This window comes from Phodopus roborovskii, unplaced genomic scaffold (genome assembly GCF_943737965.1).
Source record: "Phodopus roborovskii unplaced genomic scaffold, PHOROB, whole genome shotgun sequence".
In the NCBI taxonomy this organism is placed as follows: Eukaryota; Metazoa; Chordata; class Mammalia; order Rodentia; family Cricetidae; genus Phodopus; species Phodopus roborovskii.
The window spans coordinates 321,583-393,671 of NW_026125837.1; the positions used below are offsets into that span (position 1 = coordinate 321,583).

Sequence of the window (72,089 nt, forward strand, 5' to 3'; positions counted from 1 at the left end):
TTTAATAAGGAACAGGACAGGTGTTTATTCCAGGAGAAATAACTTACAACCTAGACAGATGAACACCAGCAGGCACCACCGGATGCTCTCCTCTCTGTGTCCCTCCAGCAAGAGAGCTTTCCTGGCTCCTCCTCAGACCTAGTTCCACAGGTCACTTCTGCCCCTGGCTCCACCCCCAGGTCAGTAACACAGAAGGAGACAAAGTGAATATCCCACTACACTTGAGAACCAAGTAAAATAAAATACAAAACAGTTGTTAAAATATGTGGTACAATAAAATGAATTATGGTAGTAAAAGAAATTTTTTCTCTCAAGTCTTCAGTTATGAAGTAATAGTAAGGCAAGAATCATAAAGAATTTTAAAAATGTATCTGAAAAGATTTCTGACCTCAAAACTATATCCATACAAAAATACCATAAATTCAATTCAATGAGAGTTCAATTCAATTTCATTCAATTTATCTACCATTCAATTACTGAAACATTTCTTGAGAATTTGTCATGTGTCTGTACTGTATTTGACAATGAGAATGCATAAGATAGAGAAGTCATTCTCTAAAACTGATGTAGGTTAATTTTTTCCAATAAAAGATAAGATAACAAAGGGGGAGCTCATGGAACCCAGTCTGATAGGTGGGAAACCAGCAAAGGACTGACCCAGACCCCCTGAACATGGGGCCTCTGGTAGTGGATCAGTATTTATCCCTAGTATAAGAATGGACTTTTGGAGCCCATTCCATATAGAGAGCCTAGACACACGTGGGAGAGCCTAGGCCCGTCTCCAAATGATATGACAGACCTTGAAGATCCCCCATGGAAGGCCTCAACCTCCCTGGGGAGCAGAAAGGGAATATTATAGGAGTTGGAGGGGACAGGGGAGGAGGGGAGGGAGAGGGAATTGGGATTGATTTGTAAACAAGCTTGTTTCCAATTTAAATAAAAATATTAGGCTGGAGAGATGGCTCAGAAGTTAAAAGCACTGGCTGCTCTTGCAGATACCTGAGTTGAATTCCGAGCAACCACGTGGTGGCTCATAACCATCTGTAATGAAATCTATTGCCCTCTTCTGGCATGCAGGCATATGTACAGAAGGAACAATGTATGCATAATAAATAAGTAAATATAAAAATATTATCATAAAAAGATCAGATAAATATTTTTGACTTTTGAGTCATACCTTCTCATATTCAACAGGTAACAGTTACATAATAAGCCTGTTTAATTTTCTGAATGAGAGTTATAGACAGTGGGATGGGAACTTTTCAGGGTATTTCAATGGCAGTTGTTAACTCACGAGCTACCTTTGTTCACTGAAAGACAAGGGGCATTTCATATAAGAGTCCAGAACAGAAACAGATGATAGAGTAAAAGGAGTAACTGCAGCATTGGACAGACTCACAGCTAAACCGAACTCCTGACTCCAATTGCAGAGAGGGAGGAGTGATGAGCAAATGGGTCGAGACCAGGCTACAGAAACCCACAGAGACAGCTGACCTGAGCAAGGAGGAGCAAATGGACCCCCAGACTGATAGCTGAGAAACCAGCATGGGACAGAAGGCTTGGGCAGTCTAAGGGACCTCAGACAGTGGAACCAGGATGTATCCCTGGTGCACAAAATACCTTGCGAACACATCCCCCATGGAGGGATACTCCCTTAGCCTAGAGGCAGGAGGAGGGCCTAGATCTTACTCCAAATGACTTGACAGATTTTGTTGATCCCTCCTAGAAGGTATCTATCACCCTCCCCGTGGAGTGGGGGGGTGGCATGGGAGGTGGGAGATAGGGAGGGAGGGAGAGGGAACTGGGAGCAATATGTAAATTAAAAAAATAATAAATAAGGGAGTAACTGCAAACTGATTGCTTAATGAAGCAGTAAGGGTACCCGAAGAGATGCTGGAACTCACCTGGGTGAGCAAGAGCAGAAAGTCATTATCTCACTTAAATCTGTAGAGTTATTACTGAAACCCAGGAACAGACGCTGCCTGGAAACTGCTGACACTGTCCTCTAAGCTTTTGCTTCAGCTGAAATAACTTGAAACTAGACAACTAAGTTTTAGGTGTCATTCACCTACCCCTAAGGTTTTACCAGAGTGTGTATATATATATATATATATATATATATATATATATATATATATATATATATTACAGAGTTAGAATGGCAAACGTGAAAGATTCACCCTAAATTTTACTTCAGTTCAGGTATTTCAGATATAAGCCTAAAGTAGAAAATAAACCATAGCTTAAAACAATGTGCAGGTGATGAAGAACCCAATAAAATGACCAATCAGTAAATAGGAATAAAAACAGATACACACAAACCTTTTGATTAGAAAATCTCAATAAATTATCTGGGAATGGACCATCAACTGCTTTGTTGTTATTTGTTTGTGAATGTCTTCCCTGTCCATCTTTTAAAATTTGTTTCTCTTTCAGAGAGAATTTTTCCCTGTTCTGACACAAAAGATTCAAAGTGGAGAATGTAGTTTTAGTCAGTGGTTCTCAAACTGAAGTGTATCTGGCAACTTTGGAGACATTTCTGTTTCTGAAACTAAGAGAATGGTACCAAGCTGCTCATATGTCAGAGAATGAGATAGTATAAAATGCCACACAATACACAGGGTAATCCTCCATAACAGTTCTCTGACCCTAAATATAAATAACACTGAGGAAATAAATCTTATTTCAAATGCAGATATTCCAATTGATTTATGAAAGTGAGATAGTGAAAGGCTAAAATAATAAAACTAAAAACCCAATGATTTAGTTCATGAAAATGAAAAAATATTGTATAGCCTCATAATATAAATTATATTATTTCTGGTAAAAAGTATTGTCTAACAGAAACAAAACAATATTCAATTGGATTTCTTAAAGTATTCAGATGACTGCACAGCCAGTCCTCTCAGTCTGCCTACTGACTACTCAGTCTGACTACTTATGGGATGAGAATTTTTATGACATGAGAATTTACCAACATCTGATAACAAAATATAATATACTTAATTGTAACTGTTACTGATTGCTACTTGCATTCAAATTCTTAAAGGAGAAAATCGCCAACAGGAGGTCCTAGCCTAGGTTTAAGCTTCTTCTGAAGCTTCTGGAAATAAACACATACTTTCAAATATTTGAAATAATTAACCTTATTTTTCATGGTATCACAATTAGGGGGTAGGTGGGAAGACAACATTAAAATCGTGTAATTAAAATGAAATTTCCTACTGTTATCTCTTACTGAATATCTATAATATACCAAATGACAGGAATTGATGTTATAATAATTTTGCACTTTTAGTGGTTGAGAGAGTTTAGGTGTTTTTCCCCATTATAATATATCTTATCAGTGGTTGAATTAAAAACCTTAACCACTATACTCAATTTAGAGATGCAGTTAAGTGTTGAAATGGTTCAGAAAAGGCTAAAAAGGATATTTGAAAACAACTGTAAAACATTCACATTTGAAAATAGGCTGGCTCTGATATCCTCCTTGTAGGAAATGCTAATCAAGATCACTTAGGCATATCCTGTAAATAGATTGGTGCCTGGCCCAATTGCATCGGAGAGGTGTTATCCAGCAACTGATGGAGGCAGATGCAGAGACCAACAGCCAAACATTAGGCAGAGTACAGATATCCTGAGATTGGTGAGGACAAAGAAATACAGGAGCCAGAGGGGTCAAGGACGCCACAAGAAAAGTCACAGAATCAAGTAAGCTGGGCTCATAGTGGGTGGCTCACAGAGCCTGAACTGTTTACCAAGGAGCCTGCATGGATCTGACCTAGGCACTCTGTATATATGCCATAGTTGTCTAGCTTGGTCCTCTTGTGGTACTCCTAACAGTGGTAACAGGGTCTGTCAGGATCTGTCTTCAATTCTATTCATTCATTCATTCATTCATTCATTCATTCATTCAGTAGTTAGTTTTTGGATTTCTCGAGACAGGATTTCTCTGTATTGCTTTGGAGCCTGTCCTGGAACTAGCTCTGTAGACCAGGCTGGCCTCGAACTCACAGAGACCCGCCTGCCTCTGCCTCTCAAATGCTGGGATTAAAAGCATGCGCCACCAATGCCTGGCTCTGTCTTCAATTCTTTTACAGGCCTTTGGGACCCTACACTTCATACTGGGTCACCTTTTACAGCATTAATACATGGGGAGGTGTTTAGTCTTCCTGCAGCTTGATATGGTATTCTTTGTTGATACTCATGGGAGACCTGCCCTTTCCTGGGTGAAGATGAAAGAGGAGGGGTTGGAGAATAGAAGGGGGCTTGGGGTAGGGATTGAGAGGGGAGGACAGGGGTGAGGGAATGCTGCAACTGGGACATAAAATAAACAGATGAATAAAAAAGAAAGGCATCTCTAATGACTAAAAGAAAACTCACCCTTTAGCTGTCACAAGGTCACTAATCTCAAAAGCAAGCAACATCTTTCTCCTTCTAGAATAACCCCGCATTTTGATTACTCTCCAATCCATCTATTTCTTCTTTACCAATAATGTACTCCAGGCCCTGCCAACTAACTATATTCTCTTCTTTGAAAATTTGTTAAATGATGAAGCTGAACTTGGCATCTTGAATAAAGGAATGAGTTGATAATTGACACCTCCAGATTTGCTATGTGGTTTTACACACTGAACAAGGAAGATGGGAGCTCTTTCTTTTAATTTGCTAATATGTCACTTAAAACTCACTCTGGTCCTCATTGAAAGGTGAATGAGAGTGGCTGCGATTCTCTTTACTGAAGTCAATTAGCTTAGCTACATAAGCGACCCAATAAACTCTACCAGGGAACTCCTACAGCTGATAAACACCTTCAGCAAACTAGCAGGATACAAGATAAACTCAAAAAAAATCAGTAGCCCTATTTTTTTCAGACGACAAAGAGGCAGAGAAAGAAATCAGGGAAACATCACCCTTTACAATAGCCACAAGCAACATAAAGTATCTTGGTGTAACGCTTACCAAACAAGTAAAAGACCTATATAATAAGAACTTTGTGACTCTAAAGAAAGAAATTAAAGAAGATACCAGAAAATGGAAATATCTCCCATGCTCTTGGTTAGGTAGGATAAACATAGTAAAAATGGCAATCTTACCAAAAGCAATCTACAGATTCAATGCAATCCCCATTAAAATCCCACCACAATTCTTCATCGACCTTGAAAGGATAATAATCAACTTTATATGGAAAAACAAAAGACCCAGGATAGCCAAAACAACCCTATACAATAAAAGAACGTCAGGAGGCATCACCATTCCTGACAGAGCTATAGTTCTGAAAACAGCCTGGTATTGGCATAAAAATAGACAGGTAGACCAATGGAATCGAATTGAAAATCCTGATATTAATCCACGCACCTATGAACACCTGATTTTCGACAAAACAGCTAAAATTATACAATGGGGCAAAGACAGCATCTTCAAAAGTTTCTGCCTTCTAAAGTCAAAAAGCTACAACAAAATCAATTTCTTAGCATCAGTTAGAAAAGAAACTAAGGACTGTATCTTTTTCCTCCAAATATAGAACATCCAACAAATGATGTTTTTTATTTTAACTGTTTTAAAATTTGAAAAAAACATGAAGAAACTATATGCAATCATAATTTTATTATAGCCATACATATCCTTTTACTTGGAAAGCCATATTACGAAGTCATCATTGTAGTGATATATTAATTATGTAAATTTTATTAAAGCTTGACTGAGGATTCCGAAAAACAAAGTCAGCCTCAGGGTATAGAGATCAGGCAGTGGTGATACACACCTTAAATCCCAGGAGCCAGAAGCTAGTAGGTGGTGGTACATACCTTTAATCCGTAGAACAGGACTTGTGGTGATCACCTGCCTTTTGTGTAAGTGACTTCTCCCCGAATAAACTTCACTCTACAGCACCAAGTCTAGTGACTCTTGATTCCCACGCACTATTCATGGATGTGTTATTTATATCCAGGAGATAGATGAAGCAAGGGAGTGAAGCTGTAACTCATCTCCCTGTATTTTCTATCATTGACAATTAGAACCAAAAGCCACTCAGGTTCCAGAGTTCCCTACCCTGAGCAAACATATTTTTAAAGACTTCACAAGTAGACAGATGGGAAAGAAGCTAGAAGTGTAACATAAGGAGGAGTGATTTAGGTCAAAGTCACTGAAGGAGTTAGAAAGGTTGCAACCCTCAGTGCATATAGATAGGATGATTAATTGAACATGGGGAAGTTATGTTCCAATCTCTTGGTGTGAGATATGAGATGGAAGGTATGGGTAAGTTTGAAGGTGCAGAAGAGGAAAGATGATTATTGCACTAACTTTTCCCTGCAGGGTTAGAAGATCAGCTTGCTTCTAGGTCCCAGACAGGGAGAGGCTGACATCAGTGACAATGGTTTTAAACATGTGCTGTAGAAGATGAATCAAAGATACAATTGGATACATGACTTGTCTGCTGACTTCAGTATTCAGGGTGCGTTTTCTCTTCTCAGTTAAATTTCTATGGAAATATCCTCAAGGACACACCTGCTATCACAGCAGTTAAGAGAATATCTTAAGTGGAGCTGTGTCAGTGACCTCAGATAGAAAGGGTAAATTCCACTGAAATGTGCCATATATATATATGTGTGTGTGTGTGTGTGTGTGTGTGTGTGTGTGTGTGTGTGTGTGTGTGTGTGTATGTGTGCAGATTCTCAGAACCCATTTTACATTTGTATGTACTCTTTAAAAGGAAAGGTATAGTATGTGGTTAGATCTCTCTATGTTGAAAGTATCTAGTGCACATTCTTCCCTTCACTTAGATTTATGATTCCCCAGGACTCAGCACAATGTCTCTGCTTCAGTAAGCACTTTCTTCTTGCTGGAGGAGCATTCTATGTCCTACTCCATTTGTGCTTAAGAATGCTACTTACACTCAATCATTTTCTCCTGTGGACATTTTCTTATCAAGTCACTCACAATTCATTTTTATGCATATAGAATCACTGGTCCCGAGACTTGAAGAAAGCAATTCTCTTAATAGCATGTTTCTAGGCTCACTGAATGAGATGGTGAGAAGACTGGACCATCATTTTATCCATCTTCTCTTACCTTACCATTCACGGGAATGCCTTCATTATGAGTAAAACAGAAGCGCATTGTGACCGTTCCAAGGTTCATTGAGTTGTATATGATGGTATTACACATATAATAGCTTTAAAGCACATATAGGATTACAGAAAGCATGGAAGGCAAGAAATGAAAAAGAAAATGAATATAATCAAAGTATATCATATGTATGCACAGAAATGCCATCATTTGACACCATAATTACAAAGAAATATACAATTCCAATTTATACAAAAACAGTTATGAAAACAACAACATACTTGGGAGGTTAGACCTATGGATTCAAATGTGGAAGCCTCAGCATCACATTGGATCAGTGATAATCACCAAACACTTTCTCTTGCTTTTTCTTCACAGGGAAAAGTAACATCCTGGACCTTTACCATTCAGAACCCGTATGAAATGTATTCATTCTCTAAACAGACCACTGTTGTTGAAAACTTGGGCTCTGGGCTCATACTGACTAGATTTGATTTCTGCTTCTGTTACTTCTAAACTATTTGATCCTAGGGAAGATAGTCGTATATGTCCCCTTTTGCTCAACTTCACAATGTGAAATAAATTAAATGCACACAACTATTTATATTCTAGCATAGATGCACTATTAACTTACAAAGTTCAGTTGACATTTTCCAGAGGCAAAAATAATGACATTTAGGCTTCTCACTCTTGTACAATGCCTCCTTCTACACTTTCTTTCAAAGTGATAACCAAATTCACATCAAAATGGTTTAATGCTTGGTTTCTAAAACTAGGAGTTTACAACTCCTTTAGCAATGAAGATATTGTGTGGTTAGATGGGTTCAATTGATAAGGGCTTCTATATGCCCAATTATGGTTGTCACAATAATGGCATTTTTGGAAAAAAACAATTAATAAAAAGCCTTTGATACAAAGAAGTCTCCTTTGACCTCTGTGGACATGTCCTCAGGAACATACCTACAGGTGCACTGGTTATGAAGATTAGCTATAATAGCTAATCTTTTTCTTCTTAGAACCTTTCCTCCTCTATTTTGTTATCTTCTCTGTGCTGTGCAAGGAGGGGTCTAATATAGATGTTCCATTCCATAGATATTTATTCTCTGCACTTTTACAGTTATGAATCTCTGTGTTAAAAGTGCTGTATACTGCCAAAAGAAACGTCTCTGATGAGGGCTGAGAACTACGCTAGTCAAAACAGTGTCTTCTGGACATGAGAAAACCATCCCTCTCATAAACTCACAGCAGCAATGGCTACCAATGCAAAACCTCTACAATATCAAGTCAGTCGACATTCCAACACAGATGGTGAATGGGCTCATGAGTACCTACCATTACATAATACTACATGAGGAACTATTGACAGTTGATGGTTGCTGGGAGAGGGAGAGTCAGTTTCCTTCAGAGATCTGACCCCATATATTTTGCCTATACTCCAGTGCATCACTCTATATTCATATTCATATATATATATGCATGTATTATGTATGTATGTATATATATATGGCATAAGAGAGAGGACAATAAGATAGATGGGAGTGGTTGGGACTTGCTGGAGGATTTGGAAGGGAGATGCACAATGGATATGATTGGAATATATTGTATATATGTATAAAAATTTCAAAAAATGAATAAATATGTTGTATTTGAATAAAACAGCTATTGGTTAAAAAGTGATCCATCTTTTCAGTTTCCACATTTAAAAAGTGATCCATAAAGCTAGCTCAGCTTTATGATCATAAAGATGCATTCTAGAAGAACATTAAACATTCTTTCTCAAATGTTTTGCTGTGTTATTTCCCAGGGGAACTTAGTGTTATAACTCTTTAATTTTGCAATGCTTTGTTCGATGCATTAAGTACCCTTGAGAAAGAGGCTGTTATTTCCAGAAATCTCTTAACTCTTTTTTGGATAAATAAATAACATTAGATAACATGTGTCTACAATGTACTAATGGCACCCTTGTGGCCCAAGAGTTGGCACACCCCTTAAATGCCTAAGCCATTTCCTGCAAGTCATTTATAATGTCCAAAGAAAATCAATACAGAAAAAAAAAACAAAACAATAGTGTTTATCTTGGGAATAAGAAACAAAGAAGTGCAGATCTAATATACATTTCTCAAAAAGACATAGCTGCTGCTTCTAAAAATATTCCATTCATAAAATCTTCAGGATTTGCCTACTAGGCAGAAATAAAAACATCAGATTGAAAGACTGTGTCTAGGTGATAGAATCAAACCACATACCCCAAGGCAGCTGCCCCTTCCTTTATCTAATAAAGTGGTTTGATCTTAGAAAGTTACACATAAGTCCTTGCTTATTTAAATACATTTTGGAATTCCTTACACAGCAATCTTGCAGTAGATCCATTAGTAAAATGAATAACTACTCCCATTTACCTTTTCTCTAAAGACAAATGTCCAAAGAGTAATACTTAAAACCTGATTTACTTATGACCAAGCAATCCTTGCTGAATTGCTATACAATTTAAGCAGCTTTTATTGTAAGATGAACTTTATGACACTGTACTGGTACACTGGTATATTAATGCATGGTGTTGAAAAGAGATGTCAAAGTCTGTCACATGTGGAGATGCATATTTGGCACAGAGCCCTTGATGCATGATATTATACTTCTAATTGCACTAACTACATTTAAAAGTTCAGCTTGTATTAAAGAAAAGGCATGCTAGCTACTAGAGAATCCTGGAATAATTGCTAGACAAAAAGAATAATGGTGTAAACTTTTAATAAAAATTAAGCATACATGAGATATTTATATCAAGTCCTACAGGCCATAGGATAATATTTGATAGAAAGACTGTAAAAAACCAGAGCATGGCGATCAATGCTATGAAATAACATGTTCTGGATATGACAGCCATTGAACCCAAGAATTAACTACAGCTTTGGCTATCTGAATGAGATTGTGGCCAACATCATTGCATCACATTATTAGGGAGAGGTTCACAAGGCTCCACACTCTACTGAGGGACTATAGATTGATAACGTTTGCTAGAAATGGGAATATCATTTTATCCAGTGTACCCACTGAGATGCAATCCATGTTCCAGAAAATAATCCCTGCATACACTCATGCCAACAACTATAATTAAACACAATGGGAACTTGTTAAAAAAAAAAAAAAAAACAGAAATTCGGTAGGAGAGGGAGGGGCATTTGAGAGGGTAATAGGGAAATTAAAATTAGGGAAATAGCTACATACATGTATAAAGTTCTCAATTAGACTTAAGAAATAATAGTTCTTAACAATAAAACTTCTCCTTTATCTTTATTATTATTTTTTTTTGGTGTGGCTATCTTACATCAACATTCAAAATGACCACATGAATTGGATTCCATGACATTCTTGTTTATCCTTTTTGCTCATAATCACAAAGTTCAGAAGTGCTTATGTATTCTGTGTTCTTTCCATTCAGGTAGAGCTGTCTGCCATGGACAAACATCTGAAATAAATTCTGAAGCACCTTCATGGTATGATGGACAGGAGAGGATCTTAGCAGCAAATGATATGTTTGAGTGGATTTTTAGTTCATAATAAAAGAATGCAGAAGATTAACCACCAAAAGGGTAAATTTTTTAATCCAAAGTAGTAACCTACAAGAAAATCCCTTGTGGAGGTTAATTGCCTTGTTAAAGTAATAAATTTATTGTTCACTCTGCATCTCAAATTTCCAGTAAGGAATAACAGCACTCAAGAGACAAATCTTATTGTGTGCCATACTCTGTGAATGTCATTTAGTAGTAAGACAAACATATCCTTAACACCAAAGTGAACATTCAGTGTTTTCCAGTTCTAAATAAGAATAAAAGTTAGTATTGTTACCATTAATCGGCAACAGAGAATTTACTTTATTTGCTGTGCTCCCTGTCTGCTTTCTACGTGCTACAATATAGTATTAATTGAGAAACTTGTATTGGTAATGTATGGTGTCAGGCGAATACAGGGCATCCTTTCTATAAAAGAAAGACCCTTCAATTTCAGGCAATTAGTAATAAGAACTAAGGTACAAGGGTTCCACAAAGGGCTATGAAATAGAGACCAAGGGGTCTGATCCCAGGTGCATCTCAGCATATGAGTGACATGGCTAGATCTGAGAAAGAAGACGATGAGGTTAGATTCGAGCAATGTTTTTTTTTTTATAAGTTTTGTATTTGACCAAGTTTCTATGCATTGCTTTATCTATAATAAAAGACAATAAGTAAAAAAGAAAGGGTAAAAAAAACACCCTACATTAAATATGGAGATTACGATACTAAATATTACAGGTCTTTTATTTATAGACAAAAATTGAAGCCTATATATTTGGGTTCTATTTGTGTTGTTAACAGGAAATTCACAAATGTAGTGTTTTCTATATCTAGTATTGTGAATACCATATACTACCTTGTGAATGAAAAAGATGAACTTAAATTACTCAAAAAGCTGACAGAGTTGCCAGCAAAGATGATTCTGCAGTTAGAGGAGGTATCTAGTTTAGATCACCTATAGTTTCAACTTTAAATCATATTGTTCTTCTAATCTCATCTGTACCCTCCTTTTGTCCAACCTAAAGGCTTAATCAAGCCTCAGGCTCCATTTGTATAAAATTGCGATGAAATATGAATGATTGCTTCCATATTTCTATAGAAGAGAAAAAAATTAAAGTTTCTAAGACATGGTAATTACAGCTATTGCTGTTTCTAGTCAGATGCTGAGGTCAAGGTTCAAAAGGGTATGAAGAAGCTATACATGTGAAGGCATTATTTCACCAAAGAGTCCCACGAACTGAAACAACACTCAGGTGTTCTAACTACTCATTAACTTTCTCCATACAAGGCATGTCCAATGTATAGGACATAGATCATATATGTCTCAAGATAGTTTTGAATGTGGCCCAACACATCTGTAGATCACAGTCTCTGTAGATTGGACACCTTCTTGAAAACAATCTAAATTTGGACTAGTTATAAGAATATTAGAGATTTAAATAGTAACTGTGGTGCTCATAGAATTGTGAGACTAAATTTATCGTTAGAAGATAGAGTGTCATCTAATAGATAATAATTTGGGTAATCTGAAAAACTATCTTTAATTTGTGACTTATCCTCATTCATAGTTTACATACAGAAAGAATGTTGGCTATTATTAACTTTGCAACAGAGAGAGGAAAACTAGGGAGTAGATACGTGGCAAAATTTGATATTCACAAGTCCTTCTACCTTACTGTATTTCCCCCAAATAAAAACAGTGCATCTCTAATGAATAGGGTAAATATACATGAATTTCTAATTCTTTTAGAATAGAGCCTCTCTTCCCACTACCATTCCAGTCTGCCTGTGTATCTGGAAGGACAAAGGGCTACAGGTGGGTATGGGGGAAATTTTTCTAGGAAAAAAATGTGGGGGGCTGTCCAATGAAGAATGACATAAAATATGGTGTCTGTGGTCTCACTCAGGAGCATAAGAATGAGGTACACTGGTTGGGGTGTTGGTCTACCAACCAATCACAGTTTATAACTCAGCTGCTAACTTTTGATCCATGATGAGATAGTTTGTCTTTCTTTAAAGTATTTTTCTGCAAATTGTGGTGTGGGGGTCCATGGTTTTAAGGCAGAGGTATTTAAAAAGAAAGAAAGAGTTAAAAGGTTAAAATGGTAAAGCATGCTTAGTTACTACTCTCAAGTAGAGTCCTGAGAGTCTCCCTTCTGGAGAAAGCAGAGTGTAGCTTAGGAAAGGTCGTATGGTTTTTGTATTTCAGATTTCCCACTTTCTAATACTGTGATATTAAGCAATTTTTTTTTTGTCTAATTTAACCACGTTAAAGAGTAGAGTGCCCCAAAAGTGTTATTGTGGTTATTTTTCTTTACCATGTGTGGGCTTTAATTTTCTCAAAGATACCCAAGAATCAAGATCGTTAGTGTTCTTGAAGTTTTCTGACAGCTTGACACAGACCTAGATAAATCTGGGAAAACAGAATCTTAACTGAGAAATGCTTCCATAAAATTGGCCTGTGGAATATAGACTTAACTAATGATTGCTGTAGGAGGGCCCTGACCTCTGTGTGTGTTGCAAACCCTGGGCTCATGGACCTGAGGTAAGTAAGACTTCACTCTGAGCGAGCCTTGGGGAGCACATGAGGAAGCAGTGTTTCTCCATGGCACCTGCTTTGGTTTCTGCCTCCAGGTCCCTACCTTGAGCTTCTCCTTTGACTTAACATGGTGATAGACTAAAATCTGAGAGATGAAGTAAACCCTTCTTCCCTAAATTGGTTTTGGCTTGGTGTTTTATCACAGTAATCGAAACCCTAACTAAACCAGTGGGTTTTGACAAAACCCTGTAAATGTTAATCCATAGCCACAAAACACCCCTATTTCATTAAAGGCACAAAAAATAAAGTATTTATGAAGTCAGGCTTAAACAGTTCCTATCACTCTAGTTATTTCCATCCTGGCTGACCATAGCATTGCTAGTAAATAGAGGAACACCTCGAATCTTTGTTGTACCATTCAAATTACACAAAACAACAAGAAGGGATTTTAGTACTAACTCAGTCTGTTTGCATTTTATCTGCCTGCTTGTTTTCTGCTTACAGATAAGGATATGGATATCTGAGGAAGAAATATCTTACCCATCATTACCCACATCACTGGGAGCACTTCACTTAGAGGAATAAAAGCAAAGCTAAAAAACATGGACCAGCTAAATTGAAATTGCTTTTGACAAGAAAATTAAGCAAAACATATTAAATTGTCTAAAATCTAAATTTAATTTTGTTCTTTGATAATCCCTTGGAGTATTAATTTTCTCTGAAACTTGATGTGTTTAAGTCCTGTATATAACTCAAAATAATACTTAATGTCATACGAAATTCTTTTTGCTTCTGATTTCATATGGTTACTGGCTGTGTAAATAAGCCAAAAGATTCAAAGAAACAAATGAGCCATTTTTTTCCTTTGGATTTTCTCAGGCATTGTACTTAATGGGTGAAACAGTAAGTCTAGTACTGGACACAATTATAGCTAAGTCATGTTTGTTGGGTCTGAATGGTTAGGTTGAAAAGTCTAAGCTTTAGGAAACATGAAAAAATCATGGAAGGATACAGTTTCTCTGCTTTTAATCAACTCTGGAAAGAGATAATGGTCTAAACAGAAATTTTCCAAAGGACTACAGTACTTTCCTGATCGAGTTTACACTTGAGTCTAGGCCATGCTGGAAATGCATTTCAACCGAATTTCATATGTGACAGTGTCCACTCTAAGCTCCCAGAAGAAAGAGACCCTGTCCCACTTCTCCCACTCTTTTATAGTAGACATATGGAGGAAAGCGATTTGATGCATTTCAAACGACTGTGGAATGACTATTTTAGCCTACTATCTCACTCTTCTTAAATGGAACAATCACCTTAGCTCTACAGAACGATCTTTTGAAGGAGTCAAGGAGGACTAAGGAGGAGAAATGCAGAATTTGGAGGAAGTCAAAAGTATTATCTTATAGCCCCAAAAGATAGGTTTTGATTATGAGTAAATAGAAATATTTTGATTGGCTCTAAATAATTTTCTAAATATAACTACTGGGTTTACATACTTACCTTGTAATTCAGCATTTTTTAATAAGGCATGTTTTTCTCCTTGTGTGACATCTGTCAGACTCTACATACATTTTTGCTTTGATTTTGAGGGGAAGCCATTGGTACCTATAGGGTAGAGCCAAGGGATGTTTTTCAAGTGTCTGCTCGTCAAGAAAGTCAACACATCTGGCTCAAGTTTATCAATAGCACTGGGATTATATACCTTATACATCTACCAGGGGCCTGGCATGTATGACTGAAGAAAAGATAAAACTACAAACTGATTTTACATGAAAGAAACAGTAGCACACATGCCCACTGGACTTTGTTTGTTTGTTTTTTTTTTAAGACTTTAGGACTTTTAATTAATTTGTCCTAAAGTCACTGAAGCAAAAAACATGATAAACATTCTTTTACAACCCCCAACGGGAAAAAAAAAAAACAAAACAAAAAAACTATTTGTAAGAAAAAAAATCTGTTGAAATGTCCTTAAAAGGCTCTGTCATATAACAGGTAACAGTGTAAAACCCCAGAGTCCTTTCTTTAAAATTAAGTGGGAAAGATTGGGAAGGAATTATTCAAACTTCGTCTTCTTTCCTTGTGGCTTGAAGTCTCCACCACCTCCTCCTCGGCCACCTGGGAAGCCTCCTCAACCTCCAAAGCCTCCCCGGCCTCTGCCACCAAATCCGCCTCCTTTTCCTCCTCTGCCACCACCTCGGCCCCCGAAACCTCCTCTTCTTCCACCTCGGCCACCAAAGCCACCTTCACCCTTAGGTTTAGCCCAGTCCAAAGTAACTTTGTTCCCATCAATTTCTCCATCTTCCATGGCCTCCTTGGCAGCTTTGGCATCTTCCTCACTATTGAAGTCTACAAAACCAAACCCTTTAGAGGACCCAGTTTCCCGGTCAGTGACTATTCTTGCACGAACCGAGCCCTCAAATGATTCTTTTAAGTTCTCTTCAGTGGTATCCTCAGATAGACCCTTGACAAACAGGGTTTTTGATGGCTGACTTCTTGCATTAGGTGATCCCCTGGGTCCTTGTAACTCCAGCCTGATTGTTCTGCCCTCAATTTCCATTTTATTACAGGAGTTTAAAGCTTCTTTAGCATCTTCAAATGAAGCAAATTCTATAAACGCATACCCTTTAGATTTGCCCTGTTGGTTCTGGGGCACTTTGATAAAAGTTGCTTTCTCAAACACTTCCTGAAGAGTTTCTTCTGTTGCACTGTAGGAAAGGTTACTTAAAACCAAAGTTTTTGATTCACCACTCCAAGTGCTATTCTTTCCAGTTCTTTCTTGCCTTTGTCCTTTCTCCCCAGTATAGTAAAGTGAAACAGATCACCCATCAATTTCTGCCCCCTGCTTTTCTTCCAAGTTTTTCTCTGCATCAGCTTCAGACTTAAATTCAATATAAGCAATCCCTTTACTCTTCCCATCCTGGCTAACCAATCTGATTTCCAAGGCATCTTCAAACACTTCTTTTAATCCATCCTCAGTGATGTTAAAAGAAAGACTTTTTGCTAGAAGTGTTCTTGAAGCTCGAACTTTTTTACTATCGCTTCCTTTTGGTTTTTCCAGTTTAATTTCATTGTCAAACACTTTTAAGCCAGTGAGCTCCAAGGCCTTCTCTAGGACTTCAGCAGACTCAAATTCCATTTATTTATTTATTTATTTATTTATACCAGTTCTGACATCCATAACAGCAAGATAATTTTTAGCAAAAAGTTCACTGATGGCAACTTTTAATTCAGCAACAGACTTGTTTGGATTAAGGTTTCTAATGAACAGATTGAAAGGTGTAGTTGACTCTGAACCTTCCACTTTCTGTTTCTTGGCTTCAGGAACTTCTTTCTGTTTGGTCATTTCCTTCTTCCGTTTTCCAGGTGCTGCTTTAACAGGCTCTTTCTCTTCTTCCTCTTCCTCCTCTTCCTCCTCTTCCTCATCATCATCTCATCATCATCATCCTCATCATCTTCATCCTCCTCTTCCTCATCATCATCATCCTCTTCAGCCACATTCTTGGCTTTCACAGGAACAACTTTTGCAGGAGCTTTCTTTCCTTTGGCAGGTGTGATCTCCATAGCTTCTTCTTCAGAGTCATCTTCCTCCTCCTCATCATCCTCTTCCTCTTCATCATCATCATCATCCTCATCCTCTGAGGCAGGAGCAGCAGCAGCAGCAGCTACCTTTGCTTGTTTCACTCCCTTCACTACTGGTGGCTCAAATTCCTCCTCTTCCTCCTCCTCCTTGTCTTGATCCTCATCACTGTCATCTTCATCCTCATCGTCTTCATCCTCATCACTGTCTTCCTTCTTGGCATTCTTACCATTCTGAGCCCCCTTGGCTGGAGTGACTACCCACTTTTTCCCAGGGGTTGCTACCAAAGCTTTTGCTTGCGTGGCTCCCTTCTTCCCAGGTGTAGCAACTGCTTCGGCTGGAGTAACTGCCTTCTTGGCTGGTGTGGCTGCTGCCTATTTCCCTGGGGTAACAGCAGCTTTCTTAGCTGGTGTGGGAATTGCTCATTTTTTTTTTTTTGTTTGCTAAACAACCACCTTCTTTGCTGGAGTTGTGGTAGCTTTCTTTCCTTTTTTCTGAGGGATGACCACCTCTTCTCCACTGCTGTCATCATCTTCCTCTTCTGACATTTCTTCATCTTCATTATCCTCTTCCACCTCCTTTGGGGGAGGAGCCATTTTCTTGGAATCACCGTGGGTTTTGCCGGCCTTTGCGGTTTCACCATGGTGGCGGGTTCTGACGAAGGCGCGTGTGGCGAGGTTCGCAGCTCGGAAGAGCCTAGGAGAAGCCACGCGAAGTCGTCGGCAGCGGCGGCCTCTGAAGACACTGGAGCACGTCCGACTGCCTGCCAGCCAGCCACAGCTAGCGTCTCCCCACTGGACTTCGTATTTCACTTGCACATACCATATTAAGTTGGTATTATTTTTATTTATTTATTCCTTTTTATTTAAATTTGAAACAAGGTTGTTTTACATGTCAATCCCAGTTTCCTAACCTCCAATCCTTCCCTATCACCCCCACCAAACCCCGGCCTATCCCCTTTCTGCTCCCCAGGGAGAGTAAATCTGTCATATCATTTGGGCCATGACTTGGCCCTCCCCCATGTGTCTAGGCTGACAGAGTATCCCTCAATGTGGGATGGGCTCCTAAAGTTCACTCATATACTAGGGATAAATACTGTTCCATACTAGAAGCCTCATAGACTGCCCAGTCCTCCTAACTAACACCCTATGCTGGTTTCCCAGCTATCAGACTGGGGTCCATGAATTCCCCTTGTTCAGGTCAGCTGATTCTGTGAGCTTCTCCAGCCTGGTCTTGACCCCTTTGCTCATCCCTCCTCACTCTCTGTAACTGGATTACTAAAGTAGGGTTTAGCTGTGGGTGTCTCCTTCTGCTTCCATCAGCTACTAGATGAAGGGTCTAGGATGGCTTATGCCTGAGAGAATGTGGAGAGAGGGACACACTCCTCCACTGCTGCTGGGTCTGCAAACTTTTATAGCCATTTTGGAAATCAGTATGGCGGTTCCTCAGGAAAATGGAAATTACTATACCTCAAGACCCAGTAAGTAGTTCGACTCTTAGGCATATACCCAAAAGTTGCACATTTATACAAGGACATTTCACCCAAACTAACAATCTGAGCAACAGTGGAAAGGCTGTCTTAAATGCCTTTCTCTGATAATGAGATTGATAACTAATTTATATGCCATCATAGAGCCTTCATCTAGTAGCTGATGGAGGCAGAAACAGACGCCCACAGCTAAACACTGAGCCTAACACTGTAGTCCAGTTGCTGACAGGAAAGAGTGATAGGGGAAGAGAATCAAGACTGGGCTGCAGAGGCCCACGGAGGGCAGCTGGCCTGAACGGGGGCGGGTGAGCTTGAGGTTCCCCAGACTGATGGCTGGGAAGCCTGTGTTGGACAGACTCACACCCCCTGAGCGTGGGTCTCAGTTGGAGGGCCTGGGTAGTCTAGGAGACCTATGGTGGTGGGGCCGGGATGTATCCCTGTGGAGTAGGGGGGTATGGGATGGCAGGGGGTCGGACGTATGGGAGGGAAGGAGGAAGCAGGAACTGGGATTGATGTGTGGAATGGGAACTATATATATATATATATATCTATATATATATATATATATATATATATATATATATATATTATCTTCCACTATGTTTATAGCAGCATTATTTGTAATAGCCAGAACCTGGAAGCAACCTAGATCCCCCTCAACTGAAGAATGAATGGAGAAAATGTGTTACATTTACATAAAGTAGTATTACTCAATGGAAAAACACATTGGTAGCATTTTTAATCCAGTGGTAAGTTGCTTTTAATTTTTAAAATATATTGGCTCAGTGTTTAGCTGTGGGTATCTGCTTCAGCTTCCCAGCTGCAGAGACAGAGTAGGTATGAGCAAAGGGGTCAAGACCAGGCTGGAGTAACCCACCTGAGCAAGGGGAAACCTGCTGACCTGAACCAGGGGGAACTCATGGACTTCAGTCTGATATCTGGGAAACCAGCATAGGACCAGAGGACATGGTTTCAATCTCAGTGCCTACATGGCAGCAGCTCACTACTGTCTGTAACTCCAGATACAGGGATCCTGTGTCCTCTTCTGGTCTCCTTGGGAATCAGGTTAAGCATGTGGTATACATAATACAGACAAAAGACTCATATACATAAAAAAGAATTAAAAATCTAAAGAAAGAACTCCCAGTGATACAATATTTTAGGCTATTACAATATTGGGCATATTCACTACAATAAAATTGACAAATAAGAAATGAAAAAAATCAAGATTGTGACTGTATGTGATCCCTCATGTCTGTCTACAAAGAGTCATTTATCCTAACCCACTTTGGTGACTACAATTATTCTCCATAGTGTAATATGTAAAGAGAGAATTCAGTTACACACTGAAGGGAATTAAACTATAGTGCCTAGATGCTAAAAGATATATACAAGAGACATATATTCATTAGCACTTCCTTTCCTAATGCTCTTTTAAATTTCCTTGCTGGAACCCAAATCTCCACTTAGCTTTGTTAGCACCTCATTCTCCTAGTTTACTTATTTCACTCCTGAGAACGTCACTGTTGACTCAGTATCTTTCGGGGCCTCCACTGCTGTGACTTATTGTATTATGTTCTTACAAATCAAAGTTTTACTTCCTTTCAGTTCCAAAACTGGACATCCACTGTTATAAGAACATTCAAATCCACTCTCCCAGGAACACTGAACTGCACAGTGTTTTCCTATTAACTCTATTCACTGAGTAGTAAAGAGATTGTGAAAAAAAGGAAAAGAGAAAGGAAAAGAAAGAAAGAAAAACAAAGGAATGAAGGATGGAGAAAATGGAGAATCAAGTTAGCTTCTCCTATAGAATGGAGGAGAGTTTGTATATTTTAGTTATCTCTTTGTTCATGCACCTACTACAGTGTCTCTAAACTACCAATGCACTCTATGTTTCTATGAATTCAATTGCTTAGATTCCACATGGAGACAGGAAATATGCAATATTTATGTTTCTGTGTTTAGCTTGTTTTATTTAGTAGCATGTTGTATAATTCCATTCAAGTTATTATAAATGTATGCATTTCTTCTTTCTAAAAATTTAATAGTATTCCTCTGCATATACCATACTATCCAGTGACAGTACTTTAGATCGATTCCTTATCTTAGGTGCAGTGAATAGTGCTGACATACAGGTATCACATTGTCATACTGGCTTCAAATCTCTTGGGAAAATATTAAGAGGTATAGGCAAAAATATACAGAAGGGGTTAAATAAAAATGAAGGAAATAGGGAAGACATTAAAGAGTGAACCTACAGACTAGGAGAAAATTTTCTAAGCTATATATCTGACTAATAGATAATAGATAATAAAATATATGAGGAACTCAAAGAACTAGAAAACAAATAATCTTATTAAGAAATGGACATAGTGTCTAAATAGACCTTTCCCAAAAGAAGTCATATAAATTGATAATGGACACAGTAAAAAAAAAAACACTCAGTATCACTACTTATTATGAAGACATAAATTAAATGAGATGCAATGAAATAAAATATCACACCTGTTAGAATTTCCATTTTTGACAATCAAAAGACACCAAGTACTGATCGAGATGTAGAAAGAAAGAAACCTTATCCAAAGGTGAAACAGATATAGCATAGGGGGCCTTGAAAGCTGGTCAGAAATGCCAAAAGAAAGTTCCAGTTCTTTACCTTCCTATGTAAGGACTCTACCATGGAGGCTATTTGTAAAGGTGGGAGAGAATCCCTGGATCATATGATATTTCCTCCTAGTGAATGGATGTAGTATTATCGGATTGATAGATATCCGGGTTAAAAATTGATTATATCCATTCTCTAATTTAAGCCCATCTCTTAAGTGAATTGAGGGTCACCTCTTCAGAGGAGTGAATGATACAGTAACATTAAAAACACATCAAGGGAAAGCTATCCCCTTTGGGTCAAGAGAATGAAATCTCTGGCCTGGGTGGTCCTAATAGTCCAAATTACCAAACACTTAATAGTTAATCCTGTTGGATAAATCCAAGACATGGCTAAGGGATCATCCTTCAGGAAGGTCTATTCACACAATGCCATATTAAAGAGAAGGGAGGAATACTTTTCTTTTAATGAGACAATACATATTCCCTACCCAGAATTCCTGGTTCTGAGCAGCCATTACAGAGTCATTATGAGGTTCTGTTAGGTCTACCTATGGCTCAGGAACATATAAGTTTTCCGTTTTCTTATTTCTATTTTTTTGTAAGATGTTATCAGAGCCTAAGTTTATGTTTGATGGTACTTTGAGCTTTTTCATGATCTTGCTGCCATGTGGCTTACCTCCATTCCAGCTTAACTCAAGTAGCATGGCTTTTTCTTTTCTTCCTCTTCCTTCTCTTTGCAGTTGCCAAGATTTACAGTTTGCTCACCCCAGGCTTTTTATTTTAAACACTAATAAAAATCATCCTCAAATTTAAATAAATAAAAAAAATCTACATTAGTGCAACTACCATGGAAAACTCTTCAGAGTCTCTTCAAAATAACCTAATAGCTTTATTATTTTTCAGCAAAGTACTTATTGGTATTTACCTAAAAGTATCAAAATCGGTATATCAAAGAAATGTTTTCTCTTTAAGTATGAGTATTAGGAACAGGCTGATGAGGGCTTATATATGTATCAACACCCTAGAACTCATTCCTAAGAAATATGAGGATCATGTCATATGCTATCTGATACAAAGAAAGGAAGCTCAGTAAGTATTGCATGAACACGTGAATTAACATGTTAGTGAATGAAAGATATAGAAAGGATTCATGAGGTACGAATGAGAAAAGAGTGGAGGATCAAAGTCATGCCAGAATAGCTTTGTTACCCTAGCTTCTTCTCTACCAAGCACAAATGTAACTATATGGTGTTGTTTTAGCTGCCATGTTCTAGAATGATGAAAAATGCAATAAATATAGCTATTTATAAACTTATAAATATAAAACTAGCTTCAAGTTGTGCCTTCCTGTCACTCCTTAATTCACTTAGGGCAGATTGAGTATCTCTCTTGCCACGCTGTGCCTAGTACACAGCAAAATGTCTCACTTTGCAAAACACTCAATAAATATCTATTGACAAATACATCCATTCTGCTAATGGTGATTAGAAACAGTCACTGGCTGCTTGGAATTAGGGCAAATGGCCCATTGAACCCAAAATATCCAAATTTGTTAGATGAATAAGTTGTTTGTAATGATGAATATTTATTGAGTGCTTCTTTTTACCAGACATTATGCTATGCTTGTGGTATCTCTTCAGTACAGCTCCACTGACATGGAGGAAATAAAGTCTGTATGTTTTAATGTAGTCCTCAGAGAGGAGGAGGCTACCTAATATACACAACGCTCTTCCAAAAGAAAAAGTGGCATGAAAAAGGGGCACTATATGAAAAGGTTCTCAAACTATTCTCATTCCTTTGGGGACTTTTCTCCTCCCTCAACAAATATTCTGGGGATATTTAACCAATTACCCACTAAATGAACAGCTAACCATGCATGCCAATTAGAGCTTTACCGAATCAATTCATGCATCTTCTAACATGGATCCAAAATACTACCTTCTTAGAGGAAAATCAAATGAGTACAGGGGAAATAATAGCTGAAGAAGGAAGAAGAAAGCAAAGTTTTTGGCTGCCAGCTTCTATAATCCCCACTTTTTGAAATACCCTTTGTTCCACTCTTGTTACATGAAAAGAGCCAGAGTTTATTCACAGCCTGAGGCAGCCTGCTAGACAAATGTCCTCACTGTATGAATAGCTTTTCTGAACCCACATTATCCTGTTGAGGGCTATGATTAGTATGAGTTTTGCTGGGCTGGATGTATCCCAGAAAAGGCTCCAATAGAACAACCATTTGAGCTCTACTGTTGTGCTGTGTTTTTCTTTAATGAACTATTTTAAACAGTGATGGATACCGAGGTGTGTATACTTCCATATCCATAGAGAAGAACATTTCCTGTGTGTGTGTGTGTGTGTGTGTGTGTGCTTTAATCAATTGCATCACCACACAAATAATGGCCAATCTCTAGCAGAGTTTATCCAAGACATCTCATGCCTGTGGAAGTCTGCAGTGAGAGTTCTGTACCTAACCCAGAGAATGATGCTTGTGCTCATAGAGGATGCAGATTAGGAAGGACAGGAAAAGAGAAAAGATATAAAGACAGCAAAATAAATAGAATAACTGTAATATGTACGTGTTGATGACTCCAATTTCCCTATTCTGATGTATAGATTAAACAAAAAGGATAGCCCCTCAGTGAACAAAATTCTTTAATGCAAACTATGCATAAAATTCTAGACTTCCAGAACAATAATTAAACATGTGAGTTCTCTCACTAAGAGTGTCCAAATGTGGAAATACAGGTTTTTGTGGGTGCCACCTGAGAAACACAACAGTTGCATAGTAAGTTGACCTATAGAATAATGAGCAAAGGCCCAATGTTTTCATGAGATAAACTATGGGTTTGAAGTATTCCTCCACTTAAATAAGTATTATAGGAGAAATGACTTGTAGCCAATAGGTGTCCATACAGGGAACAAAGGAAATTAAAGCATGCAACATAATCTCAAAGGTGCAGGTTTGCATAAGCCCTGCCTTCTGTGTATGATAATATTCAATGCAGAAAGTACCTAAATTAAGTCCACCATTGAATTAAGTAGGTAATCCTCGTAGAGATTCTAGATAGTTCTGTAGCCTTCTTGTGAACACTGACTCTTCAGCAGTGGATAACATGCTGCTTAGCACTTTTCTCTCACCCTGGGACTGAAAAGAGGAGGCAAAGTGTGGGAGGAGAGGAGCTGAGGCTGCACAGTTCACAGTAAAGATTAGATGTGGAAGTTATGCATGCTTGACTTGACATCTCTATTAGGACACTGATAAGTTGTGTGTCAATGTAAACAAGTTGTTGTATACATCTACAGTTCAGACTCCTTATCATGCCCTCCAAGGCTAATGATGCTTATCTTTTCAGTGACTGGGGAAGTCTAGCAAATATAAACATGAATTTACTGGCACAGAAAAAATAGGTGACCATCTACCCCTACGTGAAGGATAATGCAGAACATCCTGCCAAGTACACATCAAAGAAATACCTGGTCCCTCTTTCTTCATCCTTCAGGTAACAAATGGACTAATTGTGTATAATTAAAATGCTTGTGAAAGTCAACCATATAATAAGCTGGTTGACAGGGCATAAGTCACTCCTCACTGTTTCATCCCACCAGGACTTTGGTCATCAGATCATTTTATGAAACATGATTTTGAGGTGGAATATCCACTGGCCTAAGGTGATCACTAAGTTGTCAGTACCTGAACAGCTTATTCCAGCATAGTGATGCAACAATTCAGGACACACAGGAATGGCAAACACACTGACCAATTTAAACTTGGACTTGTTCTGAAAATAAATATCTTAAAATAGCTATGTCTCATAAATAGATATCTGCTAACACCTATGTGGAAGTGGACATGTGACATTGATGTGATGAAGTAAGTGTGTATTTTGGCTGTGAGGCAAGGAAAGGGTAAGCGCTGATAAAATACAGAATGTAAGATCTCTTGTTCAACACTTTCCCTTAGGAATTATTTAAGCTGTTTATTCTTAAGCGCATTGAGACATGTTATAGTATATAACAAATGAATACCTGAATTATATCATTTAGAATACTTAGAATGACTTATAAACAGGGATGCAATTAAAGTCTCTCAATCCCTTCAGAATCAGTTTTCAAATACATGCTGCCCTGATAATTTTAAGCCACAGTAGCTGATTGTGTCTATGTCTAAAGAAAGCAATGTCTCAATGATGACAGCCTCTGGAATGGTTCAGGGACTGATACCTGGGGTCACAAGTAGCTTGAATAGAGCTTTATTTGCCATTTTGCTACAGAGCAGTGGTGAAGAATTAGCAGTACTTTTACTGCATCTCTAAACATCCTTTGCTACTTCTCCATCATCTACTTTCACATGTGGGTCAGGGAAAAGCTCTCTGCCCATAGTTAGAAGCACACTTAATTACACTTGGAAACAAGAAAGAACATTTGCTACAAGTGCTTTTAAGAAAGAATGGTGGTTACAAGGTGGCCAATCAGCACACTACTCTGGAAAACAGCTGGCTAGTTTAATGAAAACACTTTGATGATAAACTTAAAAGAAAAGTATTAAAGTTTGAAAGTGTGTGTGTGTGTGTGTGTGTGTGTGTGTGTGTGTGTGTGTGTGTTGGAGACCATTGATATCTTCCATGCCTCCAACTTCTAAGAACAATATAAGGAATACCTGTCCAACTGTGACCTCTAATTACAAGCCACGTCCTGAATAGGCCCATGTAATTGACATGATAAAATTTCTGAATTGATAGCTGCCATCAAACACTGGCTTTCTGACAAGGTGATTTTTTTTTCTAGTACACTGATTCTAGCTCTGTTAGGACACTGCAGTCACATTGGGAGTAGTTTCACTACAAGAGTTCCTGCAGCATTGATGTGGTTGATTGGTTTGAGTCTGATGCTAAACTCAAGCATCAATATCATTGAAAAGGTCCTCAGATATGAAGTTAAAGTTGAGGATTGGTCCACACCGCCAGAGAAGTTAGGACACAAGGAGGACCCGAAGAGAGACATACATGGTCATGGTCCCCCACAGAAGGGGGAAAGGACAAGATCTCCCAAGAAAATTGGAAGCATGGGGGAGGGGATAAGGAGTTAGGAGGAAGGAGAGAGGAGGGGTGAGCATAACAGAGCAGGAAGATTGAGTCAAGGAAAGGATAGAGGAGAGAAAAAAAAGAGATAACATAATAAGGGAACCATCACAGGTTGAAAGAGAAATCTGGCACTAGGGGAATGTCCAGAGATCTACAAGGATGACCACAACTAACAATCTAAGCAATAGTAGACAGATGACTTTAAATGATTTTCCCTGATAATGAGATTGACAACTACCTTATATGCCATCCTAGAGCCTTCATTCAGTAGCTGATGAAAGCAGAAGCAGACACCCACAGCTAAGCACTGAGCTGAACTCCTGGAATCCAGTTTCAGACATGGAGGAGTAATGAGCAAAGGAGTCAAGACCAGGCTGGGGAAACCCACAGAAACTGCTGCCCTGAACAACGGGGAGCTCCTGGACTCCAGTCTGATAGCTGGGAATCCAGCATAGGACTAACTGAGAATCCTTTAATGTGGGTGTCAGTTAGGAGGCCTGGGCAGTCTATGGGGCCTCTCAGCCTAGACACATGGGGGAGGACCTAGGCCCTGCTCCAAATGATATGACAGACTTTGAAGACTCCCCATGGAAGGCCTCACCCTCCCTGGGGAGCAGAAAGGGGTTGGGATGGGGGTTGGTGGGTGGAACAGGGGAAGACAAGAGGGTGCTGGAACTGGGATTGACATGTAAAACCAGCTTGTTTCAAATTTAAATTACAAATATATATACAAAAATAAAATTGACGATTGCTATGCTAAAGCAGTCATTAGGCAAACACACTCCTCTGTTCTAGGTCTGGCCTTTGAGCTATGACACCAACACATTTTTGTTTAGTTCAGTTGATAGCCTTTTGCATAGGGAGACAGAAATACTGTCTTGACTAAGGAATCAGTGCATTATTTCACATCTAGCACAAGCTGCTTATCTAGTCATGCACTAGAAATAAACAATTACATTCCTAGACTGATTCACGGACAGCACTTGGAGTTGTATCTGGTAGGTGGAAGCCTGAACGGAAGGGATCAGCAACCATTATTTTTTAAATGGGTTTCTTATCAAAGGTTTGGTCTGATACAAATGCACTACTTAATGGAGCTAGCAGAACTTTTCTCAGGGTGAGATTTGTGGGATGTTAATAGAGCTCAGGAGTAAGATAGTTGTAGCAGCTATAAGATGACCTTTAATATATAATTGAATTAAGTAAGATGGCTTCATAATCAACAACACTTCTCAAAATTTTAAATGGAGCTACATATATTATCATTGTGGTATATAATTTATAAAATGTATATTTTCTGTAGAATTCATCTTTATATGTTAGTATCCATCATGAGCGATGGCTTAAGAAATATAACTGGAAAGCATTGATTTGATCAACAATACTAGCATGTGGTCATTAAAACAGAGCAATGAGGATATGAATTATGGTTCAGTGTTAGGGTCAACTGTCTAATTATGACTCTATGGTAGAGTTATCTGGCCATCATACACATGGCCCTGGATGCCATGCTCCAGCACTGCAAATAATAAAAGACAGGCTAGGCATGAGCAGAACATTTTAATAATACTTCTTTGGTAAAGGAAAACTTCTGCACATTATAGTTGACCTTATTTGAGGACATTAGCCAAATGTCATCCAAGCAATGCTTTTATGGGTGTGAGACATGATTGTGCTGGACCCCAACAAACTGGGTCAGAAGGACATATTTTCTTAAGTGGCTTATCAAGTGGCTATGAAAAGAAGAAGGGTTGCTGACATATCATAGCCACACAGAATGTTTGCAAAATAATCCCTTAACAATGGTTTTGGACAGGAGAATATCAATATGATTGGATGGGTTTCATAGTTTTCATATATGATACTTTGATTTTTACTTTGGGCTTTTTATTTTAGTCAAAATCACTACCATATACTAGCATCATTCACCCAATGGAACTCCAGGGCACTTTCCCACAACAGCCATATTAAATATCTAAATCTCTAATACTAACATTAACTAAGAAAGCCTCACACATAAAACTCAATGTAGTAGGAAGTCTGTTGCTTTAAAAAGTGAATCATATTTTCAAAGACAGTATAGTTATTGGTTTCTACTATACAAGCCAGCCTGGAAATGGAACTTGGATTCATGTATTCAATAAGAGAGTAATAATAAATGTCTATTGTGTCCTGAAATTAAATTATTGACTGCTAAGTATACTTCCTTGATTAGATCATGAGTTTTCCAAAGAGAAAAGCTATGCCCAAATTCTGACTTAATTTCATATAAGGTGAAGAAATAGGAAGGAAAGGAGATTGTGTTTAAGCTCTACATATTGCTTCCTAAGGTCATTAGGAAACAAGCTGTCTTCTAGAAAGTAACTGACATGCAACCAAAAGAACCATATCTGGGTACACAGTGGGGAAAGGATGTGGTTTGTTCAATGCTGATCAGCAAGAAGGCCTTCTGATTTCTGACTTTTATTCTGACTAATAACTTTATCATTTGTTTCAATGAGTGTAGAAGAGTCTCTGCTGTCCTTTAGTTAATCTTGAGATCAGAAAGCAAAGGCAGGGGGAACTAATTTATACTTGCTCTGTAATTAAAAGTATAAGCATAAAAATCTTTATATTTACATCATCATCTAAACACACAGTTCCAGTTTTTAATAGCAAAGGAATTTCTTCTCAATTGTCATCTACCAGGGGACACACAGATATATCTTTCCTAAAAGATCTTTTTCAGGTATCCAGTATTAGAGGTTGTTACTAAATTGTAACTTAGCAATAAAGGGATGTAATAACTGTAGTTCATTTTTATAAAACTGTCTAGTAATTCAAATCAACACTGAACTTGTTTTCCAAAAGGGAAATTGGTATTAAAATGAAAAAAAATCACAACAGCAAATAATAAATTTGTTTTCTAAAAATGAGAAAAATACAACCTTACATTTTCACAACCATGGTGCTCAATAGTTTCTTCCCTCTTCCCTTCTCTTAATAGCTAGGCCAGATTGATGTTCTTGGTGACATGTGTTTGCTCTGAGTTAGAGACACCACGATGAGAGTCAGAATGACACCACTATTGTGGTTATAAAACCTCTTAAGCATTTAACATAAATTTTTACTTTCACTTTGTTAGTGAACAATATGGTATATTATCACCAAGCTCTAGGACATATTTTATTCCCCAAAGGATATTAGTAGGAATGAAAACTTTTGAGATGTCTCAAGGGATAAGAATGTGTGTGTATACACACCCACATTCATACATGAATACAAAACAATACACAGACCAGAATTGAAGACAGATTGCTGAGCTTGTTGCTATTTTTATATAGCATAAACATCCAAGACTACTATTAGAATAAAATTTTTCACTGTTAAAACCAAACACTGGAAATCCACAATCTCTTTGTCTCTCTGGATCTTGAACACTATCTACTTAGCTTAGGTATCTTGGCTGTGATTCTTTTTAACAATCTTCAAACATTAAGAAAAGCCCAATGTGTAGCATTTAGGAAATAGAAGCTATGCTGAAAATAGATTGGCTTCCAGAAGTTGTACTAAATCAGTAGTTTCATTTTGGCAACCATGGCATAGAAAGAGAAAGTGAATAAAGGAACAAAGCTATGAAGATTATACTTTGTCTTGCCAAAAGGCTCCTGGAACCACAAGAAAAATATGTTGGTAATGATCTCCACTCGTCATGCAGCAGCTTTCTTCTAACAAAGAACATTGTTGGTATTGAGCCAAATTAGACTTTCAAATATTCATATGTTCTTCTTCAGCCAAACTTCAGTTCACATATAAGTGCTTGCTTATATCATAAATGGATCGCATAGAAGTAATCACATCATAGAACCTTACAAGAATTTGGAACAGATTTTAAATTGTTTTGAAAGTGGCTGTTCATTAATATAAACTTGCTTTTAGTAAACTAAAATTGGCATTAGTGTGTCAAAAAACAACCAGTGAGATATTTCTAAGAACTTTTTGCATGGATTCTGAAGGCCTTGAACATAATCCAAAAACAACTTTGAAAGATAAATGACTGTGAACAATATTAACTATGCTATTTATATCAAATGCCAAGTTATCATAGACAATGGAAATAGCCTGGTCCTTCATACACATTGACAGCCAAAAGAACTACCAAAGCTTTACCAAAAAAAAAAAACCCACACAAAAATATATGAATAGTTTTTTTGTCAATTTGTTGAGAGAAAAGCAGCTTTTACATTTACCTAATACACACAAATTTTTTGCTATTATTCAAACTTTTAGTTTCTTCCAAGTCTTAGTGATTTTTTTCATTATTCAATTGATGGTTTCCAATGTTATATGAACATCCAAACAATGGTTAGATTGACTATTGTTTGTTTTTGCTTTGAAATTTTAGGAATCAATTAAAGTTTGATGCTAGAACACAGTGAATATGAATGGGAATACATCATCAAGATGAAACACATGACAATAAAATGCTTTCATGTAGCCACAGGGTTGATCTCTAATGTCCATTTGAAATAAGGAAGCATTTTATTTCTATTAAATAGAGCAAAATGTTATAACTGTGAGCAAAATATTATAACTTTTAGATAGAACTAGAAACTATACCTTTCACGATGCTGAACTGGCCAATGAACCCTTCCAAATCAACAGACATTTCACCTGCTGGAAATGACAAGCTCCCATTTCTTATGTGTAAGTTAAGTATATTATTCCAAGGTCTGTCTACAACATGTTTGGTATGCTGCCATCTAAGGTACTTGGGATGCCGTGAATCTGTATTGGGATAAAATGTTTACATTCACTTTTTCACCAATAGCACAGGAATCCTTGCTTGTTTGAAAGGGTAAATTATGATTGTAAATAGTGTTCAAATGTCTCCAAAGAAAACTCCTGATGAATCTAATACTATTGATAAATGATTATTAGGAATAAGAAAGGAAGTGTTAGTTCTGCTATGTCAAGTATCTGCCAGGAGGACAATTAATCATCTGAAAGAAGACAGTGGCTATCTTCAAAACATTCTAGATGAAAAGATAACAGTAACATTCAACATATTGAAAACCACTGAATTTATGGGTTCAAAATGACAGATTGAAAAGTATTCATCCCTTGTAGACAGTCTAATGGCTTTCTATTTTCTAATAATACACATCTTATAATATTCATGACAGTATTCACTATGCAGTCCAGACGGTGCTTGAAAATTAATAGATCCTGTCAAAATAAATGCAATAATAAAATAAAGGAGGGGGTATTACATTTATTGGACTTTTCACTTAATCTAAAACATTGTCAAGAAAACATAAAGTTTCTAATGAAATGCTTTACTGAACTTAACCAGTAAGTTGTTTAACAACGTATTTATTACCCAAACCAAAATATTGTCTGCTTACTAACATAGAAATGCCACTACATATATATATATATATATATAATAAACTCAAGTTAATTTCTTCTAAACTAAAGCACCATGAGGTGGATTTTACCTAATGGGAAGAGTCAACATTTACAGCTTCAGGTGACTAGTTATTGACATTAAGACTCTCAGCAAACGTAGATGGTTTAGATTAGCAAAAGTAGTGGTAGAAAATAAGTGCAAATATTTTATTTTATTACCAAAATGTACATGTACATAGACAGAGTCTTCTCATTTTCTGCCCATGAACGCTTAAAATGCTATTTGGAAGAAAGAGAAAGAGACATTTTGAGGTGAAACATTTTGCTTTCAAAACTATGAGATAGAGCTCACTGAGAGTCTTTAAATGAAACCTGGTGTCATATTTTTCCACGTCAGAAACATGTCCATAATGACGATTCTTATGAAAAGAACAACTTGATATAGAAACAAAGTCACTTACAGAATACTTGAAGACATTAGGCAAAATGTATACTCCAATTACCATTGAGATGACTGTTTTCTCATCCAATGTTGTACACTGGAAATCTCCACCAATCATGAATGACCAGAAGATAATTTCTTACTGTAAAAGAACCTCTCACATGAATTGCAATATGCAAAGGTCATTTGGTAGTTGAAATGCACATTTGATGATAATAAAATCACCGCACTACATTTGTAATGTGAAAAATTATCCTGTTTGATGCATGCAAAAATGTTGGAAAGTTGATGAATACCCTTTTTAGCCAGAGGAGTTAACATTAGGGATTTGTGACATAGACTGGAATAAACACCGCATCAATCTGAGTTTAAGTAAGTAGCAAGCTGAGTTCTCCAAACCTGTATTGAGCTGGAAAAAAAATGTTAAGAAGTCCTCATTGTTTCCTTGAGACATGCATTTCACTGTGGCAAGTGGACGTGCATACATGGGGAGTCTGGGACTGCTTCAGCGAATTAAGTTGATCATGAGCATTCTTCCAAAGCAATGCAGAAGCTTTATGGAGTGGAGAAGGGACAGAAAATTTGAAACCACCATCTCATTATTTTCTTTTAGAAGTGTCATTCCCCAGCTGGCTGCTGCTTCAGGAATGCAAGGTGATGGGAACAGATTTGGGCAGGTGCTGGTTACAGGAGCAAGCAACTTTGGCAGCCAAAATGAAATAGTGTCATGACATCAACTGAAAATGTTTCAGCTACAAGAAGCAGAATGCTGCACACTGTGCTGAAATGACTGTATTCTACAGTGTCCCATCTAACACTGCATAACACAGTCAGCCAGGGTCTCCTATAGCTCTCACAGGGACTGAACAATACACAGCACACCAGACAGCAATGCACAATCCAAAACAGGAGAGAGAGCAGAGAGTAGAGGAGAGAGAGATGGGGGGAGGTGAGAGAAAACGAGCAAATCACGTGTCTGTCTTGCACAAACCTTCGGGTTCTGTGTTTTCTTTGTGGTGCACTTGCTTCAGCGGGCAGCAGAAGATTTCGTGACACTTAGCACGAAAAGGGGACTCTTTTTTCTTTAATTCCGCGGATTGGATGGAATCTTGCCGTAACATAATGTATTCCTGTGTGCCAGGGGGGGCGTCATCCAGAACTGTGGTCACCACATAACAAAATGAACTCAAGTTAGAGCTTCAGGAAAGCAGTGAACATTTTCAATCAAACCTACTCCCAGAGAAGACTAACGAAGGAACATTTTAAACAAAGCTCTAAGGAAGCACAACTAATAACATATCTAATTATTTTATTTTAAGTGGTTGAAAAAATTCTGGGAAAAGCTAGCTGCTAGATAATCTATACCTACTTCACCAGTACAATAAAATTTTAATAGTATTAAATTTGTAACAATAATATAGTATTTTCATGAAAAGCATGTTGTATTTAAAGAAACATCCATCACCACATAGGGCTCACATTGAAATTTAAGAGACTATATAAGTATTTACAGGTGAAATTGCACAAGATCCACCAATAATTACTTATGTTCCTCTTCTCTGGCCTGACTTCCAAGTTGCTCTCTAACCTTCAACTTCCACAGACAATCCAAGTCCTAAATATCCTTCAGGAGTTCAAAGTCCTTTAATGAAGATGAGACCTTTTTACTGAGTACCCCAAAATTAACAGTATATCAAAGACCTACCTGGCTGAATTGTGCAAGAATAAGGCCAGTGTTATGAATTTGGGTCTTAGATGTGCACTAGACTCCTGTGATCTCTACTTTTCTTCCTAGGCTCCCTGTATGTTTAAGCAGGGTTCTGTCTCATTACGGTCTTTCCCTGGAAAAGCTGGATGTGTGCCTTTATAGGGTGCACAGCTACTTTCTTTAGTTTGAAAACCACCCACTGAAGTGGGTGCAAATTTGATTTGCATTTGCAGAAACAGGGAACCGACCCAAGAATGGAGTTTTTCTTTCACACCCTTCCCCAATGAGGCCACTCCATTTCCCTAGGAGTGAGTCAGTGCCTCCAAAGCTGTGATTAATGACATGCTGACTCATTCTACTCCCCCAAATGCATACGCTTAACATGCATTTAGATAGACCGATAGATACCACCAGCCCATTTCTTCCAGGGCAATAATGCCTGTGGTGTACAAAATAAACAACTTATGGCTGAATTTAGATGATATCCAACGGCTCTGTGTTTGGCAACAAATTCAAAATTCATTGGCTGGAGTTTCAGTGGCCTTAAAGAACTTTCTTTCATGTAGGGGGCAAATAGTATAGAAAACAAAGTAACTAAATCTTCCCATTTAGGCTTTAGAAAAAGTTCTTGCTCCATAGCCTATATGAGCCTACATGTAGAAATACTCCTAAATTATACAAGAAGGTGGTGAATATTTTAGTCCAATTTCCCTCCTAGCATTCAGTAGCAGTAATCAAAGGCTTGTATAGATACACCATCACAGCTTTTCCTGGCAGAGAGTTCCCTTCATCTCCTCTCAGTGTTACTATAACTTCTTTGAATCTTGTTGGTGAGTGCACATGTTTGCTAGCAACAGCTGCTATTCAAAGCATTTGCAACCATTTCCTGCCACAAGCAGATAGTCATGACAATATGCACACTTTTCAAATTCCAGAACCACAGCTGAAGAAACTTTCTGGCTTTACCATCCAAAATATTAAAGGAAAACTCTCCAAATTGCAACCCTTAAAAACACTCTAACCATTATATAAAAACCAAGAAATTCAATTTTTAGGAACTGCTACATAGAAAAAATTAGATTAAGGGACAATTGGGACTAAACAAAAACAACATAACTTTTAGATAATGCATAAGGAGAGCATGCTAGTACGGACTACACAATGAATATCAGTAAATTGTCTTACATTTTCATTGTACAATACCAACAATGATGTCATGAACGGGCATATCTGGAGATTAATGGTGCACCGAAGCTAATAGCCTTTGGCTGACTCTCCAGCCATCAGCTTTTCCCAGCTGCTCATTAATTCCCAGAAAATGTCGTACATTGCCATCATTATTGTTTAATTAGATAAAACTGGTTATCTATAACATATAACAAAATTCTAGCAAAAGCTACCTGCTGACTGATACAAGAGCTAACCGGCAATTCATCATGATGGGGAAAGCATGAAGGTCACCAAAGTGCAAGCTAATTGCTTTCTACAAAATTCCCCCTCTCCAGTTCTTTCCTCAAATTGAGTTTAGCAAGTGCAAAAGGTGCCAAAATGAGAGCATTTAAGGAGCCATCTGAGTAATAACCACAGTGCAGAACATTTCCTTGGAAATCGTGAACATCTGGGACTTAATGGCTTTACTCTGGGTCTCAGACTACTCGATGCCTGAAACATCACTCGATTCAGGCAAAACAGAAAAAGAGAAAAGATAGCCACTCTAACAGCATCTTGATGCTCCGCTGACTATGGGCTACAAATAGTCTGGATTTCTCTTACCATATATCACTGTATAAGCAATATTTCACTTGTGTCTACAAAATCCCTGAACTTTATGACATTTTCAACAGAGACAGAGGATTGTAACACAAAATTCAGTTGTTTATTGTACTTCCTCAAGTGGGAGAGTAGCTGTGCCTTTGACAGGAGCAGAAGATTAAGACTTCCCCCAGGACTAAGAACTAACTGTTGCATATTCCAAACATAGATTTATTCAATGTTGGAGTTACATTAAAAGTTTACTGAGACAAAGCTCTCTGCCATTTCAAGGGTGTAGATTGACCTCGTTTTCTTTTCTTTCTTACCTTCTTATTTTCCTTTCCTTTTTGTTTTCTTTTTTTGTATTTTGAACAGTTACCTGTGCAAAAATGTGAACTACATGGTTGGTGCCCCAGCTTTGATCACATAGCCCCCTACTCAAAACTTCAGACTCTCATAGGAGCAGTCAAGAAGATAAGTTCATACACACAAATCCATACATTCACAGACAGACACTGACCGGTAGCATACTCAGACACAGAGGTAACAAGATGAAGTGATTGCAGTAATGCAAACGATTGTTTGTTATGAGCACACTATGAAAGAGTTAGTTCCCATTACAAAACAAAACAAAAAACTTTTGACAACCCTTCGGTGGGCCAGACTAGACCCAGATTTGTTTTCTCAGCAGCATCGCTGGGCTAAATATCACTATAAAATCCCTAGTCTTCACTATCCTTCTCAGCTATTGCCAAGATCAAGGACAGGGTCAAAGGGCAAGGGGTAGGCAGTCACAGTAAGAAAAGAAAAAAGATCTGAGAAGGGAGCCATTCAGAAATATTCCCATTGCAAACCACAGCTAAAGCGCCATTCTATACTAAAATCTGATTATAACTGATAAAATTAAAAAATTCCAGTGTACTCTGTCCTTTAAGTATATTTTAATGAAAGAAGTTAATAATGTATTTTCCCCATGTCTAGGGAAGTCTGTTTCATGGCTTATGAAAATTGTACCAGTATCTACAAGATTGGTCTCATAGAACAGCTGCCGAAGTATCAGCAGTATGACAAACACTGTGATAAAACTCCACACAGTCAAGGACTGAGAAAGCCTAGCCTTTATGCCAGGATCCTGGAGTGTTGGCCATGAGGCCCAAACAAAACGTCCTTCACAAGAGCATCCAACAATGAGGAGCATCGGCATTCCTTACCTCCAAAGATTACAACTGTATCTCATGAAATTTTCTGCCTTTATTCAAAGACAAGAAAGCAACCAGAAAGAGCCCAAGAACTAGACAGTGTCACAAAAGGGATTTGCCCCTCTCCCCTTTTACCAGGCTTATAATTCTTAATATTTGCTGGCTTCTACCAGAATTAGTCAATAAGCTCTCAATGTTTTAATAATGTTATTTTTTGCTTTTGAATGTACATAAACATAAATCCTTTTCTGCTTTTGAATCTTCACAAACATGACTCAACATAATTGGTGATAAACAATTTTAAAGCCAAGGAAATTTGAGATCACCAGGGCAAGGAGAATGAACACAGTAAAGGGACTACCAATCAAAGTTACCAGACATATATTAGTGACTCCAAGAATAAAATGCTTTAGAGCCTTTATGAAACACAAAAATAAGGCAAAATATGGAGAGTACCAAATATTCTCACATAATCAGGGAGACATTGAGGAGAAAATGGAATAATTACCACAATTAGCCTTCCATGTAGCTGAACATCTGTCATGTTAAAAGTACAAATAACCACAGCATGTGTTAGCTCAACACCTCCGTTTTGCCCCCCCCCCCCAGTTAACTATCTACTTATCTGTATATGATGCTTAGGCTCTATTGGGACAGCAGATACCACACATAACTATCGTCATACTGACAGTAGACTCCAATAGTCCCTGGACTATGCTGGGTATTGCTACCTTAAGTCCTGTTCTTTCTGTTCCCCATGATTGTCTTTCTGTGCACTCTGTGGACCTACTGAAATGCAGAAATGTCTTTATAGCAACATTAGGTAAGTCTGATATGATCTGTAAGTATTAGCCTGTTGGTGGTGGTGCACGCCTTTAAACCCAGCACTCGGGAGGCAGAGGCAGATGGATCTCTGTGAGTTCAAGACCAGCCTGGTCTACAGAGCTAGTTCCAGGACAGGCTCCAAAGCAATACAGAAAAACCCTGTATCAAAATACAACAAAAAATATGTAAGTATTTTACCTTAATATTCATTGATCTCTTATCTGGGCTTTTCTCACAGAACACAAGCTCCATGAATAAGGGATATTGTGTCCCATTTGCCACTGTACATGAGGAGTTCAAAACACTGCCCTTGTCACAATATGCTCAAACATTTCTTATTAACCAAATGAAGGATTCTCTTTTTCATTTACCCATCCATTGATACAAAGGCAAATGGTAAAGTCACTCTTCCAACTCCTAATTTCCACGTACCTTTTGAGGAATCTTGTGATACGTTAGGGAAAACTCTTGGCTGATCATAGGCTTTTTCTGAAATGTTAGCTTGATACTTACATACAGATATATGTCTTTGCTTTATAATTTAAATAGAAGCCCCCAGGGGGCAATAATCATGTCTCAGTCTCTTTGGGGATTTTTTTTTTTTACTTTACAATTGCCATGGCAGAACACCATGGCCAAAGAAACATAAAAGAAACAATTTAGTTTACATGTTCACAGTTCCATATGGTTAGAGTCCATGACCATCATCGTGGGTAGCATGGCAGCAGGCAGCCAAGCATGGCATTGAAACAGTAACTGAGAGCTTACATCTGATCCACAACTATGAGAAAATAGGGGAACTAACTGATGATGGCATGGGTTATTTTTGTTGTTGTTGTTGTGACACACACCCCTCCAAAAGGAATACCTTCTAATCTTTCCCATATAGTTCCATTAACTGGGGACCAAGAATTCAAGAACAATATTAGGGTCATTCTCAGTCAAACCCCACAGGGCTAATCTTTATATTCCTAGTTGATGCTACCACTTTGTACACAGTATTTCTACATATATAAAATATTCCTAGGGATACTCATGCCTACCTTGAAAGTGTGCAATAGATGGTACAGAAAATGGCCAAGAGTGCAGCACGTAAATCTGGCATGCAGGAGACACAAAGTCAATGGGAATTTCATGGGAGAAAGTGCTGTAAGCAATAGTTAGAACTACAGAGCACTATAGTCTGGTGGTTTGAAAATCAGAGATTTTAGAACATTCTGTGTGACATCTAGAGTGCTACTTCACTTCTCTGAGTCTTACTTTTCTTGTTTCAAAGCTGAAGAGATTTCTTTACTATTTTTTAGCATTTGAAGCCTAATGATTCACTGTAGGAGGGAGCTGTTCTGTGTATTGAGGATTTTGAGTAGCAGCTCTGATCACTACCTACCAAATGCCAAAAGTAATCTTGCTAGTGTAACAACCAAAAATATCTCCAGATACTGTCAAGTCACCAACATGCCATCACCTACTAGATCCAAAGTCACTGTACTTAAGAATCACTGGAATTGTTGATGGGTAAAGACTTTCTGGCCTGGCCTACAAGTCCCTTTATAAAGAACTACCACAAATCCCTGAAATCCATTTGTGACCATCAGATATATGTTGAATCCTGGGAGTGCTCATCAGTTCACAGAACAAGTGAAATTCCCACAGTCTAAACCAAATAAAGAGCAGGATACATTGGTGAGCATGCCGATTAACCACGGAACAGATAGCCTCTGCTGAACGGGTACAGTTGAAACCCCCAATGTTATACATCAGTGAAGTCCTTTCTCAGTCTAGAGCAAAGGCTTTCTCCACTGACTGGCATTGCTTGACATTTGCTGATAATTTTTAGGTGTCTCTGATAAATAGAAGGCAAGTCCCAGGCAATCAGTACTGGTTTAGGTATAGGGAAGAAGCCAAACATGGAGGTTACAGAAACTCCCTCTGACTTTATGCTTTTTGTTTGCTTGTTTTTGAGACATGGTCTCATGTAGCCCATGCTGGCCTTGAACATACTATTTGGCTGACGATGACTTTGAACCTGATTCTCTTGTTACCACCTTCCAAGTTCTGTGTTAAAGGTGTGTACTACCACATCTGAAGATCAAATTCGGGCTACATGCATGCTCAGTAAGCATTCTGTCAACTCAGCTACATGAAGAGCTCCTTGTCTAATTTTATGCATACAGCTTTACCAAAGCTGAGCCCTCCATCGATGTAATGGCCCAGGTATCCAGGAAGCATACATCTAAGTTCTGAAGACAGAAATGAGTTGGTGAAAAAAAGTACAGATTCACCGGACAGAGCAGTGCAGCTCTAGCGGTCCTCTGCACTGTATGAATGACATATACTTTATCCATGATAATCTTTTAATAAAGCTAGAAACCATGGCAAAATAAGCAAAGTAGATTCCATTTTAAAACGTTGAGTATCTATTGTATGTCTAAATGATACACCACAGGCATGGATACCATCCTACTACTTTTATGTTTTCTGCCTGTATCTGCTTGCATTTCCTTCCTATAAACAACCATAAAGCCTAAGTCCATAGCAAGTGTCCATACATACATTTTGAAGGCCTAGATGGCTGAGCCTTACCTACCGTTTCTAGCTATGAAGGTTTGGAATGAGGCTTGAAACTGATATTTTCTTCCCAAGTTCTCCAGTAGATGGTGCTGATGCTGGTAAGCTTTTGGACTTAAAAGATTTTTTGGTTTTTCTTTCCCAGTATCTCTGACTACATGTAGTCTATGCTTTGTAGTATAGTATAAAACATTATGAACTAGGGTTTCTCCTGGCTGTGGCTGAGCATTTTAACCACCTGGGGGATTTTAAAACTAAAATATCCATAGTTGCATGCCAGACTAATTAGACTAGACTCTTCTGGTTGAGTTCTGAGCACTCACAGCTTTTAAAGTTCTTCGGGTGACATGAGTTTATCGCCAATGTTGAGAATTCGTATTCTAAGTAAATCTTTGTCACCACATGCACAGTGAAAATCCTTCTTTTCCTATGGCAGGTTCAGATTTCTGATTAATTTTGTCTTTCCATTCTTCTCAGTGTGGTGGCACTTTCCTTTACACTGAACCACATTCCACCAATGCACACATCTCTATACACCAATTCTGCTCTAGCCTGAACAACCACAGTGGATTACTCCGTGGTTCACTACAGCCGCTTTAAACTCTATCCTTTATTACAGTTTAAAAATGATTATCTCATAACCAGGCAGTTTTCTTTACCCAAATAGATCTTAACTCTTTCCTTATTAATGTCCTTCAAAAACTTAGGATGTTAGACACATGCCTTGTGCTGAAGCCATTCCATGATGCTGCACTATGGATTCTTTTCTGTATGATCCCAATATGTGCCTCTCTTGCTCTCTTTCAGATTGAATACCATTGCAAGGGTTAGGCTAGTCCAAGTTCAAAATAAAATGATCCTAAAATCTCACAGAGTACTAGATTTTCTCTTATAACATCACAAGAAAGGAGAGAGTATAATTTGCAGAAACTGTTGCTCCAAGTCCTCTAATTCAGTATTCTAACAGCTGCATGTAAGAAGTACCTTGGGAGCTTTTAACAAAGTATCCCCGCCTAGGATACATGCCTAGAGAATTGAATTTAATTGGCTTATAAGTGTAGTTTAGGCCTTGATAGTCTAAGCAGTTTTCCTACTGGTTTCAGAGTGCAGAGCAGCTGTCAAGGAGTCTAACTGTAAGGGAAAAAAGAAAAACCCATAAATATAAGTTCAATGAACAGCAAAGTGCTTTCCCGAGTAAGGAAGAACTTTAAAAGAAGCAAGACTTTATAATGCTAGGCTCTTTGCTCAAGTGTGGACGTTTTCATAAACTCTAAGTGGTGTGTTAGGGTCATTGACAAAGATCTTCCAATCAAGCTCTGGTTTTCAATCATAGCTCCTGTATCATGTACCATCCATGTGACCTCTGGAATGTCAGAGATCCCTCTTAGATTTAGTTTTTTCAGTCCTAAAATGAAACAACAGTTCTTTTATTCCCCACCAAAGTTAAGGCTTATTTATTTTATTTTCTGTGTATGAGTATTTTCCTACATGTATGTATGTGTCCACAGAGGTCAGAAAAGGGTGTCAGATCTCCTGGAACTTAAGTTAAGAAACATTGTGAGACACCAAGTGAGTGTTGAGAAGTGAAGCTGGGTCTTTTCCAAGAGCAACAAGAACCCTTATTTCTGATCCATATCTCTAGTACTGTAGCTGGCACACAGTTACAAGGTTTGTATTGGATATGGTTTTGTTCCTTCTTTCCTGAGACCAAACATTTATGGTAACACATTGGTGAGTGAAGGTGAGTGTCACCTTGGGAAAATAAATTTTATATCTTGTAAAGATAACCCAAGAAACGCCAACACAGCTGCTTTTAAGATTAGGAAAAAATGGTATGAATAGAAGCATCCACTAGTGTGCCCATAATTGGTATCCATCTCATACATATTAAGTATGTCTTACATTTGTTAACTGAGGCTAAATATGAGTTTATGGTGAAGGTGTCTTTCCAGGGTGGTGGAGGAGGTACCAACTTCTACCACCTATACTATTGCTGGTAAAGTAAAACTGTTCCATGACCTTCGGTGTAATTTTGCAGCATAAGAAGGAGGAATGGCTCAGGGGGAGAAAGAAGAAGGCTAAAGACCATATTTCTCTCAAGAAATAAGAAAGAAGATGACCAAAAACCATATTGTTCTCAAGATGTCAACTGAAATTATTTGAAAAAGTTCCAGTGTCACTGACTACCATGAAAATGTTTGTTTGAGCTTACTCATTTGTCGTCAATTGTTTTGGGCCACACTGTTATAGAGAAAGAAATATGCAATTCATCTTAAAAATAAGAGCCCCTGGTCTTGTCCTCCCTCTCTGCATCTGGATTCCAGTTCTGTTCAGTGTTTAGTTGTGGGTGTCTGCTTCTGTTTCCATCAGCTACTAGATGAGGGCTCTGTAATGGTGGCTAAGTTAGTTGTTGATCTCATTATCAGGGAAGGGCATTTACGGTAGCCTTTCCACTGTTGCTCAAATTGTTAGTTGGGGGTCAGTCTAATCCAGCATGAGATTGACCCTGAACATGGGTCTCAGTTAGAAGTCCTGGGCAGTCTAAGGGACCTCACCTCGGACAGTGGAACCAGGATATATCCCTGGTACACAAAAGGACTTTGGGAGTACATCCCCCATGGAGGGATACACTCTTAACCTAGAGACAAAAGAGAAGGCCTAGTCTCTACTCCAGATTACTTGACAAATTTAGATGACCCCTCCTGGAAGGCATCACCCTATATGTGGACTGTGTGGGGGGGATTGGAAGGGAGGGTGGGCAGGAGCATGAGAGGGTGGGAAAGAGGGAAAGAGGGAGGGAGGGGGAACTAGGATCAATATGTAAAATAAAAATAAAATAAATGCATAATAGACAAATGGAAAGAAAATAAAATGATTATGGTATTATGTATTGGCAAAAAAGATCACCAATGATTGCATTTACACACATTTTCCTATCTTCCTCTATGTACAGTGATGGGGGTCAATCAATAGATTCCCAGACTCATTTGCCCATGCATGCTCTTCTATTCAGCTCTGTAGTATGTTGTGGTGGTGAGGGTGATAGACAAATGCATTTTTTTTAAAACAACTATCAGTACAGACGACCCAATTAGCTCACAAAATGATGTCATATCTATTCTCAGAAATATTGTCGCCTGAAATCTTCTCAGACTTTGTTTGATCTTAGGGCCTTTCTCATGCAATAATACAGACTAAATTGCTAGGGAAAGCCTACTTTCTCCCCCAAGTCCTAGCCATTTTTGAAAGCACTGCATCCAGTAGGAAGGAGTGTAGTTTCAGTGCTAATGTACTCAGGAATAAACTTCCTGCTTCACCTTCCCAGAAGCCATGCCTGCACACCCTCAGAGGGTAGCCTACAAGGAAGCTGTGCCTCTTTTCCACACTACTCCCTTCAGTTTTGCATTTCAGGCTTTGAAACCTCATCCAGGTCTCTTGGACCAAGGGAGAAGGCTGGTCCTGGTACATGTTCCAACTTTCCTGGCCTGTCTTTGTAGTTAAGAAAACTCCATGCCATGGATATTGCCAAAGGCTTTGTGCCAGTGGTTGGAAAATTAGAGTAAAATATTGGTTTAAAGATACGTATGACTGGGAGGATGTTTGCCATCAACCTTCTAGTTTTCCTTTTTTCAAATCCCAAATTGTTTTTTGTAAAAACTCTTTTTTGTTTTGTTTTTTATAATTCTTTTAAAATTTGAAACAAGCTTGTTTTACATATTAATCTCAGTTCCTGCACCCTCCTGTCCTTCTCTGTTCTCCCCACTAACCTAAATCCCATCCCCTTTCTGCTCCTCAGGGAGGGAGAGGCCTTCCATGGAGGATCTTTAAAGTCTGTCATAGCATTTGGAGCAGGGCCTAGGCCCTCCCCCATTTGTCTAGGGTAAGAGAGTTTCCCTCTATGTGGGATGGGCTCCCAAAGTCCATCTCTGTACTAGGGATAAATACTGTTCCACTACCAGAGCCCCCCTAGACTGCCCAGGCCTCCTAATTGACACCCACATTCAGGGGGTCTGGGTCGGTCCTATGCTGGTTTCCCAGCTATCAGACTGGGGTCCATGATCTCCCCTTTGTTCAGGCCAGAAAAGCAAGGGAACAAGGGGAGGACCCTAAGAGAGACATTAATGGTTCCCTGGAGAAGGGGAAAGGGACAAGATCTCCCAAGCAATTTTGGAGCATGGGGGGGGAGAATTAGGGGAAAGAGGAGCAGAGAGGTGGGCATGACAGAGCATGAAGACTGAGTTAGGGAAAGAATATAGGAGAGCAAGAAAAGAGATACCATAATAGAGGGAGCCATTATAGGTTTAAAGAGAAACCTGGCACTAGGGAAATGTCCAGAGATCTACAAGGATGATCCCAACTAACAATCTAAGCAATAGCAGAGAGGTGACCTTAAATGTTCTTCTCTGATAATGAGACTGATGACTACCTTATATGCCATCTTAGAGCCTTCATCCAGTAGCTGATGGAAGCAGAAGCAGACACCCACAGCTAAACACTGAGCCGAACTCCTGGAGTCCAGTTGCAGAGAGGGAGGAGTGATGAGCATAGGGGCTAGAGAAATACACTTTTTCATATCCTCCAATTTATGTAACTAGAAAACTCATATTCCTGTGCGTCAAACAGAAAATACTTTATTTCCGAGCAAGCAAATTTCTTTTCATTCCGATTCTGGCCACTCTTCTGCTCTTGTGTGTGTGCATCTTTCAAACCTTCTTGCCTCTTTCTGCCCTCAGTGGCACTACTAAAAACCAAAAAAGTGTCTCAAGTACATTAGTGACCCCTTTTAACTGACAGAAACCATGAAGCATGCACCAACATATAGGCTGCTTTTTTTAACAATTACCTTTCACAAAATGTGAAGTACATGAATGTCAGCATGGCTTTGTACACCCTGAATTGCCATGTGCTCTGGCTATGCTGATTAAAGTGTAGTAAAAGTATCAAGAAGGCTTTGATCGACTCAAGAAGGCTCTTTCCATTGATCAAGGTACTATACCCAGTGCTCTTGTTTCATTTAAAATATGTACCCATTAAATCTGTCTCTCCCTAGTTAGCCACAAACTGTACTCAAGCTCATTAGAAAGCAGTTAGTATAATCTGGCTTCAGCATCATATTCATCAACTTGTAAGATCCAATGGTCTTCTACACCTCCAGGAAATGAAGGTTTTTCTTTTTTTAACCTATATGCTGTGGAGGGATTCATCCTCCTTACATAGCTAAAAGCAACACCATTTTAGCTAATGGAACGTAACTCTCAATTAAAATAATTGAAATCCACAAAATAATTGTAATAAAGAAACATTCCAATTAAATGGGTGCTTTCCTTTGTGCCCTTGCCTGCCACGGTTCCTTATTCCCTGTTCAGTAAATAGAGCTAGCTATTCTTCTTAAGAAGGCCATCACTGCAGGGGAGTCAGAAGCAAGAATGGATTGTGCCAGGTTACAATCCAGTCCAAATTTGTTTGGAAAGAATTTTAAAGCAAATGGTATTTGAGTTTGTTTACTCTTGCCAGCATTTCTGTTTAAGAAAAAAGCATTATGGTTATTTTAAAAGCCCCAAGCCATCAAAGATCCTTAAAATAACATTTAATGGTTTAAGTGTGAATGAATCATAAACACTTAGATTTTTGTTGTTGTTGTTGTTTTTCCTTTTACAGAAAGTGTTTTTTTTTTTTGTTTTTTGTTTTTTTTTTTTTTTGTCTCTACTCCTGTTAGCTCTTCCCCATCCATATCCACCCCTATCTGTCTTTCATTAGAAAACACTCTTCTAAGGGATAAAAAAAAAACCCAGCACATCCTAATTGGGTAGAACAAAGAAACAGAGCACAAGAGAAGGTACAACAAGAAACAAACTCACTCATTTGCACATACAGGAATCCCAGAAAAACACTAAAGTGGAAGTACATATGTATGCATGCAAAGCACATGGAGGGTAAAAAAAGAGAGAGAGAAGAAAATATATAAGTAAAATAAAAAAGTAAGATAAAGTTCTGACATGATATTATGAGACAAGGAATCCCAAAGATGCTGTTCTGGTGAGTTTGTTTTTTATTGGTCATCTACTGATGGACATGTAGTCTATCTACCCTTAAGAATAGTTTGTTTCTTCCAAATTAAACTACCTTGGAGGAAACTAAATATGCATTTGCAAGTGGTTATCAATTGAAAATTGCTTCTGGGTTAGAGATGAGGGCTGTGTCTACAGTACTAGGGCCCCATCTGGTGCAGGTGTGTGCAGGTCCTGTGCATGTTGCCTCAGTCTCTGTGATTTCATATGTGCACCAATCATATTGATTTAGAAGGCTTTGCTTTCATGGGGTCTTCTATCACCTTGGGCTATTACATTCTTTCTGGTTCCTCTTCTTGGGATTCCCTGACTCCTGGGATGAAGGATTTGATAGAGACTCCCCATTTATGGCTCTTACTCTCTGGGCAATGTCTGGCTGTGGATTTCTATTTTTTTTTTCCCCTAACTGCTATACGAGAAAGCATCCCTGATGAAGGCTGAGCAAGGCATGGACACATGATTATAGCACAATGACATTAGGAGCCATTTCTTTGCTACATAGACAGTAATATTTGGTTTTACTCTAGGTCTCTGGGATACCTCATCTCAGGTCCTTAGTCATCCAAATAGTGTCATGGAATAGGCTTTCAACAAAATCAGATATTAGTTGGTTTCTCTCACAAATTTTGTTTGACCATTACACTAGCATATTTTGTAGGTAGGACAACACTGAAGATCAAAGGTTTTGTGGCTTGGTTGGCATTTACATTCCATGTAGAGTGCATTACTGTACCAATAATGCTGACACATAGGTGTGAAGGCTCTATGTAGGCACCAGCTTGAATTCTCCATGTTCAAGGAGTTGTGTAGGTATTGTTCTCAGCAATGGGGCCTTCTAGTCAGTCTGTAGAGAGCAATCTATATAGTCTTTGCAACAGCCTGTGTTTTAGGGGATTGGCATGGGGTCCCTTTGGAAACAAGTCAATTAGAAGTAACCACATCCTGGTATAAACACATAAATTTAACTTCCTACTTACTCCCCTGTAAACCCAGCTGGTTAATTGAGACTTTAGTAAAAGAGCACCTTCTATCCTTTATCTTATTCAAGGTAAGATCCTCCAAGGTAGACTCTAAATGGGGATTGGTACTCACACTTAAAACGTGTGCTGCTACTCACAGTATTGAAGGAATGAAATGGAGATCCTGATACACAGTCCCTCTTTCAAAAACCATAACTGATATTAAAAACAAGCCATGAGGTAGGTAATTGTTCCTACTGGACAATCAGGATGTCAAAGTGATTAAGGAACAGATTTCATGTGACCCAACAGTCACGGTATAGAACTGCCTTTCCAGTAAGGACCAAATGCCTCCACAATCCATACTATCCAGTGCATCCTATCTCATCCTTGTTAACATATCTCTGGTAGGCTGAATGATGCCTCCCCTCAAAAAAGACCTACATTCTAATCTGTAAAAGTTATGTCTCTTATTGCCCCATGATTTTCAGTGAAATTCAAGTTGTTCACGGTTGATTTTTGCATGAGGATTGTTTAAGTCAACATATCAGAAAAAAAAATCAGATGATGTCATTTTAGTTTTGATCTTCAAACATGCACATAAAATACTGTGTTTCTTTATGGCTTCTTCAAACATCCTTGTCAATTTTTTTTTTTTGCTCATATCTGAGTCCCTTCTTTGTACCACACACCTGCTGGTGTCCTTTGACATAAATATTCTCTCTCTCTCTCTCTCTCTCTCTCTCTCTCTCTCTCTCTCTGTGTGTGTGTGTGTGTGTGTGTGTGTGTGTGTGTGTGTATGTGTGTGTGACTATAGGTATTTCCTGTGATGGGTAGCTTTAATGGTCAATTTGACCCAACCTACCATCATCTGGAAAGAGAGTCTTAATAAAAGATTTTCTACATTAGGTTGGCTTGTGGACATGTCTATGGGGAATTAAGTTAATAATTGTTGTGGGACAACCCAGATCGTTTGGTGCAGCAGTAATCCCTAGGCACAGGATGTCATACTATGTAACTATGTTTAACTGATGCATTCATGGATTTCTCTTTCATTTGGACGTTGGTTGTGGTGTGACCAACTGCTAGGCATTCCCACCTAGACTTCCTTTCATGGGGGAACTGTAACCTGGTATAGTAAGTAGAAAAAGCCCATTCCCTCACAGGTTAACTTTTGTCATGGTATTTTATCACAACGAAAATAAAACTAGAACAACCCTTTGAGAGCTAATATGGGTTACTTGTTTTTTTCTGAGTCTAGCTTTTTGGCTTAACACAATGATTTCTAGCTCTATCTAATTTCCTACAAATGAGATAAAATCTGCAAATCAGATGAGGAAGATAGAAGAGTGGATCTAAAAGATGAGAACAAAACTTCCAGGGGAAACTAACTGTGAGAGATTTTCTCTGATGTTTCTGCTTCTGAAGAGAGAAGAAGAGAGCCATGAGCCAAGGAACTGTGATTATGGGAATGGCCATATTTTAGCAGCCAATGAGGAAACAGAGACCTGTGACCTCTAAGGAACTTCATTGTGCTAATGAAGACAATTAGTATGAGAACAGACCTAGAGCCTCCATAAAGAAATGTAGCTTGTGCTTCCAGCACGGGAAAACTATGCATGACTTAGGGCCTACAGGAACATAAGACAGTTTGTGTAGTTTGATCTATTAAGTTTGTAGTATTTGTTAGAGCAACCATAGAAAACTAATACAATATTCAAGCCTTGTCCCTAAAACGCAGTTCGGCTTTGAAAGGTTTCTAAAGTTATTTGAGTATCAATTATCAAATACTGTATATACAGTTATCACAGTCAGTACTTTCTGTTTTGAATGATGTATTCTTATGTGTATGGCTTTTTTGTCAGCATTTATGTATGTTTATCACCCATGTAACTGATGTTCTTGGAGGCTAGAAGAGAGCAACATATCCCTTGGAACTGGAGTTACAGACTGTCGTGAGGTGTCAGGTGGGTGCTGGGAACCAATCTGGAGTAAGATGAGAGTGCCAAGAGTCTCTAGGTCACTGTTTAGAAGGGAGCTGCATTGAACTGCTCCCAGATCCATGTAAGGAAGACACAATCTTTATGACTTGAGCTCCTGATACAGCTTTGACTGCATTATAATCTATAAGAATAGAAAAACATGGAAGGCCTCACTAAGAAGATGCCCCAGGCAAAGCCTCAAGGAAGATTAAAAGTGTGAGCCTAGTAGCTAAGAAGTGGAGGAGAGCGTCAAGCAGGTACCTGTGAGAAGGGAAGACAAGGCTATGTTGGGACTAAAATGGTAAACACGGCTTGCTCCTCCCCAGATGGAATAAGCAGGAAACATGTTATTTTAAAACCCCGCTTTGGAAATCACTGGTTATTGTCTGCTATTCATGTAGTGCCAGAGGAGAATAAGGCTGGCAAAAACAAAAGGAAGGGCCAGGGAATCATAAAGCAGGACATACATCTGCCCGGGTTCACTGAAACAAGGAACACATGTTAACTGTGAAGCCATTCCTCTTGAACTGCAATGGAGCCATGTGTCCACAACAGGAAACAACATGAATGTCCAGGATGTGATGTCTATCTCTTTTTCCGATGGCCTTTCCAGTTGGAAACCACTGGCATGCCTGAATTTTTTTTTTTAATAAGACACATACTAAAAGAGCTGGACTTTTGGGAAGTGTCTAATTAGTGTCATCTAGAAATCGGAATACACCAGTCTTCACAACCTTCAAACATTTAACTGGAGGCATGGAAGCATTTCCAAGTGTGCATACTGATGAGGACCTTCTGTTTTCTCCCTAATGGATAGCTAACTAACGTTCAAGATTGCTGGCACCAAAGCCATGGGAAAGGATCTCCATAAAATTCTGTCCTAGACAATGAAGTATTTATTTTGTGGGTACTTGATGGGATGCCTTTTAAGTTGCTATAAGGTACAGAAGAAACACAATACTTTTAGAGTTGTCTAGAGAGGGTCCATTGTGTTCTTTTCTCTCCCATGGCTTTGTATAACACCTGTTTAACTGACAGGCACTCAGAGACAGGCACAATATACATGCAATATTCTCAGCTCCTCAAGACATCACTTGACTCAAAACTTTATCTAGCAGAGACATCTCCAGGTGAAGCTATGGCAACCATTAAAAAATCATTTGGACATGAAAACAAGAGAGGTCACATTCTTATCTAGGAAGCAATAAAGAACATGGATTCATCTACAGGCAACATTGCATTTTCAACAGTTTTTAAGGAAGCCATTCCATGTAATTGCCAGCTACTCTTTGAGAAACATTAGGAATCCCTTAATAAAATTTGTGGGAAGCATAAATGGAATGTGAAACTCTTCTTAAATACTTGTGTTTATGGTAGTTACATTGAAGAGAAGGAAACAGAAAAGAAAATAGGCATGTAGGCAAGCCTGCATGGTAGACTCCAGGAAGCAGAAGTCTCTTGCCTATGTTTCTGGCTTCATGTTTCCTTATCACTTTTGTTTGAACCAGGGTTTGCTTATCTTTATGTAGCAGCTCACCCATAGCTCACAGTCTAAATCACAACAAATTACTGTAATGTGTTGTCTACCAACTGATGCCATAATACCTTGAGAAAAGCATCTTACCCATGACTTAGATTCACAGAAATACTGGGAATGGTAGAGTTTAAAGATACGTGGTATGATTGTAGAACAAGCCCAGTACCTTGGAGGAGAGACATAAAGTTAGTGGAGAACAGGTTGCTAGTCAGTTTTATGTGTAAATGTGCCTATGAGGTGGAATATCGAGATATCTGTTTAAATACTATTTGGGGTATGTCTATCATGTCTGTGGGGTGATATTTTTCAAATCACTGAACTAAGTAAAACAGAGTGTCATTCCTGATAGAAACAGCTATCATTCAATCATCAGATGAACATCTGAATAACAAAAAAGCTGAGCACTTCTGAGAAAGAAAAAATTAGCTGGGCAACGGTAGTGCATGCCTTTAATCCAAGTACTCAAGAGGCAGAGGCAGGCAAATCTCTGTGAATTTCAGGCCTATCTGGTTTATAGAGCTAGTTCCAGGATAGCCAAGGCTACATAAAGAATCCTGTTTCAAAAATTATATTTGCATGATATCTTTAGAATTACATCATTAGCTTTTATTTGGGTCTAGAGTTTCCTAGTAGATAGAACTTACATACTATAACATTCCTGTTACCATAATATTGAGGAAACTAGTTAATTATAATCTGTCTATGCACACTACCGCCACCACTACCTCTATTACCACTACCATGTTCTCTATTGAACATGCATCTCTTTAGAACATGGAGGAAGAATTTTACTATTTCTTCAAGCAAAGTTTGACTTAGCTGCACTGATTTTTATTGTAAAATACATTCTTTTACTTCCTACCTCACCATTGATAATGATTAATAATTCAGGTCTGTGTTAGACCTGTCATTCAAGGTATCCAATGCAGTCTCTTCCATTACAATGTTGCTAGAGGGCCTGAGAGTTTGAATCCACAGAACCCACCTAAAAGCTTTGCACACACACACACACACACACACACACACACACACACACACACACACACACACTCACATTGTGAGGCATAACCTCAAATAAACTGTTAGCCAATAAAATGTAGCAAAGGCAAATATTTTAAAAGCTTAGTTTATGTCCCTCGTTGGGTGATTTTAAATTTCTCAAAGGGGACATTAAAGTGATGGGGAAATAACTCATCCATTGTGAGTATTTGCTGTTCTTGTAGAGGATCTAGGTTCAGTTCACAGCACCCACATGGTAGCTCACTGATTTTCACTACTGTTCTAGGGGTCTGAGTCCTCCTTCTGGCCTCCACAGACATTGCACACATGAGAAGCATATAGGTACATGCAAGTAAAACACTCATATACATAAAATAAGGAAACATTAATTTGGATGAGCTTAATTTAATTGGTTGAATCAACCAGAACAGAGAATCACCCGCAGGCCTTGAAGAAATGAAGTGTCATGTGGTCAGGGTGGCTAAGTTCCAGGTTCAAGAGACTCTGGGCAGTCAAGGATCTGAGAATGGGCCTATGAGATGACGTTAACAAATCAAAACTTCTGGTACTACAGGCACTCAGTTCTGTCAACAGTCAAAGACAGGCCTGTGTTTCATAAAGTAATGCAGTAGAGTCCATACCTATAGCAGATCTTGTGTGATTCTGAGTAGGAGGGACCAATTACATGTCATGCATTTTGTCATGCCAAGCAATATCCAGTGGCATTGATTTTGCTAGCTATAAATGGTGTTGTTTTTGACACTTTGATTGTGAATACTGAAGAAACAGTCTGGGTCATAATTTCGGTCTACTTTTAGCATGTGTGAAAATTCCATACTGATTTCCTAGGTGTCTGTACTAATTTCAATTCCCAGTAACAGTGTAAAAGGTTTCTCTTAAAAAGGTTTCTCTTTGTACCTCCATATACTCACTAACATAAGATGCTTGCTTCCTTGAAGTTATCATTCTGAATGAGGTGAAACGGAAAATCAGCATAGTTTAAATTTACAGTTACATGATGGCTAAAGATGTTGAACAATTTCCATATAAGTCCAAAGAATCCAGACAAAGAAACATAAGCTTACATGTATGGTCACATATATGATATTTAAAAGACATGAAAAAGAAATGAGAGTAGTGAGGAAGTAGAAGAGGAATGACAGGAACTGGTAGAAGGCGCAGGATAAGGGAGGGTAGTGTCCAAGTAAGTATATGCGTTCAAAGTACAATATATACATGCAGAAATGTCACAAAGAAAAGCACTAAACTGCAATGAATGATTAATAATAATTGTAATTGGAAAAGAAACAAGCTGTGGTGTTATAAAAAGGTTTTCAAATGGCTGTGTTCTATAAAGATTACCATGATAATTAGGCATGGCAGTGCATGCCTATAATCTCAGCACTCAAAAGCTGAACCCTTGTTTAAGCAAATCTTGCACAGAGACATAATATGTCAATCTGGTTCGTGCCTTATGTGGTACAGAAGGATCCTAGCTGGGTTACTCCACCTCCCTCCATCTACTAAGACCTTTCTCCTCATGCCAAAATTGAAAAGCACTGCCCTAATAAACAGGGACTTAAGACTATTAAAGAAAGGATGGAGAAGCCTGGTTCCAAACACATTGCCATTTTTCTGTACCTCCAGGACAGTGGCAGACTCCACTTGCTTCTGGATTGGCAAGTGTAAATGTAAATATAAGTCATAAGCTCAGGTAAATTGACAGTGTTTTTATTTTGATAACCAGGTATTCACGATTTTCATGAACTCTAACAAACAGGCATTCTACTGCATTGCCAACACCAATCACTCAACGACTATTCTTGGTCCCAAGTAAACAAAGCCAGCTGCTGCAATTGCTTCCATTCCAATGCAAAATTTATAGAGACAGTAAAAGTAATCTCCTCTAGTCTATAGATTGAAACTCAACTGCATCTTCATGAGCTAGAATTTGTAGGAATCGGTAGGGACAGAGGAATGGACAGCAAGATATGTCAACCGTTGTCGTACATGACAGGTCATCTCTAAAATATAACCAAAAAGTCGAGGACCCACAGTTAGCAAAGCATGCATGGGTGAAAGGAGGTAACAATCAGTCTTTTCAACAGGATAGAGGGCATGTCAGCAGGGATCTGGAATATGTAGCAATGGTCACCAACAGTGTGATGGAAGAGAAAGAGAAAATGAGATCAGTCATTTTGGTTGTGCCATTTTCAGAATAGAAAATCAAAAATGATCAATTTGTGCTGGGTTTGTTGTTATTATTGTTGTTGTATAGCAAGAAACTATCCCAGTATAGAAATACTCCTATCTATCAGAAGAATTTGTGGATAAGACAGAATTTACAGGATCATCTGACAATGAATCATCTTCCTCCATGCTGCAGAATGTCCATTTCTCCAGCGATAACAAAAGAGAAAGGATAATCAATGATGAATAAGTTCCAGGGACAGTAAGACCTAGGTTCTGCTACTGTCACTCATTTCCTATGAGATTTATGGCAAGTTAGATCCTATTGGTATCCTATAACAATTTTCTTTGTCTGAAAAAGATGCTGTTGGAAGATGTCAAGGCAATATTCTCTTAAAATGAACAAGAGTAGTCAGAAAGGCCAACAGTAATCTGGATGCCTATACTTGAGGATAACCTATGAATTTCAACCTCTCTTACATTGTGATGAGATTATGACAGTACCAAGAATATCAATGATAGCAGCTAGTACTTAACAATAGCTCATACGTTCTCTCCCATTGTTAATTTTTGAAACTATTCTCAAGCATCCTCTTAAAGTGCTAAGGTAAGAAAAGTCCATAGGTATTTCACCAACCCAAAAGTAATGGGTAAGTCCTAAGTTACAGGACACGAGTTTCCCATTTTTATCTCCCAGTCACTCTTATCTTTTCACTTATTATTTTTCCAGATTTTGAAACTCTTGTAGTTCAATAATAAATCTCATAACTGTGAGTCTCAATATTGCTTTTCTTATCACTGTGCATCAATCCCAATTCCCTGGGCAGTATATTATATAGGCAGATTTTCCACAAGTTTCTTCAGTGTTGTGACATAGTGAATTTTCTTATAGTTAAGGTATTTTGTATTTGAAGTCACATTTTGTATAGACATGTATATGCACATATGTCCTGGAAAAAGTGAAAATCAACATATCATAGTATTATGCTCCCACATATGAAAGGTTATTAATCTCGATGGAATTAGTCAATAATTAACATAATTTATATCAGAAGATAACAAAATGTTTTGGTAACATGAGTGAAAAACAAAGAATGTTATCATGGTGAAATACAGAAGATGTAAAACAATGTGGTGTCACCACTAGACTGCTAATCACTTGATATCCTAAGTTAAAAATGCTTTCCCAATTTAGTTTCATTTTGATTTTCTTAGCAACTAAAATAAAGAAGGACGGTGATTGTAAACACTGAGGGAAGCTGAGGCTCAGAGAGTTATTTGCCTTAAGCCACCCCACCAAAATGCATGGCAGAATTAGAAACGCAATTTTGATATTGTTCCCAGTGAGATTCAATAAATTCATTATCATATCTACTGGTTCAGCAACTCTTACATACCAGATGCAATGCATGTTAAATCAGCCTTGACCTCTTCCAGACTTGTTACACAGCAGTTTGGAGAGGGCAGGTATATATGTGACAGGTACATTGATATGAGCACTTAACCTTTCCTTTCTCCAGAGCACCAGGCTAGACACTAAGAACAAAAGAGTACACACCCTGACCATTTTTTAAGCAAGGCAAATGGGAGCATGCTGGCAAACTGTGAAGCAACCGTGAGAAGCAAAACTCCATTAGACAGGGATTATTCAATTAAGGTCTGTGAGCATTGTTGCCTCTTGAGAGTAAATTGCTCCTGACAACTATTTTATTTTTAAATTTAAGTGGAGTAACAACAACAACAAAAAGAATAGAAAGGCACTACCAAAACAGACGAAGAAAATGCTTTCAAAGTGAAACATGAGTATTTAATCAATATCTCCACATACTTAGCTGTTGGAGTAGATGGTAATGTTTTTTCCCCATTTAATTAAAGGTTAAAAAAAACCCTCTAATTTTCCCGCATTTTGGCAAGAAAATTATAAGTACCTGAGTCCCCTGGGTTTTGCATGAATCTAAATATAGGCAGGTATATAAAGCCCAATGTGTGAATGCTGCCAGTTACAGTTAGAGGCATGTTCATGCTCAGTATTCAGAGATGGCAAAATGGAAGCACCATCTTTGCCAAATGCCCCATAGGAATCATCCAGTTCCAGGAAGTGATTCTGCATAGTGTGTTTTGCTTGATCAGACTTATTCTTTCCTGCAAGATAGGGCAAAGAGCCAAGCTAGCATGTGTTCTGGCATCCATACAGGGGAGTGGTGGACTTTCTTCATTCACCTAGTTTTAACATGTGGTGACTTCCCTTGGCCATTTCACTCAGCCATTCTATATATAACAGTTGAAAGATTCAGGCCTGTGTCCTATGCCTGCCTTATATCAGGATTCAGGCTTGGGCACAGGGGAATGAGTAAGTTATGAGTCAACCTCACTACTTAAAATTAAAGCTCATAAGCATCAGTGAAAGAGTTGTAATTATCCATGCCATCAGATTTCAGAAAGCTTAAGTATGATGGACTACAACAATAACTCATCAAGCTCCTACAGAACAAGAAACTTTCATACAATCTACATATTAGGAGCTCAGTTAATATTTTTTGAGTTGTGAATCTTTGGCCTCGTTCCACATCAAGATCTGCAAAAATGATGTTAGTAACTATAAGACCAAAAGATAATAGTAAGCAAAAGAAGTCCCTGCCATCCTCAAAGCAAAATGTCATTAGGAGAAACCTACTTTAATTAATAAATGAAAACTAAAATGCATATTCACCAGCTTCTCTATAGGGTGCAAAGTATTCAGTCACCCATCCTCTGGCCACTTCATCACCTGCCATCTGCTCTCCAAACCTTGACCATCCAATAGAAATGGAAGCAAGCCAATCTCAACAAGCTGAGGAAGACTGGTACGTTTGTTTGTTTTTCATTGCCTATTTGCTATTGGTAAATGTCAGGGGAAGAAAGAAAAACCTAAGGACACAGAGTTTGACAATACTACGTCCAATTTGGCACAGCACAGCATTGTTTTATTAATAACCAACTAGGAGTCCAGAAAAAAAATTAAAAAAGAGGTTTACATATGCTATCAGGATATAAAGGTAGACACAGAAACACGTGGCTGTGCAACAAATAAGATAATAAATACTAACTGATGCCAAATAATACTACATCTCCCACCCATAATTTCATGGCTCAGAGAACCATGCCATGGGAAGCACAGCCAGCCATCAGGAAGCCTTATTGAGAGGAGTGCTACCTCAGCAAATTACTTGGACAAAACAAAGATTTGGCTGGAACAAATGACATGTCTACAGCAAGAGGAAATAGACCAACCATATTATGAAGAATAATACACAAACTAAAGATAAATCAGGGTCCACCCAAAACGCTGATCTCAGAAACTGCATAATCACCATAAGACCTGGAGCATATTTCTCTCTGCTACTTCCTAGCTTACTGATTTTTGGTGAATATTTGGACTTTGAATCTGCATTTCTTCATCTAAAAGTGAAGACAGCTACACTTCCCTGTATATGTCATAGAGTAATATTTAAAGTGAGAAACAGGACACTGCCCAATATCAGGACAGTTGGGCAACAGTATGTTAGGGGAAGAATGCAGAACAAACAGGAACTCAGACATGTGAGAGTTGTTCTGACCTTACATCTTAAGGGCAAGAGCTACGTAAGGTGATTAAATGTCCTTGGGACCATAGTCAAATCTGATGGTAGTCTGGAAAGATTCTGAAGGACCCAGGATTTTCTCATTATATCATATGAGAGGTCTTAAGCAGGAATTTTCTTGCATATATTGCAAAAGTCTGTGTTTATAGAGGAGATTTTTCCCTAAACATTCTCCTATTAACAACATCAATTTCCCTACATTCTGAAGAGAAGGAGAATGGTAAATTTATTATTTCATGTTATGCAGACAACTTGAGATTTTCTATTTTCTCCTGCTAAAGTAGAGAATCAGGAATAAAAAGCTATAGTTTGGCATGAGGTTTTTAAAACTCTGTGGGTTTTCAGAAGACAGGCATGGTATTCACTCACACACATCTGCAAGATAGCAAGTCGATAGGTATCGACTAAGATCCCAAATAACAAAACTGAAACATCAAAGCACCCCCACCCCATGTATTCCCCAACCATTGAAATACTGAATCAATCACTTTAACACAATGCTATCAATACCCTCGTTAAAATGTTCTCCTCTATTGAGCAGCAAATAAAAAAGATTCACAGGTGTCCACAATGGCATCTTCAGTGCTCTCTAGCTTAAACATTACCTTTCCTGATTCCTTTAGACAATGGAAGTAGTAGAGATGGGCTTGAACAATCTTTCAGATTCTGGGATAACTGGCAAAAAATAAAATGTAACTCAAATTTGGTATGTGAAGAGAAAAACAGAGCACATTAGCTTTCTAAAATGATTTTGCTAACAGTTCTCTTGGGTCACGGTCTCTAGAATAAAGACGCTGATTCAGGGAATTGTGTCAGAAAAAAATAGCAGTCAGCAGAAGAAATGAGTGAGGAGGAAACAAAGAAAGGCTGAAGTCTCCTCTGAAATTCAGCTTTCACTTGGTCCTATGGAAAACTCTGGAGCTTGAATTGTATCATGTGATTACTCTTATCTACTGTCAAAGGACTTTAAGTATCTTGCTTGTACTGGCTGGGGTCTTAATAGACAAAAACTGGATTTGAAAGTTCCTGATATAGAGAAGGGGATGTTGTGAGCTTTAGTAATCAATCATGTTCATTGCTATTGTATTGGTTCATGCATACCATAAAAGGGGTTTAGACAGAGGACTAATACTGTCTATTTATCTAATCAGACATTACTGAATTCTGTATGAACAAAACTTTTTACTAGAGTCCTGCCAGTGCTATTTCTACCTCTCTGCCCATTTTTTGTTTACTCCCTTGCACTCATACTGGAATGTACCATCATTATAAAGTCTCTGTAGTTGTTGTTCCCTTTCCTTGGAGCTTTCTTAATGTAAACGAATGCCCCACTTCCTCCCTTCCCCTTCAGGTCTTTACTCAGATGTCTTCTTAACAGAGTTGCCTTCTATAATGACTGCCAATACTGGTACCTGTCCTCCTTGCTTGACTCTTCCCTACCATACTAGTGATTCCATCTTGTATATTATTTCCTCTTTCCCTTCTAAGTGTCAGTTATAAGAGTGAAGCTCACTTTTTAGAAATTCACTAATGTAGTGCCAATACCTACAACAATGACAGAGTCCTTAACTATTTGTTGAATAAATAAGCAAATCATCCAACTTTCCTCTATGCCTCAGCCAACTGGAATGTATTTCCAATATTCACACTTTCTCCCTCAATTTCATCTATACTGTTTCCAGTGCATTAGGTTCATTTTAAAAATCACTTACAGTAATAGTCTTGTTTATTCTTTGTATTTTCAAATGTTCACCAAATCAACTACAGTCACTGCACCCACATGGGTTATGAGTCATGTTAATTTTGAAATAGAAAATGCTTAAAGCTACCAATTTTGCCAGTCATGAGGGACAAAAGACTCCAAGAAAGAATCCATTGTCATTTACCAAGGGTGCAAATAAAATTTAAAAGTGAATGAATGTATGTTGCATATGCTATAAGGGAAGCAAGTCCCCAACACCAAGGCCTAAAAGTTGGGTGTGAAGAAAAATCCACATAGAAAATAATTTTCATATAATTCTTCTTTTAGGAAATATGAATTTATGGTACATTGGTATTCATTTTATGATGTATGATCCATTATTTATGAGTGCAATCAATACTTATTGAAGACAATGCTTGGTCTGGACAGATAAATGTACCATTGTGCTTCTATGTTAAGAGCAGTTTCCCTCCAGTCTTGTCCCAGAGCCATGTCAGTTCCAAAATAACACACAGAGACTCTATTAGTTATAAAACTGTTGGCTGATGGCTAGAGCTTCTTATTGGCTATCTCTGTTTTAAATATTAACTCATAATCACTAATATGTGTATTTCTACATGGTCTTATCTTACCAAGAATGCCAGACTCATGTCCTCGCTCCCTGAGATCACATTGTGACTCTACTACGTTTCCCAGAATGCTCCATCTCTCCTAGTCCCAATTATCTTGCTTTCCTATAGGCCAACAGTGCTTTATTCATTAACCAATAAGAGAAACATATTTACAGGATGACATCTTCCATCACCTCCTCTTTTCTGTCTAAATAAAAAGAAAGGTTTTAACTTTAACATAGTAAAATATATAACAAAATAGCTATCAAATAAGAACTATAGTTAACAGTGTTTAGTCCATTAATATTTATCAAGATTTAAAGAAAATGCTTTACCATCTATCCTATATTTGTGAGTCTAAAGTCTTAAATGTAACTTATTTTTAATCATAACTAAGGAAAATTATAACCATAACTATCTGTCTTCAACTCCATCAAAGGTCACAGAAGGATAGTATATAAACTCTAGAAATGGCAGAGATATCTGTACACCTGGTCAGTCTTCCGTAATGTTTCTTCTTCAGCCTATAGGCCATAAAGTGTCTGGGAGATTCTTCAGCAAAGTAGGAAACTTTAAAGTGTCTACCTGTATGGGCAATTTGTCAGTCAATTTTCTCTGTGTCCTGCAGAATATTGGGCCAACTCTTCCATGAGGAAAGGAACCCTGCAGCAATGCCCATATTGTTGCAGCAGTCACTTTTCTGTGGGTCCTGCATGTCCAGTTTATACAGCATAAAGTCAAACTGTCCAGAAAAAAGTAGTTTCTTGGCCAAATGGCTAGTCTTGCCATATTGAAAATAAACTCCATAGCAAGTATCTTCAATGTCCATCTTCCCTTCTGATGCAGTTGGTGTTACCAGGAGCAATTTGCCACAGTTAAGAAAACCCCTAAATCATTTTAAATGCTGTATTCTGTAGGTCTTTGAAAGACTTGAAGTATGTCCATCCAATTGAAATATATGTCTCTATATCTATAAAAACATAACAAACCAAACTATAAGTTTTGACTACTACAGGTAACTATCTATAATTTGTACTTAATTATACACAATATATAAACAAGAGGAGAAATATACATATCACAAAACTGACCTTAAATTTGTATCAATAAATGAAAATCTACACCATAGTTCACTAACTGGTACACATCAGTGTCTGCACAAAATATTATTGCAAACTCTGGAAGATTTCCAGAAGGATGCATTTATTCCTTTCATAAATATACATTTCGTGTATGTGCATGTGTGTGTAGGTATGCATATGTGCATGCATGTTTAGGCTAGAAGTCCACGTGTCTGTCTTTGTCAGTTGTTTGCTTTACTTTTAAATTTTAATTTATAATTTTGGGGGATTGGGAGTGCCCACAGAAGCCAGAAGAGGGTGTTAGATCTCCTCATGTTTGAGTTAGAAGTTATGAGCCATCAGAGGTTAGCTCTGGGAACCTAATTCTAATACACCAAAAAATCAGTAAGTACTCTTAACTGCTAAGCCATCTATTAAGCCCCCCAATTTGCTATAACCTTTGGCCAATAGTAAAGGATCCTAGCAAAGACTCCTAAGCCTTGGTAGTTTCAGGACTTACTACTTTCAGCCTTATAGTTTCTCAAGGACAAAGTGGGAATTACCATCAATAGCATCTTTGCAAGGATTCCATGAGATACTGGAGACAAAAGAGGTCTGTAAACCATGAGACACAGAAGGTGTGAAAAAACTGGGCTGCATATCATTTCTTTCACTACAGCTGGGATAAGAGTTGTATTTTATAATTTTAATCACTTGGGGGGATAACAATAGAAGAATAGAAAGGCCTTGTGAATTTCATCTCTGAGTATTATGAACATGATGGTAGGAAACTAGAATTTAACAGCCACTTAACATCAGAAATCAGCAGATGTGGTCAGTCTGCTCTTCTTAGTCTAATCTTGTGTTTCTGTACCTGTTAAGTAACTAGGGCTGGGAGCCCTGCCAGAAAGAGCAATCTTTGGCCTGTGTCCCAGACTACTCCTTTGTCTCCTGTCTAGTATTACTGACTTCATTTGAGCCTCATCTATATAATACAGTGGAGCATAGTGGTTTGGAGTACAGCCTGCAGTCAGACTGCATGTTTTGTGTGCACCAATTTTGAATTAGGAATTAAGTAGGCTCCAATACCCTCCCTGATCTTAGACATCCTCATTTGAAAAGCAAATCAATGAGTACAAAACAATGAATATTTGCCTCACATGGAAGGTCACTGTAAGAATTTTTGTGTACATTTAGTGTGTAAAATGTCTAGCCCACGCACAACTAAGAAACAGCCAGTGATGGCTATCATACTAACATGCTGCTCCCCAATTCTGTTTTTGCATCAGCCTTAACTTTTCCAATCTCAGGTTCCCACTGTGCTCAATCAACAATAAGAAAGCTCTGAACAGCTGTTAGAACAAAAGCCCAGCTACCTCAATTGGCTAAGTTGTTATGAATGTGACCATGTCTCTTTCTTGGTGAACCACAATGTGATACCATGGGAAGACCTCTGGACATCAAGTCAAATGATACACATTGATTCTCTCAACTTCACCACTAGCATATTACAGTATTTGGATAATAAGAAGCCAGTAATTTCAGTCTAGATTTACTCTAAAACAGATTCATTACATGAATTAAAATATATATACATACCTGGGTCTTAATTGTTAGGGATCTAAGGGCAATAAACGTTATCTGACTAGCTTTCTAAGCTCTTTGGAGACTGAATAAGGACTCCTATAGTTATCTCTACTTCATCAAACATTTATGTACATACGTGTGTTTACATTTTTATGTTTGATTTCTGCATTGAGTAAAATCTCTCATAAATGCCTTGCAGTGATTTCTGCTTTAGTTCTTATTTATTCATCAATTATCAGTTCAAAAACTTCTTGCTCCAGCTCACATACAATTATAAACTTTCTCATTGGTCTTCTATGAAACTCAAAGATAGCTGTATGATGAGCATCTTTCACACTAGCCCATACCTATCTTTCTAGCCACCATAATTTCTTGTGTCTTAGTCAACTACCTAGTTATAAAACAATTTGGTAACTGTTCTCTGCATGAATAAGCAAATGAACAAACGAGAAGCAGAGAAAACAATAAATGTAATTACCTTCTTCTCACTTCATCACTTTTCATAATGTTCAGGGTAGTAGTTTCAGATTACCAACACTCTTTGGCAATGTTCTACTTACAAGATCATAAGAATACTGCTCTGTGAGCCTTACTATTTCACAGCATACATGTACTATTGAAAATTCTCAGGTGCTGGGAAGGAAAAAGCCAGAAGCCCTTCTCAATTGTTTTGAACAACAATCTGCATCATTCAGATCTCAACTAATTTTTGGTTGTTGCTGTCCTTTTGTGATTGTGGTTGTATATTTAGTTGTCTTTCTAGTTATTAAAAGAAGGTTCTGACACATGCAGGTGTGACTGCCCCACTCAGGTGTTTGTTGCTATTGGATACTAGTTGCAGCAGGCACTGGATCCTCCCGAACTCTCTTTCACTGTCTGTGGTAAGGTAGACCCACAGCTAAAGCTCACATGGGACCTGGAGTTGTACCACCAGAAGTTTTGTGGTTTGGGAAGCAAGATAACCAAAGCGAATGAATGCACCTGAAAACCCTTGCTCTCAGAAAATGGCACTCATCAATGTGTAGTTTTTCTCAATGTTCTCATTATGTTTTTTAAATAAATTACTTTACATATTTGCATCAAACATTTCTTTATGGGAATTCTTATGTGCTCAGAATTTCAGCCCACTTTCCCCATCTTGCTATCCTGGCATGAGTTTGGTTGAGTACCCTGCTTTTCTGCTCCTCTGAGATCTGTGCTCAACTGGGGTGGTACTTCCAACATATCCTAGGTTAAGCTACTAACAATTCAACATGACTCTTTGGCTAGGAAGAGGAGAAGGGTAAGTGATGGGAATAGGAAGGACAGTAGTTTTTAGTTGCAAGCCAGTACCATTTTCCCTAACTCTCAAACAAGCCCCTAAGGGAAATGACAAACTACCCAAAGCAGGAGGCATTGGAGAGTGATCAAAGAAAAATCCTTCATATTCATACAAGAGAGAAGAGTTTTTACTGGGACACCATTTCTGATAACTGTGAACCAAGTAACAAACGGAGGAAAGTTTATTGTATAAAGAGGAGTATTGTATAATAAAACAGAAATTGACCTCCATGGCTGTCAGAATGATAGGTTGTTAATGTGCATGAAAACCCACTCATTTTAAATTTATGATACAATCTTATCCAAACTCTACCTTTTCAACTTTCTCTGTGTAACTACAATGGCCCCATAGGGATTTGTTATCACTCAAGTTGTTCATAATACAAATATTTTTTTACAGTACTTGCTTAAGTGTATGGAAGAGTGAAAAGTTTCATATTAGACAGTGAGAGGACATGCTTCCTTAAAAGATATGGATGGTGGGTGCTAACAGTAACATCTCTATTTTGTATCAAGTTGTACAAACTAACAGTAGCAATGATAACAAGAGCAAAAATATTAGAAAGGCTCTATTATTATTCCCATTTTAGTGGTAAGTACAGAAAGAAACAGAAATATTAGAAAACATATGAGTAATGTCATTCTTTTTCTTACTCAATTGGGTATTGATATGATCACTTTGTAAAACTTTTAAATATACCTCTCATGCTAAACTAAGATATGTTGTGTTAGTCTTTGCCAATATTTAGTATTTTTTCAATTATTAAGCAATCAAGTACCTTACAAATATTGATCATCAGAGAAGTACTAAGGTTTGTTTCAAGGGGCTAGAAGATACTGTTACAACACAATACCAAAGATTGGCTTAAACAGCAAACTATACCCCTAAGACTTTAAGAAGATTAAAAATGCAAGGTCTGATTCTAATGAGCTGGTGACTGTTTTTTGCTCTTGTGCAAACAGCTGCCTTCCTATAACCTCACATGGTAGACAAAGGAAAATCTTGGTTCTCTGCATATTTTTTAACATACTTGCAATTGAAGCAGAAGTATATCACTTTTCCTCCCTTTCCTTCATTCAACCCTCCCTGATAACCCCCATCAGCTTCTCCCATGACCCCTATTCTCAAGCTGATAGCCTCTTTTATTTAAAATTTCACTTTAAATTCCAACCACAGTTTTCCCTCCCACCCCCTTACACACCTCTTCACCTCACCCCTAGCCCACCTCCAGGCCATTCCTCTTCACGCATAAGGGCTCCCATGAGGAATCAACATAGTCTAGTATAATAGGTTGGGGCATGGTCAGGCCCCTCTCCCAGACATTAAGACCAAGCATGACATCCCACCATAACGAATGGGTTCCAACAATCTAGCTCATGTACCAGGATTATATCAGAGTCCCACTGAGAGGAGCCTCTCAGTAATTGATGGACTCAGACACAGATATCCACAAGTCATAGAAGTCAGCCTTTAATCCTTTAATCCCAGTAGCCAGAAGCTAGGAGGTGGTGGTACACATCTTTAATCCTAGGATTCCAGATTAAGAGGTATATGGATCTTTCTGAGTACAGGGATACATGGGATTGTATCAGTCTAAAAGTAACAGATCACATGTCTTTAATCCCAGCACTAGGAGGGTATAAAAGATAGAAGCAGAGTCTTTTGGAGGCATTCATTCTTCAGCCACAATGAAGATAGGAAGGCTTGGTAACAAGGAAGATAGGAAGACACTGAAGCTTCAGGATTTTTCAGTTACACTAAGGAGAGGCAGCAGTTTGAGACTTGGTGAAGAGCTCATTTGTGGATCAGCCTTTTCAGCTTGAACTTGAAGTGAAAGCTAATGGCTGGCATCTTTGCTTTTCAGATCATCAGCTTGATTTTGAACCCCAATATCAGCCACTGGGTCTTTTATTTTTTTTGTATTACATTTACAAGCAATGTTACCACAGGCAAGTTACTTGATTATTTTGAAAGTGTTAAAATGGACAAAATGAAAGTACTAAATAATCAGAATTAAGTGATATGGATATTGCAAGCATTGCACCTGACACTAGGCAAAAATGTACAAAACACATGCAACAGAAGAGCAAATTAAGAAAACAGTGGATCTGAGAAAAAGTGCTGCAGAAGGTCAGCAAGGGTGGAATGAGAATAAACTGCAGGTCTGAGGAACAGCTATGTGGAGAAGGGAGAGCTGAAGGATGCTTAGGAACAAGTAGAGTAGAGAAAGTATTCAGAGAGAGGGAACAGCTGGAGCTATTGTGGTAGAGGGCTGGAAATAAGCAGATGCCTGTATGGGCTGACCAGAGGAATTGGGCATCCAAGAATAGCCTGTGCTTTCTGGAAGCTTCTAGTTACAAGCTTGATTGGTTTTGCTGAGCCACTGAATACCAGGAATGGGTAACAGAGCTCAGATATCAGCTGATTCTAGAGACCTGGACTTAGAATTCAGGCAGAGACATCTGGGTAGTAAATATAATTAAGTCCTAAGTCTGTGCATCTCACATAAGAGTTACAGTGCCAAAGAACTTACTCATCCAATACTTATTCCCTTGGAATCTAGGAATATATAGATGAACGTAGGGATGAAGAAAAGGAAAGAACTAGGGTTGCAGGTAGGAGAGAGAAAATGAGATGGAGGATGAAATTTAAAAACCAACAATGAATAATCACATGCAAGGCTTGAAACACGGGTAAAAGACGGGGAAATGATGAACCAGACAACTCAACAGAGGATGAGAACCTCAGCAGCAACAGGAAGGACCAGGCAGGTCAGATAGCTTGAGTACATGTCTACTGGCTTATCTATCCCAAACCCTGAGGACCATTCACTTTTTTGAGGTAAACTTCCCTTTTCGGGTAAGTTATTTGCCTTCAAGAGAGGACTTTCAGCAAGTTGATATCTAAGTCTTTTTTCCCTGTGACTGGTTTTGTATCATAGCTCTATTGGTAGGTGGTATGGGAAGCAATTATCACCCCATTTTATTGACTAGAAAGCTGACTCTTCTGTAGTTGAAATTACTTGCCTGAGAGCTCACATTAGGCAGCCGAGAAGTGACAGATGAAGTACGACTATCCCCATACTCCCTTCACCTAACTGTGTAGACATTCTTGTGGTGAACTGAGATTCCTAGTGAGGATGATATAAAATAATCAAAAGGTAGGTTTTAGTGCAAAGCTTTCCCTGAGGGCTCTCTTGTTTAAAGCCTTGCTAGGTGAGTAACTTTAAGGATGTCTGAGTAAGATATTTAACCTGTAATTTGGCACTTGGAAAAAGGCCCGACTTAGGTGCCCAGATGTTCCTTCAAAAATAGCAGTAATGATAATAGATCTGCCTCTAGCCTGTCCACAGAATGTCCAGTGAGCCAAGCAGAGGGCACAGCAGGACATTTATCCTCCCCCTTCACTTATATTTACAACTATTAGGATAAAGAGTCCACTACACTTTACTACCATCAGAAATTTCAAACTCCAGAAATCTCTACCAACGAAAGAGCCATATATTGTGGAATTATTTTGCATGCATTGAACTTCTTTAGTTGCCAGTTTTAAAAATGAACTACCATTTAAACACTTTCTACAAATGTAATGTATCATTCTAGTACACCAAAATTGTTCATATTCTAAAACATGCAGACATCCAGGAAACATGGAAGCAAAACGAAGGGATCTCTAACTCCTTTCCTGCCAACTGGATACAATGGTTCTGAGCAGGCGGTTTAAAACATTGTGACTATTCTAGGAGATCACAGGCAAAAATGTTTGTTGACAGACAAAATGATTGAGTTGGTTATGGTAACACATGTCTTTAGTCCCAGAGTTTGGGAGGCAGAGACAGGATAGCTATGAATTTGATGCCAACCTTGGCTAACATAGCAATTTCCAGGCCAACCAAGTCCACACAGTGAGTCTATATCCAAAAATCAAATCAAATTATCACGTTTTTATAATTGGATTTACAAAGGGGAACTTGTATTATAAATGACAATGTAAGTGACTGCAATGATTTGGCAATGACTGAAAAACAAAAGATCTGAGATTCATCTTCGCAGAAAGCTGATATAGCAAGGATTCAATGAAAGTCATCCAGCAGATTTAACTGAACTCTGGTTTGCCTTCTCCACAAAGGAATTCCAGTGGCTGTTATCAATTCTGCACCAGAGTCGGGGGATGGATGTGTGTTGAAGGTCATCTCCCATGTGGGCCTCTTAGCCTGGAAATTCGATTTCCTGTAGAATAGATGTTTCTTATTTTCACATATTTGATTTGGAAGAAACTTCTTCCAGGCCTTTCTGACTAATCCCCAGAGTCAATGTTTCTTTCTTTCTTCTTCTTCTTCTTTTTTTTTTTTTTAAAGGAAAACAACATAGGAGCTACCAAATTCTATTTGTCAGCTCTGTTACACTACAGGGTCAAATAGGTACCTGACTGTGATGAGCACGTTATTATTTTCAAGGTAACAATATCCACCCAAATAATTAGAACAACACTTCTCTAATCTGAAGAATTCAGCCAAGTGTGTCATATGACAGATTATCGTCAGCCTAAGTCTCTGACGAACAAAATCCAGTAACTTGTAGCAACACTTTCTCATTTTCTTAGGAATGTGTAAAGTTGTACTAATACAGTCATAATCAATATGTTTGCATGTACTCTATAACGATGGCTCATATTCCCAGGCTCAATCTCCAAATAGAATTAGTATGGCCTTGGGTGGTTTAGAATTTAACAATAGTTTAATTGTTTCTTATTCATGAGGAAAATACGTTCTCCTGCCAAAATGACCCCATGAGGATATTACTGTATGTGTACTGTATTTATAATACAAGCAGAGATTCAATTTCGTATCTATGAAGACTACAAACAATAAGTAACTCAAAGGAGTGAAGTGGAATGTAAACAGAACATTCAGAGGAAACATAAAACAAGAGAAAATCATTTATATCTAAGTTTAGATGTTTTATTCAAACTACATGGCATATCCAGTTTATTTGATATTCATGAAATGTAAATTAAAATGAACAAACCCCAACCTATATTGCTGTCACCCAAAAAAGACACTAAATTTTAACCACCTTCCCATTGCTGGAGCTATATATCAGAATAATATGAGATAAGTACTACAGTGTATCAAAGAGCAGAGTGCTAGCAGGAACAAATTTCCCTTCTTGATAATATTAAGCAGATAAAAGCCTGATCATGAGTTCAATGCAATCTATGATTCTCCTTGCTTCCTCGAATTCCTTACATTTATTTTAAAACTTTTTTTTTTTAAATCTTTCTTACCTTTCTTCTCTGCCGTAAATGTTTCAATGCACTCCTTTCTGATTTTATGGTTGAATAAATCCTCTCAGGAAGCTTTGAAATGAAAAACTCCAAATATGCTAACAAGTAAACCTAGACCCGCCAAATAGATCCAATGCTCTACTAATATCTTGGCAATAACTTCATTATTATACCTTCTCCCAAGATCTTGGGAGTTTTTCCTCCCAAACTACTGGTGTTAAACTATTTTGTCCGATCTTTTAGCTAATGCCATGTTAGTAAAAAATACCGTCAACCTGAATTTTAAAAAGAGACATAATATGTTAATACTGACCATTAATACCCAAAGCAGTAATGGACATCTAAATCATATTTTCAGACAAAAGAATGACAAATAAAATATTAGTTTGTGTTCTAGGTGTCTGCACCACACTTTAGGATATGTGATATCTCAAGTCTGCATGATCTCTACATTGTTTGAATTAACCCTTTCAACAGTAATGTGCTTCAATGTCATAGTAACTTTAATGCTCTTTAAGAAGAGTTACTACTAAAACACAAACAAATATAAGAAATTAACTTCCATCAGCCCTACACCTCTGTGTACTCCTGCAGCAATAATTGTACAGGAATTATAAATTTGTGTGTGTTGATGTAGATGAGGAGTTGCAGAAGGGGATAACATGGTCAAAATTCACTGTATTCATGTGAGAAATTCTCAAAACAATAAGTCAATTAAGTAGATGTTTTATTAATTTGGATTTCTTTGATTTACTACAGAATGAAACTGAACACCTCATAAATTTATGGGATGTACACAGATTATATTTTGTATATTATCTCATCTGAGATTATATTTTAAATTTTTTAAATATTTTCCAAAAAGAAATAAGGTCTCCTTATATTACCCATTGCTATTTAAATATACATATATTTTTAAATATATATCTTTTAATTGTCCAGTGAGAAGCCAAATGGTTCTCATTTTGAGTGTACATAACAATCATTCAACATGCTTATAAAATGTAGGTTCCTTTATGCATGAGAGAGTATGTGTAGAGGAAAACAATACATTTTAATAAGCAATCCAGTAATTTTGATGTTGGTGATATGGATACCAGTTTGTAAATACTTTTCCCGTTTCATATAGCTTTTTGATAATCCTTGGAATTTCATAGAAACTTTTCTTCCCAGTGTTTCTGCGCGGTGACACTTTGGTATTTGGCTCAGATAATTCCTTGCTGGGTAAAGAACCCCACTCAATGCTGTGAATTTTACTAACACTTTCCTCCAATTCATATACTAATTCTAAGCACTACCAGAATGTTGTTCCCTTTGACTTCCATAGATAGGGAACATCTGTCTTGTATCAAGACTCTTGAGACACACTCATTTGGTGTGTTACATGCCTGTGACTCAGTGCCTTGTTTATGGTGAAGCCATTACCATATTTGCTGTTTGATGACCCCTAACCTATTTGTTACCCCTCATTGAAGATGAAGGCACTTTGTTACACACATTAACTTGTAGAAGTAGAGCAGATAGGGAAAGGAATGAGCAGCCCATGACTGTCTCTTTTGACTTCATCTATTCCATATATTATCTGAACACATTTGAAGAATAACATCAGAAGCAACACCCATAACATCTCAGCAACATGACTGTCCAAAATGTGACCTGACCAAGGGTGACACAATGGACATGCTAACATAGATGGAGAAAAGCCCATAAGGCCTCAACACTACACAAGGACTATAGGCAACTAAAGAGAAGGAGAGGTGGTCTTCTCCAGGGAAGAGTACACCAATTGGTTGTCCAGTGTCAATTAGTCAGCTCTGAAAAGTTGCATGTAAGTAACATTACATAGACTGTAAAGATTGTATTTGGAAGTATAACGCTCTCTCTCTCTCTCTCTCTCTCTCTCTCTCTCTCTCTCTGTGTGCGTGTATGTGTGTGTGTGTGTGTGTGTGTGTATGTATGCAGACAATAACAATTTATGAAAAAAAAATAGACCGTGAATTTGAAGAATAGGTAGCAATGTATGGGAGGAGTGAAAGGGAAAAATGCTCTAAATATATTATAATTTCAAAAATGACAGTTTATGTGTTTAGCAAATAATGAAACCTTGCTGTATTTAAGAAAACTCTAATGTTTGTAGGATATATTTCCAACTCTTTGGAGGTTGCTGTAAGATTTTCTATAATGTTCACACCAGTCTGATAATATAGTGAATAGCAGGCTAGTCAGGGTTAAATAGCAATACTCTGCCTCATGAAACAAAACAAAAGAACACCCTATGTCAAGGCTAACTATGGTTTTAGGTAACTAGGTAGTTTATGACATTGAGGCAAACATATATGGAGTATTCATTCTTTGAATCCCCTTACATACAAGTAAAAAATGGGTAGAATAAGAAAATGTGGCATACACTGGGCAAATTTAGGTAGCCGAAAGGCTCTCTGTATAAAAACACATGTTGACTTTTCATATTCTCTGAACTATCCTTTTCCATCCTGGCATTGAAAGAGCAGTGAGGATGGCGTCCCTGAAAAGGACTGCATTAGTAATCAATCATTAAATATTAAGATGAAAAAAGTTTCTGTCTCTGTGCATGAAATGGAATGTGACAGACAGCATGACTGTCAGCATCTTGCATTCATTTCATTTCTTAAGAGGCTTGGATGACTGAAGAAATGATCCCACTGGGAGTATTTCTATGGTTGGAGTTTGGAATGTCTCCCAGGGGCACGTCTGGTAAAGGCTTGGTTGCCTGATTGGAACTTTTGGGAAGTGGTGGAAGGTTTAAGAGATTTAACCTAGTGGAAAGAGCTAGGTTCTTAGGGTCATTACTTTAAAGGAGAATGTGGGATCCTGGTCTCTCACTGTCACTTCTTTATCTTGAGTTAAGCAAGAATTTTCCCCTACATGTACGAAATGGCAAGCTATAAGCTCAGATCAATAGTTTCAAGAGACCATGGCATTAAAACTCTAAATCTATAGGCCAAATTGAGCCATTTTTTCCTATATGCTATCTCAGGTGTTAGTACCAGTAATATAAAGCTAGCTCAGAGTTTCTTAATAATACATGTGCCAGATTTTTAATGTCAACCTGACACAAGCTAGAGTCACTGGAGAGGAGAAAGCCTCAATTGAGAAAATACCTCCATAAGATGTGGCTGTAGGCAAGTCTGTAGGTCATCTTCTTACTTTTTCTTCTTTGCATTTTCTTAATTAGTGATTGGTGGGAGAGGGCCCAGCCCATTGTGGGTGAGACCATCCCTGGGTAGGTAGTCCTAGGGTCTGTAAGAAAACAGGCTGGGCAAGCTATGGGAAGCAAGCTAGTAAGCAGCATGACTTTATGCACTCTGCATCAACCCCTGTCTCTGGCTT

At 38.1% G+C, this 72,089-nt stretch overlaps 1 pseudogene; it reads right to left on the reverse strand.

Annotated features, from left to right (window-relative positions):
* Positions 1-15,095: 15,095 nt before the first annotated feature.
* On the reverse strand, positions 15,096-36,409 carry LOC127217772 (nucleolin-like; annotated as a pseudogene).
* Positions 36,410-72,089: the final 35,680 nt, after the last annotated feature.